This window comes from Astatotilapia calliptera, chromosome 23 (assembly GCF_964374335.1).
Source record: "Astatotilapia calliptera chromosome 23, fAstCal68.1, whole genome shotgun sequence".
Taxonomy (NCBI): domain Eukaryota; kingdom Metazoa; phylum Chordata; class Actinopteri; order Cichliformes; family Cichlidae; genus Astatotilapia; species Astatotilapia calliptera.
Genome location: NC_137443.1, coordinates 47,784,018 through 47,852,213, shown reverse-complemented (window position 1 = coordinate 47,852,213; position 68,196 = coordinate 47,784,018). Strand labels below are relative to the sequence as shown.

General features: G+C 45.4%; 7 protein-coding genes across 17 annotated transcripts in view; 4 read left to right on the top strand and 3 right to left on the bottom strand.

The window, feature by feature from the left end:
* The window catches only part of LOC113016762 (cyclic nucleotide-gated channel alpha-3-like), a 9,661-nt gene extending 4,713 nt beyond the window's left edge, over positions 1-4,948 (top strand). For all 3 annotated transcript variants that reach the window (XM_080297746.1, XM_026159857.2, XM_026159855.2), the window contains exons 6-9: positions 515-649; positions 2,194-2,295; positions 2,375-2,481; positions 2,576-4,948. In XM_080297746.1, coding sequence (XP_080153872.1) covers positions 515-649; positions 2,194-2,295; positions 2,375-2,481; positions 2,576-3,930 — 1,699 coding nt within the window. In that variant the 3' untranslated portion in view covers positions 3,931-4,948. The remainder of the gene's footprint in view (positions 1-514; positions 650-2,193; positions 2,296-2,374; positions 2,482-2,575) is intronic.
* A 1,522-nt stretch (positions 4,949-6,470) lies between these two features.
* Positions 6,471-18,366, bottom strand: LOC113016196 (ubiquitin-protein ligase E3A). The gene is made up of 11 exons (XM_026158834.2): positions 18,061-18,366; positions 17,413-17,457; positions 16,395-16,699; positions 15,066-16,315; positions 14,771-14,915; positions 13,832-14,037; positions 13,506-13,670; positions 12,386-12,541; positions 12,230-12,303; positions 9,680-9,823; positions 6,471-9,498 (listed from the first exon to the last, which is right to left on the bottom strand). The coding sequence occupies exons 1-11, from the start codon at positions 18,135-18,137 to the stop codon at positions 9,378-9,380; spliced, it is 2,688 nt and encodes an 895-aa protein (XP_026014619.1). The 5' UTR covers positions 18,138-18,366; the 3' UTR covers positions 6,471-9,377.
* A 5,743-nt stretch (positions 18,367-24,109) lies between these two features.
* On the top strand, positions 24,110-32,330 carry ddx4 (DEAD (Asp-Glu-Ala-Asp) box polypeptide 4). Of its 6 annotated transcripts, none has more exons than XM_080297740.1 (23): positions 24,110-24,232; positions 24,848-24,873; positions 24,962-25,013; positions 25,130-25,177; positions 25,258-25,311; positions 26,455-26,475; positions 26,554-26,613; positions 26,872-26,916; positions 26,997-27,026; positions 27,109-27,153; positions 27,484-27,519; positions 27,595-27,630; positions 27,717-27,758; positions 27,842-27,984; positions 29,720-29,872; positions 29,948-30,102; positions 30,193-30,322; positions 30,402-30,568; positions 30,698-30,843; positions 30,945-31,044; positions 31,375-31,645; positions 31,740-31,847; positions 31,921-32,330. In XM_080297740.1, the coding sequence occupies exons 2-23, from the start codon at positions 24,853-24,855 to the stop codon at positions 32,005-32,007; spliced, it is 1,950 nt and encodes a 649-aa protein (XP_080153866.1). In that variant the 5' UTR covers positions 24,110-24,232; positions 24,848-24,852; the 3' UTR covers positions 32,008-32,330. The 6 variants fall into 6 exon arrangements, with proteins under 6 accessions (XP_080153866.1, XP_080153864.1, XP_080153867.1 ...); XM_080297738.1 differs by having other exon boundaries at positions 24,111-24,232; positions 26,554-26,619; XM_026159392.2 differs by having other exon boundaries at positions 24,117-24,227; positions 24,843-24,873; positions 26,554-26,619.
* A 6,131-nt stretch (positions 32,331-38,461) lies between these two features.
* ccdc14 (coiled-coil domain containing 14) lies at positions 38,462-42,588 on the top strand. Of its 3 annotated transcripts, none has more exons than XM_080297743.1 (11): positions 38,462-38,602; positions 38,686-38,729; positions 38,815-38,890; positions 39,218-39,290; positions 39,466-39,582; positions 40,278-40,775; positions 41,089-41,191; positions 41,272-41,333; positions 41,533-41,676; positions 41,839-41,941; positions 42,044-42,588. In XM_080297743.1, the coding sequence occupies exons 1-11, from the start codon at positions 38,579-38,581 to the stop codon at positions 42,486-42,488; spliced, it is 1,689 nt and encodes a 562-aa protein (XP_080153869.1). In that variant the 5' UTR covers positions 38,462-38,578; the 3' UTR covers positions 42,489-42,588. The 3 variants fall into 3 exon arrangements, with proteins under 3 accessions (XP_080153869.1, XP_080153868.1, XP_026014135.1); XM_080297742.1 differs by having other exon boundaries at positions 41,272-41,339; XM_026158350.2 differs by having other exon boundaries at positions 38,463-38,602; positions 39,466-39,567; positions 41,272-41,339.
* A 554-nt stretch (positions 42,589-43,142) lies between these two features.
* On the bottom strand, positions 43,143-55,241 carry ankrd10a (ankyrin repeat domain 10a). 2 transcript variants are annotated; one of them, XM_026158355.2, is made up of 6 exons: positions 54,914-55,241; positions 51,386-51,538; positions 50,719-50,810; positions 44,336-44,562; positions 44,200-44,262; positions 43,143-44,102 (listed from the first exon to the last, which is right to left on the bottom strand). In XM_026158355.2, the coding sequence occupies exons 1-6, from the start codon at positions 54,992-54,994 to the stop codon at positions 43,786-43,788; spliced, it is 933 nt and encodes a 310-aa protein (XP_026014140.1). In that variant the 5' UTR covers positions 54,995-55,241; the 3' UTR covers positions 43,143-43,785. The 2 variants fall into 2 exon arrangements, with proteins under 2 accessions (XP_026014140.1, XP_080153870.1); XM_080297744.1 differs by lacking the exon at positions 54,914-55,241 and adding an exon at positions 52,385-52,582.
* On the top strand, positions 52,667-65,547 carry hsf2bp (heat shock transcription factor 2 binding protein). The gene is made up of 10 exons (XM_026158354.2): positions 52,667-52,801; positions 52,957-53,027; positions 53,804-53,939; positions 56,732-56,829; positions 57,011-57,160; positions 57,793-57,937; positions 58,058-58,175; positions 64,484-64,587; positions 64,766-64,965; positions 65,366-65,547. The coding sequence occupies exons 2-10, from the start codon at positions 52,983-52,985 to the stop codon at positions 65,393-65,395; spliced, it is 1,026 nt and encodes a 341-aa protein (XP_026014139.1). The 5' UTR covers positions 52,667-52,801; positions 52,957-52,982; the 3' UTR covers positions 65,396-65,547.
* A 282-nt stretch (positions 65,548-65,829) lies between these two features.
* Positions 65,830-67,988, bottom strand: cryaa (crystallin, alpha A). The gene is made up of 3 exons (XM_026158357.2): positions 67,452-67,988; positions 67,111-67,233; positions 65,830-66,519 (listed from the first exon to the last, which is right to left on the bottom strand). The coding sequence occupies exons 1-3, from the start codon at positions 67,647-67,649 to the stop codon at positions 66,310-66,312; spliced, it is 531 nt and encodes a 176-aa protein (XP_026014142.1). The 5' UTR covers positions 67,650-67,988; the 3' UTR covers positions 65,830-66,309.
* Positions 67,989-68,196: the final 208 nt, after the last annotated feature.

Below are 68,196 nucleotides of genomic sequence, written 5' to 3'. Positions count from 1 at the left end.
TAAATGTGGGACAAAAACTAGAAGTGTGTCAAGAAGCATTTAGCATGTCAATGTGACCTTCTCAGCTCCCTCGTTAATGACATTTACTCTCAATATACTGAGACTGTATTAAAGGAGCTCAGTTGAATTTAATGCTCTTTTATTCTCATGCATTGACTTTTTATACTAGTAGACTTTCAAACCGTTAACTGTCATTCAGGCGTCATTTTGTCTGGTGATCACTGGGGTTAAAGACAGGACGCATCCCTCGACAAGCACATCATTTCTGAGCTAGAGCTTGTAAAAATGAAAGTCTTGCGATCCACCTTCTAGCAGCTTCCGCCAGTTATTAGAAGCTTTTTGGGCTACTGTGTCAACAGTCACCCAAGTGCCACAACTGTTGTTGTGATTTGATGCTATATAAATAAGGTTGAAGAGGATGATTCTGACACAGGAGGAGATAGAAGATGATGAAAATGTCAGGAATACAGAGGATATTAAGAGTACATCCCCTACCTGTTTATGAACATTACAGAAAGAAGGATGACAAAAAGGATGAAAAGAAGGACGACAAAAAGGATGAAAAGAAGGACGACAAAAAGGATGAAAAGAAGGACGACAAAAAGGACGACAAAAAGGACGACAAAAAGGACGAAAAGAAGGAAGAACTGTAAGTACACCATACTTTTTAGGGATGTAACAAACAGGAATATTGTGAATTTCATAATATTACGCCTGAAATAATTAAATCTCTATTAGAGAAAAGGTTGTGTGGATATGAGCAAAGGTTATCCACGTAAGAGTTTGCAGAGTCCACCAATGGTTCAATATACAGTTTACAAAAAAAGAGACTACCGCTCATGATACCATTTTAATCATACTGCTCAAAACTTAATGTTATGTTAAAGGAACATCCAGACAATTTTATCTTTGCTTTTGGGTGTAATTTCAAATCTAGCATTCAAAAAGTTTATCTATTTATTTTATTTTATGTACAGATTTTGAAGAATGGTGCACAAAATGGAAACAGAGGCTGTTTGCCTTCAAAGTAAAGTTTTGTCTTTTAGACCCCATTCCTACAAAACTGCTCAAAGAAGTCCTGCCATTAATTAATGCTTCAATCTTAAATATGATCAACCTATCTCTAATGATCGGCTATGTACCACAGGCCTTCAAGCTGGCTGTAGTTACACCTTTACTCAAAAAGCATCTCTAGACCCAGCAGTCTTAGCTAATTATAGGCCAATCTCCAACCTTCCTTTATATCAAACATCCTTGAAAGAGTAGTTGTCAAACAGCTAACAGATCATCTGCAGAGGTTTATTTGAAGAGTTTCAGTCAGGTTTCAGAGCTCATCACAGCACAGAAACAGCTTTAGTGAAGGTTACAAATGATCTTCTTATGGCCTCTGACAGTGGACTCATCTCTGTGCTTGTCCCTTAGACCTCAGTGCAGCGTTCGATACTGTCGACCATAATATCCTATTAGAGCGATTAGAACATGCTGTAGGTATTACAGGTACTGCACTGCAGTGGTTTGTATCATATCTATCTAATAGACTCCAGTTTGTTCATGTAAATGGAGAGTCCTCTTCACACACTGAGGTTAATTATGGAGTTCCACAGGGTTCAGTGCTAGGACCAATTCTGTTTACATTATACATGCTTCCCTTAGGCAGCATCATTAGAAGACATAGCATACATTTACACTGCTATGCTGATGACACCCAGCTCTATCTGTCCATGAAGCCAGATAACACACACCAATGAGTTAAACTGCAGGAATGTCTTAAAGACATAAAGACCTGGATGGCCGCTAACTTTCTGCTTCTTAATTCAGATCAAACTGAGGTTATTGTACTCGGCCCTGAAAAGCCTAGAAATATGGTATCTAAGCAGATTCTTACTCTGGATGGCATTACCTTGGCCTCCAGTAACGCTGTGAGGAACCTTGGAGTCATTTTTGACCAGGACATGTCCTTCAACGCACATATTAAACAAATATGTAGGACTGCTTTTTTTGCATGTGCACATTACCTCCTTGAAACCTCCAGAAACTACTCTGCAATCAGTTAGGTAATATACACTTTATCCATGACCAGGCTGCAGATCGGCTGTGACTACTGCCAAAATTAAGCTCACATTGCATTTCTAACTTTTTTTAATTAAAAAAAAAATACATACTTTTATTAAAAGGGAACTTCTTCTCATTTAGGAAGGAGGTGTGGATCATGGACCCAGCCACGGATATGTATTACTACTGGTTGCTCACAATAGCTGTCCCAGTGTTCTACAATCTGATGTTCCTGGTGGCAAGGTTTGAATTCATGTATTTAGTATTTTCTCTTATCGTTGTTAGTGTTCATGGGTCTCAGTCATGGTTTGTTTCCATACAGAGCTTGTTTTAATGAGCTACAGTATCAAAATTCAACACTCTGGCTGGTTTTGGACTATGTGTCAGATGCCCTCTACTGCATGGACATCTTTGTGAGAGCCAGGACAGGTACTGATGGAAACCTAAGATTTTCAGTTTGTCATTATATAAAATCTTCAATACAGTATATGATAATGATTATCGTTTTCTTCTTTGTCAATAGGTTTTTTGGAGCAAGGACTTCTTGTAAAGGATGCAAAGATCCTGAAGGAAAAGTACATGAAGACACCCCAGTTCAAGTTAGACATGTTATCAGTGATTCCTACTGACATTGTTTTCTTCTATATTGGAATCAACAACCCAGAGTGGAGGTTCAACCGGCTGTTTAGGTTAGGCCGTCTCTTTGAGTTCTTCGACCGGACTGAAACGCGAACCAATTTTCCAAACATCTTCCGAATCGCTAATCTTGTACTTTACATCATCATCATCATCCACTGGAATGGGTGCCTGTACTTTGCCATCTCAAAAATACTTGGTTTTGGGTCAGACACATGGGTCTACCCCGGGCCGAAAAAACCAGAGTTTTCTCAGCTGTCCAGACAGTACATTTATTCCTTTTACTGGTCCACTCTTACCTTGACCACTATTGGTGAGACACCACCGCCGGTCCGAGACGTTGAATACTTTTTTGTCGTGGTTGACTTTCTTACTGGGGTTTTGATCTTTGCAACAATTGTTGGAAATGTTGGAGCCATGATCTCCAACATGAATGCTGCACGTGTAGAGTTCCAGGCGAAGATTGACTCTATCAAGCAGTACATGCAATTTCGAAAGGTCACTAAAGACTTGGAGGCGAGGGTGGTGAAGTGGTTTGACTACCTGTGGACTGAGGGGAAAACCTGCGATGAAAAGCAAGTGTTAAAAAATCTGCCAGACAAGCTGAAGGCAGAGATAGCCATTAACGTACATCTGGAAACCCTAAGAAAAGTGCGCATCTTTCAAGACTGTGAAGCTGGTTTGCTTATTGAGTTGGTCCTGAAGCTTCAGCCTCAAGTTTTCAGTCCTGGGGATTACATCTGTAAGAAAGGGGATATTGGTAGGGAAATGTATATCATCAAAGAAGGAAAGCTCGCTGTAGTAGCAGATGATGGTGTTACCCAGTTTGTGGTCCTTAGTGACGGAGCTTATTTTGGAGAAATCAGCATCCTTGGGATCAAAGGTAGTAAGGCAGGTAACCGAAGAACAGCTAACATTCGAAGCGTGGGCTATTCTGATCTCTTTGCCCTGTCCAAAGATGATCTCATGGAGGCACTAACAGAGTATCCTGATGCTAAGAATGCTCTGGAGGAGAAAGGAAGGGCCATTCTGATGAAAGACAATCTCATAGATGAGTCGCTTGTCGCTGCTACCGATGCTAAAGACTTGGAGAACAAAGTCGATCAGATTGAAGCCAGTTTCGAAATCATGTCAGCAAAATTTCGAAAGCTGACAAATCAATACGATTCCTCTCAGCGTAAACTCAAGCAGCGCCTCAGTAATTTATCAAACCAGTTCAGAAGCCTCAGAGTAGATGAGTAGAGGTTGGCCATCAGTACTACATAGGGAGTGTCTTCTTTACAGGGACTAGTACACTGCATCCGCTCAGTACTTCCAAAGATGCAAAAATAATAAGACTGCCCTCAAACAATGTTTCCACACATAGACAACAACAACGGGTCGTACCACCATGTGGATCATTATGTCTTTTCTTGTGTTAGTGATAACAATAACAGGCTGCACGCGATGATCAGAAACATGTGGAGGGACAAACCTGGAATAAAAGCAAAGACAAAGCTGCCACCAATCAACAGCAGCAGTCAAGCAGGTTCTAAAGGAGCACTACTTTAGCATCGGTGTGAGCATCCAACCAATACTGGTGGGAAACGTTTTCTTTACTACTCTGCCCAGAATCCCAGAGCGGCTCGTTCAGCAACGACACCATGACCTGGGCTTTGCACATACAGGACCTTCTCCTTTTATTGTGATCAGAATAACTCTTCTGAAGGACGCAATTAGTCAAAAGAATTCTAAAAAGGACCTTTTATGAATATTTTCTACATTCATTTAGAAGAACAGGACCACACCGACAAGTTTCAGTTCTGGTCATCAAAGTGAGAGAGAGAGATTTGAAACTGCAACCAGATCTGGAGATTTAACAGCTGCTCTTTGTTGCTGCTTCGCCTCTGCGTGTTCTGAGATGACTGACAGTTTTATGCCAGACGCAACCTTGAACGGATTCGTGTCTGCAGCTGGAATCAAACTAGTAACGGTTTTCTTGCTCTTAACTGACCGCCTCATCCTTCAGCACAGCTGCAAACTGCTGTGCTGATATTTTTGACAACAGTTTTTTTCTAAAGCTCAGGCAGTCTTTACCATGATGAACATAGATCAGGAGGTTCCACTGGAACATATCTGCTGAATGGGCCTCTGTACACCTACACAAATATTATAAAAGCATTTCAAAATATGTATCATCAAATTTTTATTTTAAATATAAAGAAATGTGCTTTCTGTAAATAAATTTAAAAATAATAAAGTGACAATAAACTCTTGAAAAGTGGTGTATCCTTTCCCCTGAAACATGCTCTAAAGCCTCAATCCGAGCAGAGACTTCAATTTCACCATGTTAGCAGAAGTAGGGCCATGCAGACTGCAGATGTTGGTACATCTGCCCTAACTTTAAGCCTCAACAACAAACAATAGACACCAAAACTGTTTTTTACAAGTCATTTTCACATCTGAAATTTGAGTCTGTGGGGAATGACTACAGGAACTGCAGTTGTTGGCACTTCCACGCAGGCTTCGGTTTGAAGTCCAGGGTTTATGATTTCCATTTCTGCTTTTACATTCAACATTTGATCAGTTAGGCTCCTGTGAACGATCTTAGTCAGCATGAAGGAACACGAATGTGCACGAGGCAGTGAAAGCTTAGATTCCAGAGCTCTGCAGGTGTCACTGAGGAAGCATCTACTGCAAGCATGAGCAATTTTAGTTTAGTAAGCAAAAAGAGTTTGCACGCTTTATTTCAAAGAAAATAAGTTGTGTTGTTCCAAAATATTAAAGTGCAAAACAAAGAATTATTTCTTTTAATGTCGTATGTATGATTAACAGTGTTGACATTAGTTGACATGGATGCCTCCTGGGTGAGGTGTTCGGGGCAGGAGGAGGCCCCGGGGCAGACCCAGGACACGCTGGAGAGATTATATCTCGGCTGGCCTGGGAACGCCTCGGTGTTCCCCCGGATAAGCTGGAGGAGGTGGCTGTGGAGAGGGAGGCCTGGGCTTCTCTGCTTAGGCTGCTGCCCCCACGACCCGGCCCCGGATAAGCAGAAGAAGATGGATGGATGGACATTAGTCATGTGAGATCTTTAGCTGTCTGCTGATGGATTTCCTCATTCTCTTGAGAATTGTATTCTTTTGTTTTTCCTACTATAAAAAAAATTAACTCATAATAAAGGAACTGAATATGATGAGCTTGCCACAGTTCTTCTGCTGGCTGTGTCATCATCTTCTGGCTCTTCATGTCATCCTGATTCTTCTCTGAACTTTTTGGAGTGAGGAATAAAGTCATACTTACACATGCAGTCTTTTAAATCGATGCCAGTCTATACAAACAACTACAGCTGGCATTTATTTGTAATAATTACAAGAATGTTACTGCTGTCTGCCTGCTTCTTGTTTCCAAACACAGTCCAGCACACAGCGCGAATAAGCTTTCAAAAGAATGCAACAAGCACATTTCTGTGTATAACCCATCATTAGAACCAACCAAAATGACCATTTCATTGACCCACCCAAATTTAAGAATGTCCACCCTTCAACGTCACCCAGAGAGCAGCTCAGGAGGTACAAATATCCTTGGACAAGATCCTTACCCCGAGTCTCCGATCCACGTGAGCAGGCGAACGAGGCATGTCGCATCGAGTGCCACAGGAAACATTACCTAACAGGATCCACGTCCTGCTCATCGAAAGTAAAAAAGATTTTATCCCACACACTTTGCCTTATTGCATCTGTGGCGTGATGTTTGGGCCTGCTCTGAAATCGGGACACCAAGAAACCTGTGGAGTCAAATCAGGCTTGTTGGAAAAAAGCAGTCGTCTTTATTTAGCATGTTTCACAACAATGAATACTTTGAGCCTTTCACCTGTTTCTATGTGGGAGAATTTAACTGTTGATTGAACCAATTGAGGAAATCTGCCTCCCGTTCCCAGACAGGTCCACCCCTTAACCTTGAGTCGGCTCACGTGTGCAGCAAGCAGCATCTTCAGCATTCAAACATGGAGGTACGGGTAAGGTTACACAGCTGAAACTACACCTGGCTGTACTGCTTAGCCTTCCACATGAGTGAGCACTACTGCAGTACGTAGAACAATGCACGCACACTGTGCACTGTAGTGACTTCCCAGCACAGTCCAGTGCTGTCCACATTTTTAGGCACTACTAGTACTGTGACTCAGACGAAGGCTAAACTAGTGTTAGGAGTAGCTGATGAGGGAGGAGAAAAAGAAGAGGAGATAAAGACTGGCTCAGGTTGGTGGATGGCAGTGCTGAGCACTGTGCTCTCAGTGGTATGTTGTGGGCATCGTGGCGCTCCACGCGCTCCTCTATAAGGTACGTCAGCCATGCAGCAACGACTTCAGCGTCTCAGGGACAAACCACTGACCCCCCACCTCCAGCCAACCGCCACAAACGTACACGTTTGCTCTGAACGGCTTTACCAGACTGCAGGTACAGTCACATGACACAAGGCAGGGTTATATGACGTTAAGAGCTCTCTGTTCAAAGATGGTTTCTGGCAATAGCCGTGATGCAGTCCACACACTCGGGTCCATGTTCCGTGACCTCTTCCATGCCATCATCTGTTCTCAGACCTTTAACCACAGCGACTGGAGGAGTGAGGTCACGTTACACGCCACAAACGGTCTCTGTACACAGAACGATACCACCCAGTACCTCATAAGGAAGTACGCACGTGGACACCTGAGCCTGCTGCGTGTAGGAGCTGTGAGGTCACACAAAGGAAAGCTTTCAATGACAGCAAGCTTCACGTGCATGTTTATGTCCAGTTTGTCCAAATGATCACAACCACTCATTTGTAAGTAAGACATCCAGGTAGTTTGCAGGTTTAGCAACTCCTTCGCCCTCTCTCCATGTTCCTACAGACATGGATATAGATGCAGGGGAGCGTATCTCAGTGTCTTCCAACAGCCACAGGCTCGTGTTCCATTTTACAAATGCAACTCGATGACCATCAAGCATTTAAAACAACTGTCTGCTGATGGAGCAGCTATTTTACATGGTACCCTTATTACCATGGTTACATGAGCTGTTGCCAAAGTGGCGTTTTCACTTCCAAGTGAGTGATGTCAGCGATTTGGGCAAAGCGTTGCTGTAAGCCTGCCTCTGTGTGACGGCCGTGCTGCCTGACCCGAGGACGTCTGCCGACTGTGTCAGAGGATGGATATTGCAGACTACACAACAGCAGCGGGATGTTTAAAAAGACAACCGAACTTTGAAGCAGCGAGACGATTCTGTGTCCGAGAACATTACGCAGCCTATTGACCGATGAGGAGGAAAAGCATTCAAAACAGGACGCGTTGCCTGTTGTGAGGGGAAATGATTTCACAGTCCTTATTAGAGACAAAGCACTTTTTCAACAGTGGTTACACCTGTTTCACTGATCAGGTCACAGCGACGTGTCCACACAGTCACAGCAGACACACCTGTGTTATCTGTGCTGTAAACAGAGAGGTATGAAGGTCCACAGCAAGTCAGGCCAAGCTTACAAAACAAAGCGGCAGCAGGCGCACGGCGAGCACGGCGAGCACGGCCTCTTTCACCCTCAGAGACACAAACTGAGGAGAGCTCGCCTCACGGCTCCTGGATGCAAACGAGAAGACATATTAGGGAGATGTTTCATCAGCGGGAGATGACCAGATCAAAGTCCAGCTTTACACTCCAACGGCAAAGGAAACTACTCACGTCACCATGAACTCGGATGGTCTCGTTAGGTTCCAGGTGTAACCACAGCAACAGACAAAGCTTTATCAGGTCTGCAGACGGGGGGGGGGGCTATGCAGCGTGAGCGGTTTCTACGAGACTGAACCCAAAGCAGACGACACAGAGTACGTGCTGGGCTTCTACCTGTCCGCTGTACAGGTTGGCACAAGGAGAGCATCTGAGACTCAGTCTACATGTGTACATCCTCCACAGCGTGGGTACGGTATGCACTGATATATAAACACTGATTTTATTTAGAATCCTCAACACAGGCAGACAAGGAAATAAAACGAACAATAATGGCAACCTGTGACCAAAGAACAAACATTCTGAAAATGTCTAAGTGCACTTACACATCTCTGCATGTCCCCCAAAGGAAGAAGGCCCGAAACTGAGAAGGAGAACAAGCTATGTGATGTGCCGTCCTGGACCCAATCTCTTTCCACGCGCTCACCTCAAAACAGACTGGGTGGAAACAACAAGCAATGACTACGCTAGAGTGGAATGGTCAGTGGGGAATACGATGCAGTAGCGAACACTAAACTAAATCTCTGTGGGAGCTGTGGGCAAGAGTTCAGGGGTACTTTGTCGCCGAGTTTATCGAGTTGGAAACGCATCGTCCCGTATTTGCATTATTTCTTTTACATTTATCACAACAGGCAGGCATGAAAAACGTGAACCTTCAAATAAATAACGAGGAAAATGATCCTTTCTGTACACAGAAAGCACATTCACATGTGTGGATGTGGGAGCGGGTACTCGAGGAGGTCTCTACGTTTACACTGACTGATGTGTGATGATGCAGGCACAGCAGCGGATCTATTAGAGAGATTTATTAGAACCACGTATCCACTTTCATTATTCACTTGCTTTTCCTCGAACATACTCTGGCCTGTCTGGTCACCTTTGAGATTGTGTCTGATACAGGAAGGGCAGGGCAGGGTTTATGGGCTTTCTGAGAAGGAGTCTGTTGGGAGCAGGGGTTCAGAGCATGCCAAACCCTTTGGCATAGGTGATGGCTTTCAGCAGTCTCTCCCTCAGCTTCTCCTTGCTGTTGTACTCGGGCAGCAGCAGCACGTTAAAGCAAGTGTGAGAAGTCGGTAACCTGTCGAGAAACCACACATCACACAGACAACACGTCAGGAACAAAGCAAATCGTCACACAGCAACACCGAGTCAGCTGTGCATAAAGACTTTCGAGCTTCAGTCACTAGCAGGAAGCAGAGCGCACGCAGCCCGTGCACCACAACAGAAGAGGGACAGGAAACGGAACGGCTGTGGCTCACCTGTCTGTGTCGGGGCCGTTCTTGGCGATAATCATCTTCAGCTTGCCCAGCCCACCCACAGGCGCTCTGTCGGTGCCGGTGGTGAACTGTAGGAAGAGGCATTTCTGCTCCTCGCCAAATGAGTGCAACGTCTCCCAAAACTCCCTACGACACAAACACGAGGAAACGCCTTCATCAAATATATATGAATTCAGTTTCAAAACATAGCCAGTGGATGCACAGACGTATGTGCTCCGTTTAAACATACAAGTTAACGGTGAGCGAGGTTTCAGTCTTTGCATATTTTTGGTCTTCCAAAGTAAACTCTCATGGTTTCTCAGGTGGAGTCTGTGCCTGGTGACGAGGCTGCAGCTGCACAGTGAGGAGGAGGCAGTGCTGATGTCAGGCGCTGAGGCCCAGTGAGTGTCAGGAACGTCACACACGGACCGCGCCCGCACCGCGCCCGCTGCACTCCTCCTCGTTTGGATATATTTCTCATGTTTGTCATTTCTTCCTGCATCTACTATTCATACTTTTTATAACTGCACAGTTGGTGTGGAGCACTCACATCATCGTTGCACATGTACAGTGACAATAAAGGCCTATTCTGGTCTGTTCGCAGTCTCGGGTGCAGGAGTGCATGCAGAGGAAATGCACCTGCAGACTGGGCCGAGCTGTGTAGCACTGACTGGAGCTGATAATGGGCCAACATGGCATACTGTTTCCTCCTCCTTCATCAACTTCACAATAATAACTGTCAATTAACACGTTCCCACTTGCCCAGTTGCATGCTGGGAATTGCTAGTTATGGTCTGTTAAAAGCTGAGAGGCTGTGTAGCTGCACTCTGTGCAGGAACAGAGACGAGCAGCGTGATGGAGACGAACTTTGAGCAAAGCAGGAAACATGTTGTGATCACATCAGCTCACGCTTCTGCCGTCTCACCTGCTCCAGGTGTTTGTTGGGGCTCTCCTGGGAGCTCCTCCACAGTCAGCCACAGATACACAGCCTCAGTGAACCCAGCTAACACTTTACTGAAGCTAACGTGTTACTGAAATATTGATTCTTATGTTCTACAATTGGTTCTCAGATTAAAGTATCGACATCTGTAGTCCATCATTAACAGGAACACAGTGGACTTTATCGTTAGGATCATATAAATGACTGGTAGGAACTACTTCTTCTTCCGCCTGTCACAGTGACATGCAAATTATGGCTGTAAAAATGCATCACGCCTCACGTGTGCTCGCTCGCTCAGTGGATGTTCGTAAGCAGAGTCATGTGTGGCGAGGCCACAAACCTTGTCAAACACAAAAGTCAATTATAACACAGAATAAGATGATGAGTTTATGATGAGGCGAACTGAAGGAGCAGCGGGACGGGTGTTGCTAGGGCGAGACAAACGCTGCCCCTGGCGTCCTTCGGTGCTGCAGGTGTGGCGCTGGTGGCAACCTGCAGCACTGCTGCTGAATTTAGGACAGTGACTTACATTTAGGCTCAGCTGTTTGTGTTGATGTTTGAGAGGAATTCACAGCAGCCTTAAAACTACACAATCCCATTTATCGGATCGGCGAGGAAACAAGCGGCCTCACACGTCACTACTGGAAGAACCATTCCAAGCAGAGCTGGTTTTGAAGGTTTAAATCCTTTTCCCCACACTGCAGTCCTGTGAAGTGGGGCTGGGTTTTGATTATCGATGAAAATAGATTCTGGCTTAGATAACGTGATATCGATTCATCAAAATCCTGAATCGATATTTAAATATAAATTTATTTTGGCTGAAACGCCAGAATCTCAGGTTAAACCTCACAAAATTTCTACAACCACCAAACAGCTGAAACAGTGAATGAGAGCAGGAACACGGACTCTGCACGGAGACGTAAACACAAAGCGCTGTTACGCACCAGTCTACCGTTGTTTGCAGCCTGTCGGACGCTGTTTTTCCTTTTACTTACTTCTGAAAAGAAAGCCTCATTTCTGCTGTTCAATACTGAACAAATTAAAACTTTTTAAAATTATGCAAAATTGCAAAACGCTGTGTTTCTAATCAAACCTCTGCAACTTTGCTCTGCTTCACTTCAGCAGCATCAGGTCATGTTCATATGTTGATTAATGGTTTTCTTTCGTTTTTGATCTACTGCAGAATATTTGTATAAAATCCAGGCCAGGAAAATCTCCTTCATGTTTTTCTGTGTTTTATCTTCAGCTACTTTGACACAAAGGCCTCTGCTGTGATGCTCACACCTTTGATAAAGTCTCACAAGTGTCAGTTTTCTTTTTATAGATATAAAAATATGGATACATACTGATAAATGATAAGAATTATAATATTTCTGACTGCGGCAAAAGTTCCCCGATTCAAATGGAATCAGTGAGGATACCCAGCCCTGCTGTGAAGCACTGAGTAACCGTCTGCTGGGGGGCCACATGGTGAGAACTGGTCTCCACTGCTTTTGATTGTGGGCCGTGACGTTATGATGATATAAAAATGCCTTTGATTAGTGTGGACTTTGAGCTGGGTTATAAAAATTAGACACAGCGCGCTGAGCTTGGTTTTCAGGTCAGATTCTTACTTGATTATCCGAGAATCTCTGTTATAACCTCCGTCGTATTCTGTTGTTTCTTCAAGTGCTAGGAAGTCCAGGTTCTACAGTGGGAGACAAAACATGAATGAATGACTGAATGACATCACTAGCATATACAAACATCCATTAAAAAAAAACTCTCACCCTGCTTCCACAAATCAGGAGCTCGATCTCCTCTGGTCTGAACAGGTACTTGAGCGGAGACTCGTTGGTGACCATGTGGAAGCCTCTCCTGAACGCCTTGAACTGCTTCTCCACGCTTTTGTTCAGAATGTACTCTGAATACTGTGCAACAAACTCCTATATGAACACACATCAATGAGAACATTTAACAAGCGCGAGCCCTGAGGGGCGGCCGGCCTTGAACACCATGTCATCCCTTATATTTGTGTTACTTTTAACATTTCCATTTTTATCAATAACAAACCACCAGCAGCTGGAAACAACAAGAAGTACAGTGTTGTAATCAATGAGAGCTGGATAGTGCGCAGTCAATATTTTATAAGGACATGGCAACACCGTGCACCCCGAGTCCCCATCGCCTCGGCAACCTCCATTGTTGTGTTGCGTTTGTGCCGCATACAATGGGACTTTTAGCCGTGTTGCTGTAACTAGCCCATGCACGCTGAGGAGCTACTCAATTTGAATGGAAGACATCCAGATGGAGTCTAGCTGAGTGGGAACCAGTGAAAAGAGGCATCAAGCTTTACCAGAAAGCACCGATGACAGCTGTAAATAGTAAACATTAAACAGCATCAGTGCCATCAAATCTCTTCCAATCAGATTTTGAGAAGCTATGACGGTTTGTGACAGTGAGCTGAAAGTCAGCTTACCTTCGAGTGGTGGCAGCGAAGCAGCTTTCCTCAGGTTCTCTTCTAATATTGAAAATGTGGCCAAACTTCAGGTTTAGAAGGCTGAAAAAATGTCACTGCCATCTTTTTACAGGCTGACATAGACAGAAACTTCATTGATCCCAGGAGGAGTCCAGACGTAAACATGGTGCAGCCATGTCTGGGAGACTGCTCCTAACTGGGACTGTGCACTAACCAGCTCAATAACTTCCCATGGTAACAGTTTCAGGACCTGCACACAATGACCTGCCCAGGTGCTACCACAGGATCATGCAACCCTAAAGCTCCGCCCTCTTAATAAATCACAATCAGCAGAAAGGTTTGGGTCAGATAAGCTGAATGAAGTGGAAAAGCACACTTTGCCTGTGTGTATCGTAGGAGGACAAACGGCTCCACGGTTCTCTTCAGCTCACCTTTCTGTTTTCATTGGTGACGGGAATCTTGTCCCCATTTTCCCTTAAATCGTACATAAGTGCATTCCCAAACAGGTCCGTATGAGAAATCTGGAACGTGATCATCATGTCCTCCTCCACGCTGCCCTCATACTCCAGGAGCTCCTTCAGACTCTGGTATAAAACCTGTCCAGCGGTTCAGGACAATCAACACGTTATAATTAGCATAACATCAGCATTAGCATACATCATATGACAGACATGGCTGCTTTTCCTCCCAAACTAAATCAATTAGACAGAAAAAACAACAAAAACACAGCACAAACAGCTGCTTAGGTGATGCTTACCGGGTTGGCATCAGCCAAGTCCCTGAAAGTTCCTTTCTTGCCCATTAACTTCCTGTAGACCACCATGGGAAAGTGGACATCCAGGATACAGTTGTTATAGATGGCCAAACCGAGAACGATGCCAATCAGTGTGTACTGGCCCTCATTTTCAAACGACGACGGGTTGAACCAGAACAGTTTGGTGTGCTCATCATACGTGAACATGCCTGCAGCAAGAAAAACAGAGCACACGCCCGTGAATCCTGGGATACGAAGCAGCCACGCGAGAGACGCTCCATGTGCACACGGAAAAAGCAACACATCGGTTTTCCCTGCTCTCTATCACTGTGTTTGTCTGTTGTCAAGTTAGCTAAAAACTACTCAGCTCGTTTCCATTAGACCTCACTGGGAACATGAGAACCCTCTCAGGTCTGGAAGGACGTCTTTCAGACAACTTTGACCAGAGACAGTTCGATAACATGACAGCTGACACACTTTAGGTGGAAGAAAGCAGGACGCAAAACCCCCACGAACTTTACTTTCCAGTTTCCTAAAACTAGGCTTTGAAAAGCCAGTCAGAGATCCGGATTCAGTTAGCAGTGCAGCAGCGATATCTATGAAATCCTGAAAGGGGGGCTGACCGGAAACAATTCTAAGAAAGACCAGATCACGCCGACCAAGGATCTGAATGGATTCTGATGGGCCGACAGTGAACGCTCTCAAATCCAGCCCTGCATGCTGTGTTAGTGCCACGCTGCTGTGTATCGCCCACAGAGCTGGACCGTGACAGCAGCTGGACTGAACTGTGGTAAAGTCCAAACAGCAGACACGTACTGCTGCAGCTTCACACTCAGGTCCAAGTTCAAGGTGAATTATTAAGCCAGCATCAGCAGTTCAACGTGTATGTGCGACGCTTGTTTAAAGCCATCTGAAACTAAACTGCTCGCGATGCTTTCTTACCAATATCTGGGTTGAAGATCTCCTCCACCACCAGCTGAAAGAATTCTTTGGAAACACCTCCTTCATCGACACCTTGCTCTCCTTCAAACTCCACGTACAGCTGCTTCTTCAAGTCTGCAGGATTTTCCATTGCTATCATTTCCAGCTGCAGACACACACAGAAGAAACGTTCACAAACATTAGCGCCTTGAGGCGACTGTAGTTGTGATTTGGTGCTATATATATAAAATTGAATTGAACCCATCCAAAACCCAACTAATCAAAGGGACACTGAAGTCGGTTTGAATGCACATACCCTGACCAGAGCATCGTCAATGATGTGGTCTCTGCGCACTTTGAGCCTCAGGTAAGGGTTGAGCTGCTGACCCTGCACCAAGCTGTAGAGCACCGTGATCCGCCGCTCGCTGTACATGCGGATGCGGTTGTCGTAGTACAGACCCAGGTTCTTGGTGACGGCGTTCAGGATGAACGGACAGGTCATGAAGGAGAATTTGTTTTCAGTTTCAACTTTAAAGAAAGTATAGTCCTTGTCCATCTCTAACACCTCGTTCAGAGGCTCGTTGACAAACTCCTCAAAGGGAATGAGCGGCCGCCGGCAATCGCTTGTACGGATTCCCAACTCTGTCTCCAGCGGGTCTACTCGAGGGCCCTTTTTGTTCCTGCGCTCTTCACCCAGGAGCTCCTGCAGGGTGAGGTCACTGGACTCTGGAATGGGCTCCTCGTCTTCTTCCTCGTTGTGCTCCATGTCAAGGTCGCCACCCAGCACATTTGCATAATAGACGATCTTCAAGCACTTAGTGGCCGCCACCACGGCGTCGTCGTCGTTGACCAGGTTGCGGCTGTTGAACTCGTTACTGATCACCTTGTAGGTAATGAGCTGCTGGAAGGTCTCCACCATGCGCCGGATCTGCTCAGCGCTGTAATGCGACCACAAACGCGCCAGCTTGGCCTGAGCTGCCAGCGGGAGTTTGCTCATGGCCTTACAGAACTGTGGGAGAGCGATCTCAAGGTACTCGGGGCTGTGGAGGTTGCTGTTTTCCATCACTATTACAAAAAGGTTCAGGTAGTTTGGGTCTCGTGAATACACGTTATGGTACGTCAGGTCACACTCCACATTAGGCGAGAGGTAGACCAGCGCATTCAAGAAGGCGGCTTCGATTTTATCATTGGACAGGAGGCGCTCGTAGACCCTTCGCACAGCTTCGATATCGACCGAAACCTCATCGGGAGCCAGCTTTTGGACGTCGTTTTCTCCCGACGAGCACTCGCCGAGCCTCGATGATGAGGAGGTGGGGGAATCCTCCTCCATAGCTGTAGTTGAACTCGCAGCTGCCTCCTTTTCATCTTCATCCTTGTCCTCGTCCTTACCTTGGAGAGACTTGAGCTCCTCCTTGGTGTGCGGTTTGGACCTCCGAAAGCTCTGCACCAGTCCCTCAGCACTGGAGAAAACTCGGCCTATCACTCGGATGAGAGGGGAGTAATCCTCCTTTTCACCACAGGTGTCCAGGATCTCATACACCTTCTCCTCTGTCAGGTAATTTACATCTACACACAGACACAAATGTTGTTACCAGAGAAAAACAAAAACACAAACTGCACGAGTGAAACAGCGCAATCTGCTCACCTTTAAAATTGTCTCGCACAGAGTGGATGTCCTTATGGTTCATCTTCTTGTTGCTGCACGCAGAGTTGCTGTGAGCGCTGCTCTCCTGGTAGGTGGAAGCGGTGCCTTTCTTTGAAGGGTGTGGGTCGCATAGCTTGGCATTGACTTTGTAGAGCTCCAGGGCTTTGACCGCTGCCTCGTTGTTATCCATGCGGCTGAAGCCAACTGATGAGGCACACCACGAGTTGGAGCAAGACTCATTCCCACAGCCCTCCGTTAACTGGTGGTAATAGCGCTCTATTAGATGCTTGGCAGCTGCTCGCTTCCTGTGATCAGAGGTAAAACACAAGGCGGTAAAAGCACTGCGCGAATCCACTGTGATCCTCATAAAGCACTGAGTGCAATGTGAAATAATGGGAGACGCGAGATTGACTGCAATGCTTTTCCCACTTGAGAATCACTAAGAGTTTCTGTCAACAGACAACACAAGAGCTGAGCTTGGTCTCAGGCTGGATGCTGAGCTCGGGCTTATGGAGCTTTGGACGTGTTGCATTTCCAGCCACTTTCAGGTCAAGTGTCACGACAGATTTATTATCAGTGTTTAGAATAAATTCAAACTTGACAAAAACCTTCTGATTCTGCTAATTACACCACTGTCCAGAAGACAGCAGCATTCCAGCTGCAGTCGTATTGGTAAACACTGAAGCAATACTAATAGAACAGCAGTATTATTCATTCACAGGTACAGATACAACTGATAATGTAAACTCAAAGCTCCATAAATCCCATGCATAATTAAAGCACTTTAACCTGAAGTACTTTAATTATGTTTTATTTAAGCCAACGGTCCTTCAAATGTTCACATCATGAGCAAACAGTGTGACAGCTGCTGAGATGAACTGGGTGTGTATCACACTAACAATACAGCTGACAACATTTAGTCAAGGCACAAGATGAAGACAAGAAAGAAAGAAGCGAGGACAGACCCTAACACCAAGCTCCTGAACTGCACACATGGAAGGTAATGAGTTTGACTTACATTCGGCTTGCTTCTGGGTTTTCTATTTCAGGCTCCTCGTGTTCTCTAAATGAACAACAAACAAGGATAAGAACCACGGCACAGGTCATGATGACTACACTGACATTTCAGAGTACTGCTGGCTCTGCTGTGGGGTAACAAAGTCAGAGTCCTGCTCAGGAAATTGGTCGAGCTGTGTAGAAGAGGACAACAGTCTAACCAGCAAACCCACATTCGCTCTTTTTAAAGCTAAGCACTGGCTTCCACTTAGTGACCGGGGTCGCAGCAAATGTAATCATCTATGTAGATAATTCATTTTATCTCTTTTGTAAAATGTAGCATTAACCTAAACCCTGTAGTCCAGTCTGGACGGGCTGGTAAAGCCCAAAAATGTTGCCACTGGGACAATCTGTCGCTCACTTTAGCAAGCTAACACAGCAAATGCTAGTTAGCCTACTTTGTTACTCATACAAAAGTAATGTCTTCAAAGTGACCCGCGGGCAGATTTCTTTCGTTTTCATTTAACCAGTGCTTGCTATAAACTTTGCCCCAATATGTTGCCTGAAACAAAGGAGCACTGACGTCCACACAGCCTCCAACAACAGCTAACTAGCCCCCGCTCTGATTGATCGTCCTAGCATCCCGAGCCTTTCCTCTGAGCATCCCCACCTATCGGCTCCTCCGGCGGAGCTCGTCTCGGCCTGTGGTGGCGCACACTCACAGTCCTCCTTCTCGTCGGAATTCATACGAGACTTTATGCCAGCAGTTTGTTATCCTGTTGCTGTTTGTGGGTGTTGTAGGTCCTGCGCGGCTTCTCTCCAACGTAAACAGCACACTGCTTTAAGTCCGATCGGACACCGACGAAGGATTTTCTATAGAAAACTTCATTCACGGCCTTCCTACTACAGGCTCTCTCCTCTGCCTGAGCTTCGCAGCCATCTTGACTTCACCATCATACTACGTCCCACAATGCACTGCGTTCTAGCTCCAAGAGCTACTGGAATGGATCACAAGGAACTGGACTGCATCATTATTATATTATATACAAGTGTTGTTGTTTTTATAAAGTAATAATAAGTAAAAAGAGTAAACACCTAGAAGCACTTGTAGAAAGGTAAAGGGAGGGCAGAGAGGAAAAACAGGAGTTCCCTCATCAACTCTCAGCCTCCATCCACAGTTACAGCTTCAGCTTTCATGAAAATGGACAGTTTGAAGCTTCATTTTAAAAGGTCAAGGCAGTACGCCTAAAACAAAACCCACCGGAGAGCTGATTTTCCAGGAGAGCACTCTGACAGCTAAAGGCTTTACCGCCCATTCTACTTTTGAAAAACCGCCTGCAGCCTGACAGCAAAGCCCTCTATTTAATTCATTTTGTAATTAAGGTATTTATGAAGGTTGGTTTTGAGGTTTCTGCATGTAAGGCAAAGCTTTTGAAATCTTGGTTTGGCTTTAACAAGAAACCAGAGAAGAAATGCTAATAAGAGAAACATGACTCTTCCCAGTCCCCATCAGTGTACTCTCTGCAGTATTTTGAATCAGCTGGAGGCTTTTCAGACACCTATGGGGACATTCTAATAAGTAATTACAGTTGTCTGTGCTGGAAGTGAGGCCACCTATGGCCACGAGCTGTGGGTAGTGACCGAAAGAACGAGCTCGCGGATACAAGCGGCAGAAATGAGCTTCCTCCGAACGGTGGCTGGCCTCTCCCTCAGAGATAGGGTGAGAAGTTCGGCCATCCGGGAGGGGCTCAGAGTAGAGCAGCTGCTGCTCCACATCGAAAGGAGCCAGCTGAGGTGGTTCGGGCATCTGACAAGGATGCCTCCTGGGCGCCTCCTGGGTGAGGTGTTCCAGGCATGTCCCACCGGGAGGAGGCCCCGGGGCAGACCCAGGACACGCTGGAGAGATTATATCTCTCGGCTGGCCTGGGAACGCCTTGGTATTCCCCCGGATAAGCTGGAGGAGGTGGCTGGGGAGAGGGAGGTCTGGGCCTCTTTGCTTAGGCTGCTGCCCCCGCGACCCGGCCCCGGACAAAGCGGATGAAGATGGATGGATGGATGTGCTGGAAGTAACAAAGACAAGGATTTTCAGGTCAACCTGACTTCAAAGTACAGGGTGGACCATTTATATGGATACACCGTAACAACATGGGAATGGTTGGTGATATTAAAGTCCTGTTTGTGGCACATTAGTATATGTGAGGGGCAAACTCCTCAAGATGGGTGGTGACCATGGTGGCCATTTAGGAGTCGGCCATCTTGCATACAACTTTTGTTTTTTCAATAGGAAGAGGGTCATGTGACACATCACACTTATTGGTAATGTCACAAGAAAAACAATGGTGTGCTTGGTTTCAACGTAACTTTATTCTTTCATGAGTTATTTACAAGTTTCTGACCACTTATAAAATGTGTGCAATGTGCTGCCCATTGTGTTGGATTGTCAATGCAACCCTCTTCTCCCACTCTTCACACACTGATAGCAACACCACAGGAGAAATGCCAGCACAGGCATCCAGTATCCGTAGTTTCAGGTGCTGCACATCTCGTATCTTCACACCAGAGACAGTTGCCTTCAGATGACCCCAAAGATAAAAGTCTAAGGGGGTCAGATCGGGAGACCTTGGGGGGCCATTCAACTGGCCCACGACGACCAATCCACTTTCCAGGAAACTGTTCATCTAGGAATGCTTGGACCTGCACCCATAATGTGGTGGTGCACCATCTTGCTGGAAAAACTCAGGGAACGTGCCAGCTTCAGTGCATAAAGAGGGAAACACATCATCATGTAGCCATTTCAAATATCCAGAGGCCTTGAGGTTTCCATTGATGAAGAATGGACCCACTATCGTTGTTCCCATATACCACACCCAACCATCACTGTTTCATCTGGGTTGGATAATAAAGAGCGTCAGCTGCAGTGGAAATTTACGCTTCTAACAGTTCTGGATACGATCACTGGTCATTTTCTAAATCTTGACCAAAAACACAAACATTCAAAATATAGTCGTGCACATACAGTCACATAAAGGTTTCACAAGAGTCTTGATGCTCTGGTCATTCAAAATTTGGAGTCTGTTTAGTGTTTATTAACTGAACGTCAGCCACTTGGTATATTGTCTAGATTCTTTCTGTATTTAGTTATTGTGATTGCAATTTTTACCTTTTATTGTATTTGATTTAGATTGAGCTTTTATTTTATTATTGTATGTTTTTTCTGTTTAATGGTCCTCCTTTCCTTTCTTATTTATAGAACAATGCATTTATTTGGCTTTATTGAACATAACCCTAACCCTCGTTCCTGGTAGGTGTTGGACTCCATCAGGGCTGCCCTTTATCACCGATTGTGTTCATAATTTGTATGCACGAGGGCTTCTACTTGGGTGGTCCAGAATCTCATCTTTGCTTTTCACAGATCATCATCATCATCATCATCATCGTTTATTTGTATAGCACTTTAAGAACACACCAGGCAGACCAAAGTGCTGAACAACACAGATCAAAACAACAACCAAATTAAAAATACCATAAAATCATTACACACAATAAAATAAATAAGAAGGTGTCAGTTTCCTACAGAGTTAAAAGCCAGGGAATAAAAATAAGTTTTCAATCTGGACTTAAAGACCTGCACTGATGACGCTTGTCTAATTTGGAGGGGAAGGTTATTCCAGAGCATCGGAGCCGCAATTGAAAAGGCACGGTCTCCTCTGCATTTCAGCCGCGACTTAGGGACCGACAGCAGCAGCTGCTCAGCTGAACGGAGCGAGCGAGGAGGAACATGTGGCTTCAGCAAGTCAGATAAGATGATGTGGATTTGTTGGCTTCATCCTATGGTGGACTCCAGCTCATACTGGAGTGGTTTGCAGCCGAGTGTGAAGTGGTGGGAATGACAGTCAGCACCTCCAAGTCTGAGGCCATGGTCCTCAGCTGGAAAAGGGGTGGAGTGCCCACTCTGGGTTTAAGTATGTCAGGGTCTTTTTCATGAGTGATGGGAGAGGCGAGCAGAAGATTGACAGATGGTACTGTGGCTGCAGTGATGAGGATGCTGTACCAGTCTAAAAGCGAAGCTCTCCATTTACTGGTCAGGACATCCCCGCCCTCACTTATGTTTACAAGCTCAAGGTGTCCAAAAGAATGACATCATAGCAGTGGACAGAAGCTCTCTTGGAAGGGTGGCTGGCCTCTTTCAGGAAGCCCTCCTGGGCATTTCCTGGGAGAGGCATCCTTGTCAGATACCCAAACCACCCCAGCTGGCTCCTTTCAATGTGGTGGAGTAGCTGCTCTACTCTGAGCCCCTCATCCTATCTCTAAGGGCATGTCCCACTGGGACGAGGCGCTGGGGGAGACCCGCGACACACTGGAGAGATTATATCTCTCGGCTGGCCTGGGAACAAGCTAGACGTGATGCCTATGGAGAGGGAAGTCTGGGCTTAGGCTGTTGCTCCTGCAACTCGGCCCTGGATGAGCGGACAAAATGGATTAATGGATGGATAACCCATTTTGTTATTGCTTGTGTCAAACAATTTGGAAAAAAGATATATTATATTATAAATATAGATTATATCATTTTATCTTATTGCTTAAGTACATGGATCAAGGAGTTTAAGTTGAAAGATCTTAGCATATATAAAGAATATATAAGTGTTAAGGACAAGGCATAGCATATAAAAGATGGCTTACATAAACTGCTTCAGCTAGCTCACACAGATGACAAGTATAAGTGTACATTAGTCTATAGATCTGTTTATAGTCACGCAGTTCTGATGTATTTGATGTGACATCTGGAGCTAACTAATTGAGTCTCCCTCCTCAGTGAAGCATTTTCCTTTTTGCCAGTCTTTGTACTCCCATCTCTCCTTGACTGTTTCAACCTCTTCCTTTAAATACTTTCCTTTACGCTGTCATTTCACCAACAAGTGTCCTTGTCCTCTTTCCTTAGTCCAGAGGATACACCAAACACCTTCCTGACAGGTTCCTCACTAATTCAGCTGTAGTTTCCCAGCTGGTAACTCTTCCCTAGCATCTCAACTCCCTCTTGAACTCTGTGCGACGTTCCTCCTTCTTCAGCTCCCATCATTTAATCCTTGGCTCTGCCTTCACTTGATTACTCTTCTTGATGTCCAAAGCCATCCTACAGACTACCATCTGATGCTCCCTACCTACATCCTCCCCTGCCACCACCTTACAGTCTCCTACCACTTTCATGTTGCATTTTCAGCACGAGTCCACCTGTGTTCGCTTTCTTCAATTCTGACGTCCTCCTATCTGCCTCCCCCTTCTTAAAGTTCATGTTCACCACAGCCATTTCCATTCATTTCAGAAAATCTACACCATCTGACGCTCTGCATTTCTCTCCTTAACACCATGCCTCCTAAACACCTCCCCATCGCCTCTGCAGCCTTCACCTACATCCCCCTCACAATGCTCTCCACCCTGGGGAGACCCTCCTCCACTTCATCTAGCTCTCTTCTAGCTAACATCCGCCCATTGGACATACACGCTGACAACATTGCACATCACTCCTTTGATTTGCAGCTTCAAACTCAACCCTGTCTGACCCTCTCTTCACCTGCACAACACTATTCCCATACTCTTCCTGTCCACTACTCTATTTTTCCTTCTCCATGGTAGAATAGTTTGAATCCACCTCCAGTGCTCCTGGCTTTGCTTCCCTTCCACCTGGTCTCCTGTACACACACAAACACACTATATCTGCCTTCCTTCTCTACATACCATCTGCCATCTCCCTTTATCAGTCATAGTCCCACCTCTCACCTCCACACTCCTGCTTTTTTGTCACCCTCACTGCCTCCTAACACACCTTCCCCCCCTTCCCCTTGTCTTGTCAGCAGGCTGTAGCTCAGGTAGACCAGCTCATCTGCTAGTTGGAGGGTTGGCAGTTCAGCCGCTGGCTGCTTCAGCACACATAAAATAGTGAACAATGAGCTGCTCTCCAATACAATCATCAGAGAGTCAGTGTTTGATAAGTGTTGTTAACTTGGGTCCCAACTGATATGGAAATCTCATTCCTAATAATCTGCATTTTTGATCTGGCACTGATTTTACACTGTTCTGTCCTCAGCATTTGTCTTGGGGAGCTTGGGAACAATAATAGGAATACACAGCAATTATTATTTGCTCTATTTTTTATTTTTGCCTCGTCAAAGTTATATCAATACAAGTATGAGCGTGTGCAATGTTACAATCACATTTAGCAGTGAACGTGCAATTGTATAGTTTTCCAGCAGATGGCAGTGCAGACTCTATGCGCAACGAGATTGAGCAGGTGAATGGTTTCTAATTTATTGTGAATGGTATTATTTGGAGATAGAAAATCGGTAAACACTATCAGATTTATTTTATTGCACTGAAAATAATAGCCAATAGGTTGAATTTAGAGTAAAGGATTTAGTGGTAGTTTAATAAAGCTTTTATATATCACATCCACAGTAAAGGGTTACTTTTTACACAGCTTTTTAAACTTTTCGAACCAACAACTTTTTAAAAAGTTTTTAATATTCTTTTATTATTATAAAAGAATATTAAAAACTGAAAGAAAGCAGAATGACATTTTCCAGTAGTTGTGCAACAGCCTTCAAGTTCTACAATTTTGCCAACAGAACTATATTTAAAAATGTTCTATTAGAAGCTATTTACAGGGGGAAAGTTTATAATTCTTCGTATTTATTTCTTGTATTTTCAAAAATCCAGTTGGGCGGGAAAATGGCGGAAGTTGCAAGTTTGCGGGTTGTGCGCTGTGCATGCGCGCGCCCCATTCTGTGAGCGCACGAGCAGGCTGCACCTCGAGGAAGAATCTCACCTGTGAAGACACTCAAAGTACGGTTATTCTACCTGGGCTAGTTTTACTACATTACTGTCACTTGTGAAACCAATTTTCGAAGAACAAGATGTAGTTATTATCAGTTTTATTAATCCCGTCGTGCTGTTTTTAGTTAGCGCTTCCAATGCTAACAGGTATCGCCTTTTACGTCCACTTGTAGTTTTTTTTGGTTTTGAGTGTATTCTCGAAACAGCGCTTTAAAAATGACTAATTTTAACTGTGCAAACACATGACTTAAAGCGTTATTTCGTGTTTGCGTCTAAATTGAGGGCGGAAGTTAGCCGCCGCCCTGCTCCCGCGTGCTCGATGTGTCTTGATTAGCTAGAAGAAGCGCGAAGTCATTTTCTGTACTTCAGAGTGAGCATTTAGAGCCACATTTGCTTTGCAACAGTCGACGTTTTGATTAAAGACACTTGCGCATTGTAAGTGTTTGTTAAAACAATTGTATTGTTTTAAGTGCATTTCACTTCTCGCGTGGTAGTCGTCACGTGCCAGATTCTCAGGAAAAGTTTAGCTTTTAATGTAGGAATGAAAGCGACAAAAAAAGGGGGGGGGGTGTCTTTGTTATCGTACGTGATTTACAAAATTTCTTGTGGTACTTTTTTCCTCAGGTGAGCAAGAATGGACGAGTGGGAAGAACAGGTAAGCTAGTGTAATATCCGAAGGCCACGCGTACGCACTTCGCTGAGCCAGTCAGGCAGCGTCCGACTGAAATTGCCCATGTTTACAGGAAACCGCTACCTCTGGTACTTGTGCACTCACCAGCCACACCTCAAATGCAGGTATGTTCCACTTCAGATTGTCTGCTTTAATTCTTTCTTCCAAGGGTTAAAATAAAGATTGGAGGCAGGTTAAGATTTATTTTGGTTTTATTCTGTATTTTAAAACATGTTTTTAGGTACACAAGGAGATTTCTGGAGCTCTGATCGTGGTGAATTTCAAAGAGGTGAGTGTAGAAAGACGATGGAGCCCTTACAGGAAGCGTCTTGCGTGACACTGAGGAGTGATTTAAATGTGTTCTTCCAGGTCGTGGTGGACGGGGCAGGGGAAGAGGAGGATTTAAAAACTCATCCTTCTCAGGTGCGCATTTAACACTCTGTTTAAGAAGTAGTATAATTGTCCTTTGAGCAAGTAAACGTATGAAAATTAGCATTATGTATGAGCTGTGAGGTGAAAAGCCAGTAGGCGTGTGTGTGTATGCCCGTCATTTGGCAAGCAATCATAGCTTTAAATAAAAAATATCCACCAACCTCTGGAGTTTCACCTGCAGCAATTAAGTTTCTTTTTTTGGTGACTGGTGAAGACCCATGTGAGCAAGGGAAACTGGATATGACATGCAAGGGCTGCATCTAAACACTGAAACTGACACTGTTTGGCATTTTAGTGGTGAAATTGTCCTGGATAATCCTCATTTCTGGATGACAAATTAGAGTAGATTTGATGTGGAAGAATGCTTTTTGGGATTGCATACAGCAGGGGTGTCCAATTTCAGGCCTCTAGTGCCTGTGCCCTGCAGGTTTTAGATCTCACCTTGGGTCAACACACCTGAATCAAATGATTAGTTCCTTAGCAGGCTTCTGGAGGACATGTTCAGGATGTAATTTATCCATTCAAATCAGCTGTGCTGGATCATGGACACATCTAAGACCTGCAGGACACCGGCCCATACAGTGTAAAAGATGAAAAGTGGAGGCAGTGTAATAGTGCATTAAACCTGTTTATCAGCCTCCATGGGGTTAAAGCTGTTGTTGCACAGACAGTCCTGAGCTCAGAAAATACTTTTCCTGATGAACTTTTGGAGGTTTTCCTGATGACTTCATGGCCCTAATGTCTCAATTTGGCTCACTACTGAATAAAACGTGTCCGTTCTTGTTCATTTTGATCATTCTGTGTCAGATTTATGCACTGTGCTCAAGACATTACTCCATCAGTGTGTGCTTTCAGTCAGACCCAGCTCTTATTTCAAAATGACAATGTTTGCAGCTAGAACAGTTGCCCCCCGCTGCTCGTTTAAAGAATGTTGCGTTATGGCACTTGGCTCTAGTTTTCACACCACAAGGTTTGCTTGATACTGTCACACACAGTACTTATCACGGAGGTGCCAATGGAGGAGCATGCAGGTGGTGGGAGAAATGGTTATCACGTTGTAGTAGGTGCATTTAGACGATTGTCGAAGGTATCTAATTTTAGTTATCTGATTTTTTTTTTGATTTTTTTTTTAAGGTGCTGAGGACAGTGCAAACGGTAAGCATGAAGAGTATTACATGAGCTGTTGTAGTTTTCCTCATTGTGTTTCCTGAGCGTTGCGTTTCTTCCTTTCAGATGGTGACAGCCAGAATAATACAGCAGAAAGGAGTAGCTTCAGCCGAAGAGGAGGCCGTGGTGGGGGTGTGTGTGTGTGGGGGGGGATATATACTGTTGGTCATCTCAGTGGAATGTTAGGCATTTGTAATACAGTTTCACAGATTATGAAAACTCTTCAAATTACAAATGCTGAAAGAAAAACCCTCAACTAGCAGTGTGAAAGAGGATTAACAAGCTCGTTCAGTCAGTAAAGCAGTGGTAATGCTGTGCCAGTATGCATGTTTATGCTGTAGTGAATAGAGCTGTTGATGGATGTAATATAAGTTGTGTTATCAGGGCGTGGCAGAGGATTCGGCAGAACGGATCACGGTGATTTTGACGGTAATAACTGGAATATTGACGTGTACGTCTGTTTGGCTTTGAGCTGGAACGCGTCTGACTTGATGTTCTTATTTTTACAGCCAATGAAGAGAATGGTGACCATACAAATGGTAGTGTTAATATTCCCATTAAGACACAAAAGTAGACTGAAAGAAATGCTTGTTTACAGTGTGAGCATTTTCTGCTTTTCAGTGTCGAGAGGAAGAAGAGGGGGCAGAGGAGGAAGCTATAGGCAAGGTACGAGTCTGATTCCACTCGTGGTGGGTTTTTTCCACTGCATGCAAATGCCACATTGACTCGTACTTGTTAGTGCTTTTTTACTACAAGCCTTAATCACACATTCACATGCATTCATACATGTATTGTTTTTCCTATGGCCTAAGCACTGTGTAAACTAAATGTTCACACACTCGCACTCCAGTGGGTGCACGTCGGGCTTCACCTGGGTTGGAAAAGCTGAGGGTCGATTAGTAGACTGCTGTGGCTCTGCAGACCTCCTGATAAATTTGATTGCAGTCAGTGTGGATTTTGAGTAAGAATAGCAGTTAATTGACTTGTGTTTTAAAGGTGGTGAGCAGGGTGGCAGAGGCGGCTTTGGAGGAGGTGAGTGAACGAGCAGTTCTGATCATGTGCAAATCTGTCAGAGGTGTCAGAAGTGTAATTTGTGTTGTGCTGCAGGCTACCGTGGGAAAGATGAAGAGGTCTTTGCTCAAGGTTGTTTTTCATTATTGACCTCAATGATTCAGTGCACATAGGTTTGAAAGATTTACTGATGTGGCTGGAATCTGTGTGTAACACAGGGAACCAGGATACACCTGCAGAGAAGACAGATGAGAGTGATAGTAAGTTAAACTTCCTGTTCACAGATCTGCAGCATGCCAGCTTTATCTTCCATTATGTGCAGCATTTCTGTTTCTCACTGCAGGACCCAGGGTTACCTACGTTCCCCCACCACCCTCTGAAGATGAGGAGTCCATTTTTTCCCATTATGAGTCCGGAGTCAACTTTGACAAGTACGATGAGATCTTGGTGGATGTCAGTGGAACCAACCCACCACCAGCTATAATGGTAAGAAATGTTAGGGGGCAATCCAGTAGGTACACAAATCTGTTATCAGCAGTTCTTTGCTGGCTTGGTACAAAACTGGTTACATCAGTGTCACACACTGATGTATGCATGCAGTACAGGTGCATGCATACATCAGTGTGTGACACTGATGTATGCAAAGTGAACATTTTCATGCCTGTCTGAGGAAAGTGTGTAGTGAGGGGTTTTACAGCATTAAAACATCTATAATAATTGTAAAAGAAATAAAGTTGGGTACTTCGGATTTCACCCATCGCAGGTTATTTTTAGAATGTAACTACCGCGATAAACGAGGGATCGCTGTATACCATAAGGAAATGGAGCTGGCGTGTAATTTCTTTTCAAGTGGTCAGATCAGCTGTTCATGAAAGATTTTGTGTAACTAGTTCAGTCTACTGGAAAAAACCTGTTAAGATCTTCTTTTTAAAGCCAAAGGAGCACACGTTGTGATTGCGATTCCATCACTTATTTCTCCTTGGCTCCGCTTTGAAAGTAAGCAGCTTATCAAAGACGTTATGTTTGTGTGAATGTAATTGCCTGCTGTGGCATGTTAGAGCCTGCATTTACTCAAGAAAAATAACGTATTATTTTTAATGTTAAACCAAGATGGCTGCCAAGTGGTGAGACTGTCTTGTAGAATTGAGTTTTATTATTTGAAGTTGATGTTTGTATGCATTTCAGGGACAGCTGTGAGCCATTTAACGATGCAAACGTTGAGTTGACAGAAAGGCGAGACTTTCTGCAGCCTGTAAGATGGCTGTTAACTTGTAGGACGGCACACAGGAGCAAGTTAATACACAAGACTTGCAACACTTGCGTTAGTTTCTAGTAGGGCTGTGCGATATGACAAAAATCTCATATCAGATAGAAGACATTTATCGTCCTGACAACGATATAAATCACAAAAATGTAACATTTTCTGTAAATTCTGTGAATCTCGGGCAGCTCGACTTGCGTTTAGTGTTTCCAGCTGCGCGTCCTTTACCTGAATTCAAGTATTTTAACCGATGCATGAAACGATACATTTTTAGACATAAGCTGTAACGGCCGCCGTTTTCTCTCAAACTTTGAGTCTAAGCTTTATTTTTTAGCACCTGACGGCTCTTTTTTTGCTTCTCATCCGTAAACTCTGCATACTCTTTGATGTGATTCAGTTTATTTTGAAAAGTCTCAACAGGATCTTGAGCTTTATTGTGAAAGGTTTACGTGGAAAACAAACAAGCGGACAGCAGAGCCACGCGATGATTTTACCGTTGCTAACAAAAACATATAAAAACAGGCGCTATTCGTCTGTAGTGTGGTTACATTAAATATAAGAGAAAGAGAGAACTGTAAGAAATTAATACAACCACTACAGTGACCATCAAAACCATGAAAAAATATTGCTGTAAACAGTTTATTTTACGACACCACGAAACAAACGACAGCATAATAGGAAACGACAGACGGTTTTATATCGTCATCTGATATATGTGGTTATAGTGAACAGCCCTAGTTTCTAGTATAACCGTGCAGATGGACACCATTCTGGTCAGATTTCTGGTGACTTCCCGCACTGGTTGAAGGAGCCGGCTCTGTTATAGTTGGAGCTGTTTGGAAGCAGCTCTAAGGCTGAGTTCAAACAGCTGCGTGAAACCTGAAGTAATTTAAAGCATGGTGTCACAGCAATATTGACTTGCCCTCCATGCTGGTGTACATTTCTTCTGCTTTCTCTCAGACATTTGATGAAGCAGCGCTGTGCGAGTCCCTAAAGAGAAACGTCAGCAAGTCTGGTTATGTGAAGCCCACCCCTGTGCAGAAGCACGGCATCCCCATCGTTTCTGCTGGCAGGGATCTCATGGCCTGCGCCCAGACTGGCTCTGGTAAAACGGTACGGTTTGGGAGAGTTGAACCTGGGTGTAGACCTGCTTGTGGACAGAGGTTAAATGTGGTCTCCCTCCACCAGGCTGCCTTCCTGCTACCAATCCTTCAACAGCTGATGGCAGATGGCGCGGCGGCCAGTTGCTTCAGTGAGACGCAGGAGCCTGAAGCCATCATTGTGGCGCCAACTAGGGAGCTCATCAACCAGATTTACCTGGAGGCCAGGAAGTTTGCCTATGGGTGTGTTTCTTTGTCAAAGCCAAAGAATAAGTGAACTCCACCAACATGTAGATAGAAGGTAAATTCAAGATGTTTGTCTCCACTCTGCAGCACATGTGTGCGACCTGTTGTAGTGTATGGTGGGGTCAGCACTGGACACCAAATAAGAGACCTCTCCAGGGGCTGCAATGTGTTGTGTGGAACACCAGGACGACTGCTGGACATGATTGGAAGAGGAAAGGTAAGGCCGTTTAAAGGTACCATCGATTGGATGACAAAATTGTGCAGCGCTTTCAGATGCTAATAAATGTGTGTTCCAGGTTGGCTTGACCAAAGTGCGTTACTTGGTGCTGGATGAGGCTGACCGCATGTTGGATATGGGCTTTGAGCCTGACATGCGCCGCCTGGTGGGCTCTCCTGGGATGCCATCGAAAGAGAACCGTCAGACTCTGATGTTCAGTGCTACTTTCCCCGAGGACATCCAGAGGTCTGCTGCCAGTTTGTACTCCTGACATACAACCAGGTCTGAATGCCTGCCAGCTCATCTCAGTGTGTGTGTGTGTGTGTGTGTGTGTGTGTGTGTGTGTGTGTGTGTGTGTGTGTGTGTGTGATATAGGCTGGCAGCTGACTTTCTAAAGACTGACTATTTGTTCTTGGCCGTGGGAATTGTGGGTGGAGCCTGCAGTGATGTGGAGCAGACATTTGTGCAGGTCACCAAGTTCGCTAAGAGGGATCAGCTTTTAGACCTCCTGAAATCAACAGGTATTTCAAGCTTCTGGGTTTCCAGTGTTGAGAAGAACTAAAGGTCAAAACAAACGATAGCTCAGTGTAACCGAACTGTGTGTTGTGGGTTTGTGCTGCAGGATCGGCGCGCACCATGGTGTTTGTAGAGACCAAGAGACAGGCTGATTTTATTGCCGTAATCTTGTGTCAGGAGAAGTTTCCAACTACCAGCATTCACGGGTAAGTGGTGTTTGTGTGTTTACTGTGGCTTTCATGGAGATGGTTGTCCTTTGTGTGACGTACTCACACATGCACTGATAACACAGTTCCACCCCCACACTTGCCTCTGTAAACTACCACTGTGCTATACTTAATTTTGTGCAATAACCCAAACTGTAAATAAATTGTGTGTATATATGTATATACATAGTTTTCTTTGTTCTAAATACTGTTCATATGTATATAGTGCTGCAGAAACTGTGCACCTCACCTTTCTTCCCCCACATGTCTGGAGATGCTCTAGATCTCACTGTACATCTATTCTATTCTATGTGCTGTGCTGGCTGCCAGTGACCGTGAGCAGTGGCAGCGAGAGCAGGCCCTTGGAGACTTCCGCTCTGGCAAATGTCCTGTCCTGGTGGCAACCTCTGTAGGTGCCCGTGGACTCGATATTCCAGATGTGCAGCTCGTGGTGAACTTTGACCTACCAAACAATATCGACGAGTATGTCCATCGTATCGGTAGAACCGGCCGCTGTGGCAACACCGGGAGGGCAGTGTCCTTCTATGATCCAGAAGCTAACAGTGAGTTGGCTCAATCACTGGTCACAATCCTGTCCAAGGTGAGAACGCTGCACTACAACTGCACAATGTGCATCACCACAAGTGCGTAAGGTGAGACCTGAGTGCTTTAAGCGAGATGTTTGGGATTGGCAGGCCCAGCAGGAGGTTCCCTCGTGGTTAGAGGCGGCTGCGTTCAGCGGCCATGGCCCCTCTGGCTTTAACCCACCCAGGAAACATTTTGCCTCCACAGACTTGAGGAAGGTAACTGGTTCAAGTTGTTTTGCACTGAATTCTCTGAGATGTTGTAGTGTTTCACATTGTGGTCCTTCTTCAGGGTCCACAGGGAGGCCTTTTCCAGGACAGCAGTGTAACGAGCCAGCTGGCAGCACAGACGGCTGCTGACGATGAAGAATGGGAGTGAGAGCGGCGCAGTCGCACAGCAATGATCCCAATTTTCTAAATTGTTGAGCTTGTTGGTGTTTTTAGTTTTGTTGGAAGAATAGTTTGTCACAGGCCAGAGAGTTAAAATGTTAGTACAGATAAAGTACTGTCATCAATATGTTGCAAAGTCTGTTTGTTTTGGGGTTTTCTTAGTTGTTTTTTTTTAGTTTTTTTTTTTTAGTTTTTTTTTTTTTAGTATTATTACTTTTTTGGAGTTAAACAGTTTTTGTGTAAACAGCGTGTCTTACTCAAAGCCAATCTCATTGTAGTTCTGTTTCTTATCTGAATAAATGTTTAAAGCAACACTTTCATTTATTACAGCCAGCTCAGTAGGTCCTTCAGGAATGATTCAAACACACCTGGAAAACCCAGCTGCTGCCTGGAAATCGATTAAATTCATTCATTCACATTCAATCCATTTCCAGACAGGTGCCGAGTCCCAGTGCACAGTGGTCTGCTTCCAGTCCCAGAGATGGTTGATGTGGATCAGGAGGACCCAGCACCTCTCACGATGTATTCAATCACTGAGCACTGGGACCCAGAAGGGGCGTTTCCATGTAGGTTGCTGGGCTGAAGGCCTTTAATATCCACAGTATTCCTGAGTTCGTGCAATTACACCTGATTGAAAGCGGAAGATTAATTTTTTTTTTCCTGCTTGCACTGTTGATGCTTGCAGGGTTACACCTTCAGTGTTCATAAGTTTCTCTCACTGCAGTTTCTTTCACTTGGCTGAAATAGCAACACGTTGTGGATACACTAGGTATGTTTTAATAAGTGGCGAGGACAATACATTAGCAGTGCCTCACCCATCACCTCCCACGGACTGATGATGTAAAACTATGGCCCAGTGTTCTCTAGGTCAACATCAAGAGCACCAAGGTGTACAACTACCTGCAACAAAATTGATCAAGTACTGCTCTTTATTTTTCTTAACGCAGCCATAGAGGGCGCTGTTTGTAAACTGAAACATGCTGAAATTAATGGCAACATTTTTCTACATTTAGCTCCAAACCTGATAGAAGTAACTTTTAAGTTTAAACTGCAGATGTCTATTATTAAAAGATACCTCCGTTATAAAGCTTTCAAATGTATTAAAATGTTCATATATTTTTGTATCACATGCCATTACATCCTGTCACACACACACACACACACACACACATGCTAATAAGTAAGCTTGAAAAACAGGAAATGCTATGCAACTGTCTCTTGGTATAAATAAATCTGACTGCAATGCCTCGGGTGTGAGTATCACTCGATCACTCACCCGTGCACGTAGCTCTATGAAACTCCTTATGACTGTCTTGTATTCCTTCATCGTATTTAAAAATGTCACACACCACTGACAAAACCTTATAAAAAAACATGTTTGGGTTTTGTTTTTTGTTTTTTTTTTAGTCACTTTTTCCAACATTTACATTTGTTACAGGAAGCTAAATATTTAGCACATTTATTCTACTGGTCAATGGAAATACTGAAATAAAAGCCCTGCTCTAAAGTAGCTGTAGTGGTCAGGTTGTGACTGCTCTGCCTTGATGGTCACTTCTCACCAGGATGTCCAGCAATTTAGCTGAAAACATGGGCAGAGCCGTTTTGGTTCAGCAGCAGTGCCCTTCAGCAGCTGTTCTGTACATTTCTAGAACAAATTAAAAATGAAAAGACTCGAATGAAGGTGAAGGGCAGACTTTCATCTTTAATTCAGTGGGTTGGACAAAAAGACTGCATAAAGATGTGAGGAACTAAAGCTCCTTTTCAACAGAATCCCTTCATTTCAGAGACTCATTAGTATTTGGACAAATGAACTTTAAGTGGAATGTTCATTTCTATTACTTTATTCAAACGCTGCCCAATCACTGTGACTACATTTAGCTGGATGTGGGCTGACTGTCTCTAAACACCTCAGTTCATCCAGCTGCTTCTGTCCTGTGTCACGTCATCAATAAACACTAGTGTCCCAGTGGCAGCTGAGCCCGCCCAAACCATCACACTGCCTCCGCAGTGTTTTACAGATGATGTGAGTTGTTCCACACCTCCAAATTTTTTTTCTTTTCCATCATTCTGGTAGAGGTTTCATGTGTCCAAAGCACGTTTGTCCAAAACTGTGCCGGCTTTTTTACATGTTTTTTTTTTTTTAACGAAGTCCAATCTAGCCTTCCTATTCGTGAGGCTGCAGCGAACCCTCTGTATTTACCTTCATATAGTCTTCTCTTTATGGTAGACTTTGAAATTGATACGCCTGCCTGCTGGAGAGTGTTGTTCACTTGGTTCACTGTTGTCATGGGGTTTCTCTTCACCATGGAAATGATTCATGTAGCAATTTCTCTGATTGGTTGTTCTGTTCAGTTCTGTTGGACCACATGTTGCCTGTTCACAGTAAAATTTCCAAATGCGAACACTGCACCTTAAATCATCTCCAGGCCATTTATCCGCTTAATTGATAACAACATAACGAAGGAATTGTCCATACCTGCCTATGAGCCTTCGAGTCCCTTGTCCAATTACCTTTGTTGCCTTCAAAAAGAGGGTAAGACGAAGAAACTCCTAAATGCTTCATCCAATTCCAACATGGATAATCAAAGCTGAGTCTGCACATCATGTCCATGATATAACTATAAGCGGAATATGTTTCAGTAAACGAAACTCGTCAGTGTCCAAATATACACGGACCTAGCTGCAGGCCTTTTCTACTCTGAGTGCTCAGAGCACTTTGTACGACACATCTCAGTTACACATTCACAGCAAACACATTAGTGCTTTTTCTGTCCAACATTCACACACAGTCACAGTCAGATAAACCCACTGGGAGCTGTAGAGCACCCGCAGATCAAATCGCCAACTTAGTAGACAAACCCGCTCTAGCCACGCCCACGCCACACGTTTTGTGGTGTAATGTCTCCTTTAATTATCAGTATTTAAGACATCAACATTTTGATTTGACACACATGAGTGAAGTGCTAATCTACACGATAAAAATGGTTCAGTGCTCTGTGTAATGGGTAGACCATAGTATCATAGTCTGAGTCTACACGTTCCATGAAAGGGTAACAGAAGCCTTAGGGATGTATCTGTGTTTGCATTTCAGGTTCCTCTTCCATCAGTTCCTCAAGCTCGTGCTCCACACTCATGTTTTGTGTAGGAAAAACAAGACCTGCAAACACAATACAAAAGATGTTGTGTGCTCGCCCTTGTCTTCAGCATCAACGTTACGCATACCGAGAGGAGATTTAAGAGCAAAACCAGCACAAGATGCCTTATTGGGAAGATCTCACTGGTCTGAAGCACAACAATCTTCAGAAAGCTGCACAGGAAAACATTTGATATTGCAGTGCAGAGATATTTACTTTCTGATTCATACAAGGTACATCTGAAAAATGGAAGCGGTGAACATGGTGAATGGAAACGTATTGAAACTGTAAGCTCCATGACCAGTTTGATTTTGTGACTGCAGTGAGTATGAACAGAATTCCTGTGGTGTTTGTTTGATTCACAAGGACATCATTAATGTGTCTGATTTTAATGTTTACAGATCATCACAGCCAAGCGGGGACATGTGCCCAACTTTCACTACTTTATTTGAGTGGAATTTAAAGATCATTATGGTGATTTTGATTTCAGTCCATTTTCTTACCAAGACATCGCCATGAAACGAGTGCTGGGAACAGAAAAAGGGAAGAACACGAATAACTGAACATTTCTAGGCTGAAGCTTTTGCCCTACAGCACATTCTGGATGACAACACGTTTTAATAATATTTCACCAAAACAATGTTTCATGAACAAAGATGATTATACTTTTATTTCATGAATGAAGAGTTATGGAGGAAATGATGGTTGTAAATTTCTCCAGTGCGTGGAAAGTAAGCAGAAACTCACATGTCCATGAGTCAATCCAGGACTACGTGACACACAGATGTATGAAAGCTTACAACTGACGAGCAAAGCACAGACAGAACCTCTGTGTTTTTATAAATACATTAGTCATATAGCTCAAGCTTCCTTGACTATTTTCGAGCCACCAGGTTAACGGTGGTTTTCCTTTGATTTGACATAAGGAGCTGACAGACACACTTGGAGAAAGGATGAAGAGGCATTTGCGAAGGCTTTTGCTACTAGGAGCAGCAAAGTTGCAGCCATAGGTTTTCAAGCAGCTCCTAAAATAACATTCATTCATGATGAAAGCAAACATCTGCCCATTGCGCACACATGTGCAAATGAGCTTCTGTGTTTTGTAAGTGAAACAACAATGGCTGATGATGATGCAGCACTCACCACTCACACTTGGAAAACAGTAAATGTCTCGTAAGCTGCAATAACATTTGGTTATTCTGGTAATCTGATGCCTTATGAACCCTTCAGCTCCAAATTTAATTTAGATATCAAGGAACAATATCAACCCCCGGACCCACTCCGGGTCGGGGATGAGTTCCTGCCCCAAGTGGAGGAGTTCAAGTATCTCGGGGTCTTGTTCGCAAGTGATGGGAGAAGGGAGCCGGAGATCGACAGACGGATTGGGGCTGCAGCTGCAGTAATGCGGACGCTGCACCGGTCCGTCGTAGTGAAGAGGGAGCTGAGTGTAAAAGCGAAGCTCTCAGTTTACCGGTCGATCTACGTCCCTACCCTCACCTATGGCCACGAGCTGTGGGTAGTGACCGAAAGAACGAGATCGCGGATACAAGCGGCAGAAATGAGCTTCCTCCGAAGGGTGGCTGGCCTCTCCCTTAGAGATAGGGTGAGAAGTTCGGCCATCCGGGAGGGGCTCAGAGTAGAGCAGCTGCTGCTCCACATCGAAAGGAGCCAGCTGAGGTGGTTCGGGCATCTGACAAGGATGCCCCCTGGGCGCCTCCTGGGTGAGGTGTTCCGGGCATGTCCCACTGGGAGGAGGCCCCGGGGCAGACCCAGGAAACGCTGGAGAGATTATATCTCTCGGCTGGCCTGGGAACGCCTTGGTATTCCCCCGGATAAGCTGGAGGAGGTGGCTGGGGAGAGGGAGGTCTGGGCCTCTTTGCTTAGGCTGCTGCCCCCACGACCCGGCCCCGGACAAAGCGGATGAAGATGGATGGATGGATGGATGTGCTGGAAGTAACAAAGACAAGGATTTTCAGGTCAACCTGACTTCAAAGTACAGGGTGGGCCATTTATATGGATACACTGTAACAACATGGGAATGGTTGGTGATATTAAAGTCCTGTTTGTGGCACATTAGTATATGTGAGGGGGCAAACTCCTCAAGATGGGTGGTGACCATGGTGGCCATTTAGGAGTCGGCCATCTTGGATACCGCTTTTGTTTTTCCAACCGGAAGAGGGTCATGTGACACATCAAACTTATTGGTAATGTCACAAGAACAACAATGGTGTGCTTGGTTTCAACGTAACTTTATTCTTTCATGAGTTATTTACAAGTTTCTGACCACTTATAAAATGTGTTTAATGTGCTGCCCATTGTGTTGGATTGTCAATGCAACCCTCTTCTCCCACTCTTCACACACTGATAGCAACACCGCAGGAGAAATGCCAGCACAGGTATCCAGTATCCGTAGTTTCAGGTGCTGCACATCTCGTATCTTCACACCAGAGACAATTGCCTTCAGCCGGATAAGCTGGAGGAGGTGGCTGGGGAGAGGGAGGTCTGGGCCTCTTTGCTTAGGCTGCTGCCCCCGCGACCCGGCCCCGGACAAAGCGGATGAGGATGGATGGATGGATGGAACAATATCAAAGTTATTAAAGCAAATCCAGAACCTGTTGTGTCCACCTCTTAAAATCTGCATCATAACTATAGGAGTCCAAGGTTTCCTGAACTTCTGCTTAATGGACTTTCTGTTAATGATAGAAAGTTGTCCAATAAGAACATTATTTATCCGAGAGCTGCGTTCATTCTTAGCTAACAGATCAGCTCCTCACCTCCAATCTAGACAAGTTGTGAATGAACTGATTGATAGTGTTTAACCATCAAGACCCTGCTGGCTGCTCTTTCTGTAACGAAGATGCAGCTACACTGTTGTTTGGCTTCATCTAAAGACACTGTATTGATTGGTTGTTTCACAGCAAAACCAGAATATCGACCTTTAAATTAAATGTTAGAATAATCTGTGGTCAATTTTTTATACACAAATGCCGTTATTTAAAAACTCGCCCTTGAAATTCATAAAATGTCCAAAAATGTTAAGCCAACCGCACATTTCATCTAATTTTGTTTTGTAATTTACTTTTTTGAATTATTATTTCAATATATGTAATTTGATTCTTGTCACCATGTACTGCTGGTCCTTTTCTTTCTGCTCGTGTCTGTTTGTAGCGCTGCTGAGTCTGAAGGATTTGCTGCGCCAAGTTTTTGTTAAAACAAAAAACGGCAGCCCCGCAGCCGCCTTCATCCGGGACCTACGGGGCGGGGCAGTTGCGCCTGTCGTTTGTGAAGGGAGCAATTTGATTGGACGGTTTTAATGTTTTCCCTTTCAAACGCGCTCTGAACCGGAAGCTCTAAACGAGCCGAGAACTTGCAGCGCGCAGTGCTTGAATCCGAGTAACGGCGGCAGCGCTCAGGCTGGCGGAGACCATGAGAGGAAGAGCTCAGCGCAAGGTAGGACTGAATGAACACGCAGTCAGAGCTTCCACTGTCAGAGACAGGTGTGAGGCTTCACGCGTGGTTTCTGTGACCGGCAGGTGGTGACGTCAGGAAGGCTGACGGGAGCAGCCAGAGGGGGTCTGTGAGTACACCCGCCTAAATGTAGCGTTTTCTGTGTCTGCATGTGTACGTGTGCCTGTTAGCGCTCTCCTCACTGTTGTTTTCAGAGCCAGCTTAAATCCAGGAACAGCTGCCTGCCCTGAGCCCGCCTACTCCCTGTACTCCACCGACTCCGAGGGCCAGGTGATGAGACCGTTCACGCCCCGCCCACATTATGTATACGCAGACCACGGGTGGCGACATGTGAAGCTAACACTTTTATTATGAGTTCTCAGGATTTATTCACCTGGTTGTGTAGCAGTACTAAATATTAACAGTGTCACATCCAGGCATGACCGAGTCTTTGCCACAACACACACCTCAGGGTAGTAAACATGGGGAGGTGAACAGAGGAAATCTAGCACTTCCACAAAGTCAGAAGGCTTGACAGACAAACCACTAACCCACACTACCGCATCATCGGCTCGGTGTCTGAACACATGTCAATAAACCGGACGTGTCTGCCCCCAGGTCATCAGTCTGCACAAGGGCCTGGACCGCTGTGCTGCCCTGCTCAGTGGGATCCTTCAGGCTGATAAGGCAGGTCAGAGGAGCTTCCTAATGCTGTAGATCAGCTCAGTTTGTTACAAGTCACAGTACAAAAGCTTAAAGTATCAACCTGTTCCTGTGTGGTTACACTGAGGATTTTCTGTATAAGTTAGATCTGTCCAACACTTACTGGTTGAATGCAACATAATAGTACTCTGTGTGTGTGTAAGTGTCTCCGAGGCTTCACAGAACAGTAAGCAGTGCAGCAGCCAAACCAAGGCTTTCCACATCAACAGGGAAAAAGAGCTTGAAGAAAGGGCCTCCAAAGGCAGGTGGGCGTGTTCGAGGTTTGCTTTACTGCACACTCTTACAAGACAGTCGCTGAGAACTAAATGACATAAAGGTCTCGTGTTAATTCCACTGTGGGACTATAAACTGCAGAGGACAGGATTACATTGATGGTGTCCAAAAGCTTTTAGGATTTTCGTTCATTTGTTCTGGAAAATGGATTCAAGGCTTATAACTTAGCAACAGTTGCTTAGAGCCGCCTCTAGGAGCCCCTCAAAAGTAGAGCTGAACCATCCATGTCCTGTTGGTCACATGAGGCAGAGACTAAGAACGGACCCCCGACGTCCCTCCCCAGCCACCTCCTGCAGCTCATCTGGGGGAACACTAAGACATTTCCAGGCCAGCTTAGAGATATCGTCTTTCCAGTGTGTGATGTGCCAGGGCCGCCTTCTCGTGGGACATGCCCAAACACCCAGGAGGCATCATAATGAGCCACCTCAGGTTCCTCCCTTTGATGTGGAACTGCAGCAGTTCCACTGCGAGTCCCTCCTGAACGACTGAAATTCTACTCTCACACTAGAGGAGAGCCCGGCCACCCTTTGGAGGAAGCTCATTCTTTTAATCAATCAGGACATGAGCACCAACAAACTGATTGGCTGATGCACACATCAGGCAGGATTGCAGATGCAGCTTTATAAATATGTGAGAAAACACGTGTAGAAAGTCTAATGTTAATCATTCCTCCACCTTCCAGGCCAGAAGAGCGCGTCAGGCCGGCATGGATCGGACAGCAGAACTCCACGAGGACACCCGTCTGCCCGTCCTGCACCACATTCAGGAGTGAAGCTACATCCACCTCAGAAACCATGTCCCACCCAGCTGCAGTCTCACTTACTTTCACCTCGGCTTCTTCCTCGCACCGTCAGTCCGCCCCGGCACGAGGCGTCCGTCCTTCTGTCGGTGCGTCAGTCCTCCTCTCTCTCGAGCCATCGGACTGCCTGCCGGCCTGACTCTGAGACGCCTCGCACTGCGTGTGATGAAGCACCAGAGTTTGTTCCTGTGAGAGACACGCACACCCAGAGCCCCAGCACACACACTCTCACACATGCACACGGAGACAGCTGCAGTATGAAGATGGCACACTTCCAGCTGGAGCCTGGACAGGCTGAGGAGAGCAACACTGAGGCACAAACAAAAGCTCACAAGCTTCAGCATCTGTTCGCACAACTCAAGCCTCTGATTGCTGGACAAGGTAAAGTGACTGTGTGCATCTCACCCCTGGACCCTGCCAGACATCACTCACACAAACACAACCTCTGTGATACCTGAATGCATCGAACACTAAGCTACATGTCACTGATGTGGGAGCTCAGCAAAGTTCTGCTGACGTGGACTTCTGCTGTAGTCACACACAGGACGTGAGCCTCTGTGTCACACTGTGTGTGTGTGTGTGTGTGTGTGTGTGTGTGTGTGTGTGTGTGTGTGTGTGTGTGTGTGTGTGTGTGTGTGTGTGTGTGTGTGTGTGTGTGTGTGTGTGTGTGTGTGTGTGTGTGTGTGTGTGTCAGGCAGTGTAGCAGAGAGCCTACTCAGTCATCTGGAGCAGATGGTGTCCACAGCACAGATGAATAATAGTGCTTCAAACATCCAGAGTGTGTCAGACCTGCACAGGTGAGACACACGACGTCCTTCACTTCACTGGACTCTGACGTTTTTGGTATAACGTACGTGTGTGTGTGTGTGTGTCCTAGGTGTGTGAGGAACCTGGACCAGCAGCCAGAGATGGAGAGACATCAGAACCAGGCGATGCTCTGTAACTGTAAATTGTGTGACAGTCATAAATAGTTGTGTATTTATTTCATTTGTATTAAAATAACACAGTCAGCTCGAGCTGCGTCACACTAAGGTAAACCCAACAACAGACACACTGTGATTTTACTGTTGGGTTCAGTTTGGTCAGTCAGGGTAAAAAGCTTTAACTGACTGGGGAGTAATTGAAAAGGTCTCCACAGGGCAGAGACTTCAGGAAGAGCTCACTGCTGCTCAGTCCAGGCTGCAGGAACTCCAAGATGACCTGACGGACCTACGGCAAACCCTGCAGGACACACAGAGCCAGCTGAGAGACCGAGAGGCTGAAACTGCACTCGTTAAGATGGGTACGCACTCGCAGTGAGTCCTGCTGATGATCTGAGCTGTGGGCTCTTTGTGATGAAATCACCTCCATTATCAAAGTGAAAGACACTGCCATGAACAACATCGTGTGTGTGTGTGTGTGTGTGTGTGTGTGTGTGTGTGTGTGTGTGCGCGCGCGCGTGCAGAGCTGGAGGCCAGTAAGAGTAGGTTACTGGACAGTGAGCGGGAGAGGAGTAAGCTGGCCTCGCTGGCACAACAAAGGCTGAAGGAGATGGAGCACCTCCACAGGTGGGCCTGTGTGGGTGGGCGTCACCCCCCAGAATGAGCCCTACAGCTGAAAGTGTGACACGATTCAGAACTGTTCCTCACTCATGTCGTCTTCTGCTTCAGTCTCCTCTCAGCAGATCATGCTGTTGACAGCTCTGTGTCAGAGACGAGCCAACACCAGCACAGACGGATGCCAGCGCCCCCTACTGACCACATCGCCCAATACCTGAAGTCTCTTAGCCAGATAGCGCCTGTGCAGTGTGTGGATGCAGAGAGAGATTCAGACTCGGCACATCTAGACGTCACAGCTCAGAGGAGAGAAGATCGTGCAGGGACTCGGCCCGAGTCTGATCGTGAGCGGTCCGCTGGTCCAGGTGAAGCCCTGCGGCCAGAGGACGCTCGCAGGCAGCTGTTTAACTCCACGCTGTCCCAGAGTGAAACGGAGTCTGTGTGGTCTGATTTGACCTTTGACACCAGAGACGAAGCAGCGTTCAGAGACGGCCTGGCAGCTTTGGACGCTAGCATAGCCAGTCTCCAGAAGACTATTAAGCTGGACCTGAGGCGGTGACCGTGCTGGTCTTTGTATTCATCCATGTTTGGGCCGTGCTGATGAACTGTTCTGTAAAGTGTTGTTTAAGATTGGGAATAAAGCTGTTTTTATGAATGTCTTCATGGACAGACACTGCTTTGTTCTGCTGCTCGTGGAGGTTTACAACTTTCTAACAAGTCATAACATACAGACAGAACATACACCAAAAATGATCCTTCATTCTGGCGGCCGGGACACTCAAACTCCTCAGGTTAGTGAATTTGCACAAGAAAGCAGAAAATGATCAGCATGAACCCAAAGTGCCGTCTGAGAGAAGAAACCTGGACTGCAGGGAAAGTATTGAGATGATCCCAGAGGCAGTGCAGGTGCATTATCTCTGGGGTCAATATAAATGTAGACGGGCAAAATAAATCCAGCAGCCACAAGTTTGAGTGCACGGTGTCGTCCACGAATGTGGAGCACAGCTCTTTATACACAGCTAGAGCGCAGGCTGGTGTCACAGCGGCGCTGTCCCACGTAGTGACGTCATCTCTGAGTCCAGGCAGTCTTTGGGTTTCTCTTCAGGCGGCCTGATGGCACCTTATAGAAAACCGTCTGACATTTAACTCAAACATGTTTAAACTACGTTAATGTATTTGTGTGATAAAAATCAAAACATGCACAAATACTGTCTTATATGTAAAACAGGTTTTATTGAGTACAAATGCAGGTCAGTGTAAGGTCGTGTGTCACACACAGTGGAAAATCGGCGCCTCTACAACCGTCGTACAAAACACAAGAACTGGTTTAAGCCTCATGAAATTACAGTGAGATCTAAAACTGTTTTCAGCCTCCGTGCAGTTCAGCGACACTCCTGAGGTAACACGGTGAGCAGGAGGTCACTCCTGAGCCCAGAGCAGTAAACACCTGGGTTAATGAAGGCCCCAGCAGACGGGACGAGTTCCACACCCACACAGCACCGTGCTACTGCTAATGCTCTGAACCAGCTTAGCACAAAGACGAGTGAAGTATTCCCACCAGCTGTCCGTGGTTGAAAGGCCACTGTGAGGACAGGGCTGCAGAGACGCTGCTGATTAAACCAAGAGAACCAAGTTAACTCGAGTTATGAGAATAGTGTTGCCCTACAGTGTGATGTCACAGAAATCCATCCCTGAAGATTATTTTTGGAAGCAGCTTTTTCACCACCCAGCTGAGTCAGTGTGAGCCTGACTCGTCCTGGCTGTGGGCTGTAGGCACAGGAGGATTACTTCTGATCGCCAGGGTAATCCTTTAAAGTTTAGTGGAAGCACATCTGCCTGCAGACGAAGCCTCCGGTTTATGAGCCGTGGTATAGGTGGATGCTGCCATCCACAGCCTGCTTGGATGGATGCTCCGCCCGGATGCAGCTGCTGTCACTCAGCTCCTCGGCCGTGTCGCCAAAGCCATGGTAGTGTCCATAATGCAAGAAATCCCCACAGTCCACCCCGGTTGGCCCCAGGCACGCGGGCCAGTTGGAGACGCAGCCGCCCGGGCTGCTGCTCAGGTGCAGCGAGCCGCACATCTCGGCTGAAGCCCGCCGACAACGTGGCGGAGAGTGAGAGTTTGGAGAGAGCGGAGGAGGAGGCGCAGCGTGGAGATGCCCGTTGTTGAAATCTGCTTTTAAACACAGCAGCAGAGAAAATGGGATCAGAGGTAGATCATGTGATATTGTTGTAGCCATTTGCTGCTTTGCCACGCAGAGCAAACCCACCTGCGCTGAGCTCCAGGCTCATGGCTTCCAGCTCCTCGAGCGCGCTGCTCTGCACCAGCATACCTGCAGCACAGCACGATGAGAAGAGCAAACAAGCAAGCACCGCGCACACGCCTGACACGTAAACATTTCTTACCATCAGCCCTTTTGGCTTTTTTCAGGTGGCCCGCGTCCAGGGCGGCTAGCTGCCTCTTTCTGCTGAGCGCGCCCAGACCACAGGGGGCGCCGCCTCCATTCTGCACTATGTTCCCCTCGTTACGCTGCTGCAGGTGCTTCTGGGCGTTGGAGATGAAGCAGAAACAGTCGTGGAAGCCTTGAGCGTGGGCCAGGTCTGCTGCCGTCTGCCCGCTTGCATTCTCTAAACTAAACAATAAGAATGAAGTCAGACAAAGTGCATCCTGGGTAACAGCACCTCAAACCATCAGAGCTCTAATGTTGCAAGAAGAAACCATCACGATCGAAGAAAACCAGTCCGAGTCTTGATGGTCTCACCCTGCAACACGTGCTGTGACTAACCTGCCCACTCACACACAGCAGGACCGCGATCACCGCCACGTTTCAGCTAAAGACGACAGGCCGTGTTTCAAACTGTTTATTTTCCTGTCTATCACACAGATGTGAAAGCCGTGTGCATGCCTCCCAAAACTGGATATAATACAATCTGGATATTATCAATAATGTTCTTTTTGTATTGTTAATATTCTACATGCATTTCATGCAAAATGAAACATTTCAACCTGTTTGTTTTCATTCTGATGCTGGATCATAAAATTTGCACTCCAGCATCTCAGATTATTAGAATATTTCATGTCGAGTTTGAGGAAGTTACGGTTCAGACAGTCTCGAGGACGTACACCGTCTGACTGCTGACGTCACGTTTGAGAAGGATCCATGAGCAGCCACAGAAGGCTGCTCACAGCCGTACTGGAGCATCTCCATGGAAGTGGACCGGAAGGGAAAAGCACGGCAGGAAAAGGTGCAGCAGACATGACCTCAGCCTCGAAATCAGTGTCAAGAAAAGTCATCTCAAGAACCTGGGAGAGCCTGACAGGAGTGGGCTGAGGTCAGATCAAGCCTGAACCAGAGATAACAGAGCAGCGCATCTCAGGAGGAGGAGAAGGTCCAGAGTCTTCTTTTCAAACTGAAATGAGCTGTGGGCCACTGCCATCTCACGCTAGTGTTCAAGTAGCACAGAACAACAACAACAACAAACATTTCCAATGCCAAGTTGCATTATATTTCTTCACGTCAATAGTTTGAGAGCCCTGCTCACATGTCACCTCCTGGTGCTGCTCCAAAGTCAACACAGACATCTACCAGCAGACGTTGGAGCTCTTCATGCTTCTCTCATTAGCTTTGTGAAGACACTCATTTATCGACATCATGTTTCGGTATTTCAGGAGTGGGACCACGCCTCCAAACACGCTCGTTCTAGTTGTCATCTACAGAGGTTCCCCCAGTTCTGCAAACTGCTCATTCTCCTTTACGTGCCCTCCCTCCCTCCTTCCTTGTTCTCAATTCCTTAACTTCTTCACTTCTATTTAGTACACGGGGATCTGCCAGGCCCGGGAGCCGTCACCAGTCCCCTTCGAGGCCTTCCCCAAACCGCAGCTCAGTTCATGTCCAAGCATCACCTTTACCTGCTAAAATGCTGTCAAACCTAAAATGAGGACGTGGGCCCAGCGAGTGATGTGCAGCCGACTCACCTGACCTGAGCTATAGAGATTATGTGAAGAGGAAAACAAGAACCAGCCGACCCAAAAACCCAGAAAGGCCATCAGAGCAACCTGGAGAGCAGTAACACCTCCCCTCCACACTCGTGAAGTCTCAGCCACGTATAAATGAAGCTGGACTTTTCTGACTGATCTTCCGCTGCACTTTTTCACTTTGATGGGTGATGCTGAGCAGCGTCTGCACCGCTGTGAACATTCGGCTCGGCTGAGAATGGATACAAGGAGTGTAGAAGATATGAAAGTTTAGGTTTTTGAATGAAATGATGAAGAATAGAGGCGGTTTCCCCTAATATTCTAACCGTCTGAGATGTGGTCTATGCATGGTCCTAAATGAAAAAGAACAACATCAGGTTGAAACTGGAGGACCAATCAGGACACAGGAATCGCCAACATTTTGCTCCGATATCCTACACAGTACATCTGTGCTGTCATGAAAACGATCATGCTTTTGTGATTTCTAAGCTTCGATTATGTTCTAAAGTAAGCTCACAGCGCTGAAGATTTTGTTCTGTAATGCTGGGGTGGTTTGGGTTTGAAAGCCCTGAACAGAAGGAGAAGTGAGTCATCGTTAGGAAATGAGCTGTGCTTTGTAGAAAACCACAGATCAAGTTCTGATTATCCACAGATGTTTCCACATAACCTCTCAAACATGCTGAGATCAAGTCTAAGCTTTTCTTTCCTCTGGAGTACCTAATAAAGTGGCCAGTGAGTGCAGATGTAATTTGGTTAAAAACCTACAAAAATAGACATTTCATTTTACAGGTATGTTTACCTGCTGCAAATTCTGACACAAATCTATTTTTTTCTGTCCAATTTGCTCCGTTGTCTTTGTAACATACAGCACAGCGCTGCACAGCACAGCACAGCACAGCACAGCGCTGCACAGCACAGCACAGCACAGCACAGCACAGCACAGCACAGCGCTGCACAGCACAGCACAGCACTGCACAGCACAGCACAGCGCTGCACAGCACAGCACAGCGCTGCACAGCACAGCACAGCGCTGCACAGCACAGCGCTGCACAGCGCTGCACAGCACAGCGCTGCACAGCACTGCACTCTGACGTACTCCTGAGACTAAGCTTCCAATCATTAGTGAGGCTGAGGCGTGTCCCATTAGCACACAGTATGTAAACAGTGAGGTGAGAGCTAAGCATGCATGCCTAAACATGACAGTCATCGTGAGTGCTTTGTTAGCATTGAAACCAATCACTGCAGGAAATACCTCGCCAGTTTGCCAGCTGCAGAAACTGTGGGAAGCGATAGTGAGCACTCAGTGGCACAACTGCAAGCTGCTCGCAGATGCACGTGTGGCAGATTCTGCAGTGCCTATTTGGATTGCTCCATCTTTCTGGGACAACTTCAGAAAATCAAGTTCAAACTCAAAGGCTGAAAAACATCACAACGTGCAGGGTGTTTGTTTCTGCCAGCACAATTTGACAATCAAGATCACAGCTGTTTGTTTTTTTAACATAATATATAACATTTTGCAAAAACACATCTTTATATTGATTTCAAAACAGTTAAAATGTCCTTCAACGAGTGTACAAATGCCTTGAGCAGAAAAGCTCATGTGAGTACTCACGTTTGAGTCTCAAAGCTCTGATTTCTCTTGGGAAAAGTTACAAAGACATTCAAGTGAGTATTAAATACATTAATAATACTGTGTTCAGTGGTTATTTGGTAGGTTAGTGGACGCATGAATCAGTTTACAGTTGCTAATAACAGCAGAAACATTTCAATCTGTATCAGTTTTGTCAAGGATTCTGTAAAGTAGTCGTATTATTTCTACAGGACATTCAAGTCATTAGACAGTTAATGGTTTCCCTGGAAACTGGCCTAAAAAAATTCATTTAAACCATCAAAAAAACTCTTTGCATGAGAATGAAATCAGTCACTACTCGTCAGTCGTCCTCAGCCGCGCTCCATCTCTCTCACCGGCTGGTAAGGCAGATATAGAGAAGAGGTTGAGGAAGTGGGGTCAAGCACGCTACGGCGTTAGACCAAATCCAGAAAGTGAGAGTAACACACAGAGAGCAGCTGCGTCAGGTTGTAACCACCATAACGTGAGTGCAGAGGTTGCTGTTGCTCTCATTTTCAGTTTTATTTAGAGGAGCAGGATTTTGAATTCTGGGTTTAACAGGAAGCCAATACAGGAGAAATCTGCTCTCTCCTTCTATTCCCTGTCAGGACTCTTGCTGCAGCATTTTGGATCAGCTGAAGGCTTTTCAGGGAGTTTTTAGGACTTCCTGGAATACAGTCGTCCAGCCTGGAAGCTCAGTGTCATCTAGTGGGAGCTGAGAAGGAAAAGCAGCCGAGCTGACAGGATCACGCACTGCAGAGCTCAGTGAGTGAGATCAGAAACTCTGCTGGTACTGACAGGTACAGCTCCTCTCTCCATTTAAAACATTCACAGCAGCCAGACTTCAACACAGAACGCTACAGCGCCCCCTGTAGGCGCTCTGTGTTGGTCAAGAATCACGTCCCATCAGTGGGTCATCAGAAAAGAGATCAAAAGGAAAAACTCAATAAAAGCAGAACATTTCTGAGACTAAATATTTAATAAAAATAATTTAAAAAATGGTCTACAGGTATTGACACCGATGGACTAAACAGTCTCTCAATATTTTTGCTCAGTAAATGGAGAGCCATGTTTCCTTGCTTTACTGCCCCAGCTACTTTATCATTTTTATTAAATATTTTATAATTTTATTAACGGTCTCTTGAGAACTTTCTGCTTTCATTACAACAGTAGGTTAAGGTAAAAGCCTAAATGATAAATGAGTGTAGTTTTCAGGAGAAAGCAAAGACAAAGGCCACAGTCTGATCACTGTTCTTGTGTTTTCCTCTTATTATGGAGTCTCAGGTGGTGTAACTGTCTCCATTTATATTACAGCACAGCATATTTACATGTTCAACTGCTGTTGCTGTGCCACATGCAGGCATAAAAACATGAGCTTTTCTGCTTTTACACTCACTACTTTTCTCCGCTGTGCATCATGACAAACATGCCAGAGGATTTTTACCTGAGCCGCTGCTGAACAAAACACAACACACACAACATTACTATCACTCTTTAAAGCAAATGGCACTCAAATGAGCTGACTGGAGGGAACGGCCACTGAAACACGTTTTAATAGTGGGACACTTTGTACGACGCAGAACGTCGTAAACTCTGATTCACAGAAAACATTTTTTAAACTAAAATGAACCGTCTGAGAAACAGTAAGGTCATTATGAATGTGCTGGCAGCAACAAAGGGGGACAGGGCCACGTTCATCACTGTGCAGCCTCCTGCCTTCTTTTAACTACAGTCTGTAAACACGTGTGAGCTGAGGAGAGCGGCTGCTGCACGTTTGGGAGAGGACCGGTGTCCCGCTCTGGTCAGTCCTGGCTCTGCTTTCATGACACACTAGATGTTCTCAGTTGGTGAACAGTTTGGGCTGCAGGCAGGCCAGCTCTGCAGACGGACTCCTCTACAATGAGCCATGATGCTGGAGTAGATGCCGTCTGCTTCCCTGAAACACGTGGATGGAACACCTCTACAGCTCTAAAACCTGTATGTACTTTCACACACTGATGGAGCCTTTCCAGATGTGCCAGCTGCATATCTGGAAAGGCTGTCCACAGGCACTGATGCAACCCCACTCCACATCTGGCTTCTTCTCTGCATAATGGAGCTTTATCCTGCATGTGTGGATGACACGCAGAGCTGTGAATCAGCTCCATCATTACTGTCCGTGATGACATGTTCACAGTGAGGAACATTATTCTGAACCTGCAGTTTTCTGCAGACTGATGGACTCTGTCCACCTTTACTTCTGAGGAACTCGCCTCTTTGAACGTGTCCCTCTCTGTTACCAGCTGATTAACTGTAAATTCTTCCTCCAGCTGTTTCTGCTTTGAACCTCTGATCGCTCCAATCCAACATCCCAACTCTTTGTGAAGTGTTGCTGCCGTCACACCCAAAATCAGCTCGTATTTTTCTTAAAATGATAGATTATCTCAGTTCAAAGATTTGTAAAACATATGGCTTTATGAGTTGGATTTGTCCAATAAAGCAAGCTTTGGCACAGATTTTAACTGGTCTTTATCATTATGTTCTCACTAAGTTAAGTATTAATAGAACCTGAGGCCATTATTTACTACACCGCCACAGAATGGATTTTCTGCTGTAACTTCCTTATGGACAGTTAAGGACAATTACTTTATTTTTTTTTGAATCAAGGATCTTGAGACTATTTCATGTCACCTGTTTGTACCAGAACTTCACTACATCTTCATCTTGGTGATGACAGATGGAAAATGATTGCGAGGATGTTAACAGTAGACCACTGTGGCTTGTTCCCTCCCAACAGCTGATGAGACACTAAGAATAAGATTTCAGGACAACAGAAAACATGGCAGAACCACAGCAGCTGATCTTTGTTAGCATGAGGAAACACGCAGCACTAAAGAACGCCAAACGCAGCCTGTTAATCAGGAAAACAAAAACAAGTCAGCAGAAATTATGCTGGCTGATGCCACATCCTCCTCCTCCTCTGGGTTTACCTCAGGCGGGATATCTGAAGCACAGCACTGAGCTGCAGGATTTCCCACTAAAGTAAATTTCACAGTAAAAATAAAAGCTGTAGTTATTCTGACCAGACCTGCTGAGCATGTGTGGCCTACATGACTCAAATCTAAGACGTATAGCAGCTGCTGTGGTTCACACTCTGTGTGCCAGAGCTTCTGTGGTGCTTTACACTGGATATTACTACTAAGCCGAAGACTGCAGGATACTTACTGCGGTTTAGCGCCTGCTATCAAAAGGACCTGGATACACTCCAAGCTACCTGACCGAGCTGCCTTATGAATGGGAGCCTCACCAACAAAGTCCTGAAAACACAACGTAAACTGTAAGGTTTGAGATATGAATGAAGCTGTTAGAATAGCACAAGCCAACTGTGTTATAGACATGCAAAAATGACACTAATATTACTGACCAATCGAAGTCTAGGAGACAATATCATAATATGAAAATGTTCACAGTCACAGGACTGCAGCTGTGGTGACACTGCTCAGATTATTGTGCACTGCTCTTTTGAAATAAAAGGTGACCAGCAGCAGTGAAAGCTCCTGCCCTGTCGGCCCACGCCTGGGCCACTGATGGAAGAGCTCGGGTTCATGAGTACTGCTGGCACTGTGAACTCTGCATCCATTTCTAATTATCTTTTCAGCTTTGCTGCAAGTACAAGTTCAGTCCCAAAACCTTACCATGACTACAAGTACATATTTAGTGTGAACAACGCTGGAGACACTGTCAATAAAATGAACTTCATCTAACTTATGTACAGCAGATGCATAAACCAGAGGTCCCTAGATTCAAATATTCAGTGATAACACTCATAGATGCAAACAGCACCACATTAAGCATTAAATACTACACAATAGGTGAGTTTCCACACACTGACCTGCTTGTTGACGTCAGCCCCAGCCTGAGTGAGCCACACCACGCAGTGAGGATGTCCTCCGAATGCTGCAGTGTGTGTTGGAGTCTGATTGAATCGGCTGGTCACCCTGTTCACCTCGCAGCCCATCTCCACCAGGTGCATCACGCACTCCAGCTGTGCCACATGCCAGTAACAAATACAAGAATCACAGTGACACACTGCTCATGTATGTCACTGCTGCAGATCTCAGAGGAGACCTCTGCACTGACGCACTTTCATTGTAAGAAATCTCCAACAGTTCTCCTTGTATATCACCTGAGTATTGTACAGCGTGCTGTTCTCAAAGCAGGCTTCAGCTGACTTTGGTTGTTAGACATATTTAAAAATCCCACTTAAGGTCCGCTTACAGGGACGTATAAGCAAAAAGTTTAAGTACATCCAGACACTGCTTAAAACATGTGCCCAGTAAGTGTTTGGAGACATTTCAAGGTGGCTGAAGAGACGCTTCTAGCAGAGCTTTGGTAAAGACAGTGATATAAAATGAAGAAGATCAGAATCGTACGAGAAGTAATTAATCATCTAATAAAATAAAATAAAAAAAACAGAGAGCAAGTTTTTATATTTCTAGAGAACAGAGGCTGTTGCGGCGTCGCAGGCTTCGTGTTTGTTTTGAGCCGATTTTGGCGCCTAAAAAGCGATTGGCTCCTACTGAACCAATGAAAACCTCCAAACACGTCAAGTTTTTTTTTTTTGTCTTTAAAAAACCTTTGTTGTACGCCGGTACTCAGACATAACTGTTTGGGCCAATCAAACACAGTAAAGGAGCGCGGCGAAATATTAAAGAGGAAAAAATCTTTTAGCTTGATTATGAGCGCTGTCCGCCGCCATGTTGGAGTTTAAACATATAATACACACAGTGTGGTTACAGTTCACAGCAGCAGGCAAAAGTGCACACCTATTTTAACCCTCTTTCGTGTTTCATGGACACCACTATTGAATACCCAGTGATTGCATGCTAACCTGTCCATAGTGAGCAGCCCAGTGAATGGGAGTCCATCCATAGAAGGAGTCCTCGGCAGTTAGATGGATGTGGTTTGACAGCTGCTGTAACAGAAGGACCAGAGCCCCAACATCTCCATCCCGGCAGGCACGGTGCACTGGGAAGCGGCTCACAAACACGTCATCCCCGGAGAAGCGGGCTTCTAGTCCCCCAGACATGAGTGAGCTGAGAGAGGGCAAACGGAAGCGCTTGTCTCCACCGCACCGGTCCCACGGAGCACACTGAAGAAGTTCAAACACAAAGGAAGAGCCCAGCTCTCTCGCAGGCCGTAAAACCCGGACTGGAGCCCGCCTCACAGCTACGTCCCGTGTGTTTGGGGCGGTCTGCGCTAAAAAGCGGCCAGGAACAGGTCCTCAGTCCTTTGACTCACACCACTGGTGAGCATCTTTATGTGTCCAATATATTCAAAAACATTGGTGATGTGGCACTAAACAACTCAAACCTCTGTCTGTGGATTCAGAAACATTTCTTAGCTAACGTGCTAGCTTTGCTAGCTGTGTAATAAACTGAGTGCTGGTCTCTGTGACCCCAGAAGCAGACTCACCAACCAGCAGTAACATGGCAGCCTTATCAGGCGGGAAAAAGACGAGCCAAAAGGCAAAGGTAAGACACCCAGCCAGCCCCGGACGAACCTGCCTGCTGTTCCTGCTAATCAGGAGAACAAAGACGGCATCTTTAGCTTTGTCCTCGTCAGACCGGCTGGAGTCCAAAGACTGGGCCTCTCAGTGTTCGATGAATCTGTGATAGTGGTTACTACAAGTACAGAGTTAAAACGCGTACCTGGCTAATAAAAGTGGGACTTTTTCAAGCCAGCAGCTAAACCTTTAACCTTGTTATAATTCAAATACAACTATCTGAGTGACAGAGCCATCTTTAGGCAGTGTGCTCAAACCCTGAGATGACACTGTAGACTTACATTACATTATAAAACTAAAAATGTGGGCTGTGCATAATTTCAATGAAGAAACTACAGGAAGTGTCTCTGTTCTGGAGACACTGTAAAGTCTGTCTGAACTTAATTAAGTTAAACCAGTAACTCAGCAGAGACCTCTTAAATGATGGTGATGATTTAAAACTCAGAGAATCAGTGCACTGAAGCTGATATTGCAGAACATGGTCGGCCAACACATACCTAAGACTTTCCTTCTGTGTTTTCTATTCATTTGTCCCCATTGCTTATTTCTAGGCCATCCTACAGACATGCTTCATTGTGATAGCAGTTTACACTGAGCCCTTATCACACTCTGCCTGGTCTCGAGTGCATATTTAATAGTTTCCTTGTCTGTCTATGGATTACTTAGAATCTAAAAAAGCACAATTAAATGAGCGCATCTGTGGCAAAGAAGGATGCAGTCTTTTTCTATCTTTTTTTCTTCCAGGGTGGCTTTATCCGAGTGAGGAAGAGAGATTTAGAGAAGTTGACCACAGAAGTCATGCAGCTTAGAGAGTTCCTGCCCAGAGTTGTGAATGGGGATCTGATGGAGATGCTGCATAAAGCCCAAGCAGCTCAGACAAGTATGCTGAACTCCACTCTGATCCTGCTGTAAACACGAGGGTGTTGTGTGTATCACAGAGCAGAACATATACAGTTAATGTATAAACCTGAAGGCTTGTTGAAGACATCCAGCTACAGAGAGACAGAGTTGTCTAATGTCAGTGGAGCCAGGTCTGTTTAACAGCCCTCACAGGTGATAAGGAAAGCCAGGTGCACCTGCTTTCTCATTAGCCTCATTTTATCTTCTACTCTGACCCGGGCCTGACCCAGTAAATATACAGCACTGTTGATCTAAGAAGCTTGGAAAGAAAAGCATCTGGACTTTAAGTTTCTTGAAGACATTTCACCTCTCATCCGAGAAGCTTCTTCGGTTCTAAGAGAGTCCCCGGTGGGACCCTAGTGGGAGTTGACCCACTGCTGATCATGTGTCTCACCACATGAGTCAAGGTGTGAAAAAGGGTGTGGGTCATTATCAGCAGAGGTTTCGGGTGAGACCATCGTGAGACCTTGCTTCACCAATTCACCTGACCTGTTGAGGTCAACTGGCAAGATGTGAGTGGTTGTTAAGGTGCCTGGGAAGGGATCTCCAAACTGGATTGTAGGTGGCAGACAACTGGTATTGTGAGCCACCTGGGACTCTCCACCAGTTTCTTCAAACATCTTCAAGAACCTTAAAGAAGTCCAGTTGCTTTTCTTTCCAAGCTCCTTAGGTTACCATGACCTGCACAGGCATTTAGCACTGCTATTCACGAAGGATGTTGTCTCACCACAGTATGTTGTGGTAATATAAGAAGAATTGGGTCGTGTCTTTTTTTGGAAGACATTGCACACCACGCCGAGCTATGCCAGGTTCCCAGCTTTCAGCAGTTTGGGGTGGGGGTACAAAAATAGTATTTCCTGCCTGTCAAACTAGTGAATATGTGGTATTTCCACAAATTCTCCTAAAGACATGGAGACAGTATCTTGGGTGCTGTTAGGTGCCTGGTGTCCTCACCTGCTGCTGTGTCCGGCTGTTTGTCACCCCCGCTGCTTTCCACTGGACCATTCTTCTGAGAGCAGCCCGATCTGCCAGCATCCTGGCCTCCGCCTGCCACGGCCTGGCTTTAGGGTGGTGCTCCCCGTCTCTCTGGCTCTGGCACAGAGGCTAACTTGCTAACTAGCTGCTTGTGCTCCGACATGGCGACCATGAAATATGTCCCGTCGGCTCTGCTGGATCTCTGCCATCACCTCGCTCCTGGATGATGATGTCATCAAATCTCTCGTGACACTGAGCATGCTCCTTGATGTCCTCTGACAGGCGCAGACGTCATCGCGACAAAGCTGAGAAGCGCTCTTTACGAACCCCGCCGTACTCTAACCAGCCGCCTGCTGTTTCCATGCAACCTTTGAAAAACACGAACAAAAAGCCAGCTCAGCAAAACATCACGTGTGATTTAAAAGTCTAAAACGAATCAGTCATCACATGTAAGGTTTTTCCGTTTCCTCTCTTTGTGACATCTTCCTCCATCTGTCACACGCGTTTTTTTCCCGTCGCTCCTCCTCGATAGCGCTGCAGAGATGCTGAAATATCAGCACCACCGTGAATGCATCACGGGGATGATAAAGGTTGTGCTGAGGCTGAAAACCCCCGAGATGTCATTTATTTTTCTCACTGACCTGCCTGCATGATAGACGCTGCACTTAAGGTTTTTCACCCATTTATTGACATTAAAAATGTCCTTTTCAGGAGGGCTCTAGCACTGCGCCAAATATAACGTGACAGCTCTATAAAGGTATTTGAAGTGACCCAAAGGACTGGTCTGATTATCTGTGTAGGTGCTCAGTCATCCAGCTCATGGTGGTCTAAGGAGCCTGGAAGAAGGCGCCTGAACTTCTTTAAATTTCCTTTAATATCTTTGTCTAAGCAAAGAGACATAAAAAAAAAACGCAGGGAAAAATCAGGAATCACTTTTTGGCACGACAGCATTTCGGATTCTTCTGCCCACTCGACCCTGTTTACCACCCCCAGAAGCCCCAGCTTGTCCTCCTCCACACGCCTCCTTACCCATACTGACTCTCACAGCTGCCCCTTTACTGCAGAATGTATGCCACTGTTAGACTGCTCCAGCAGCACGCAGCATATCATCTAAGAGGTCCCACACTGGACCTGAGATGTGCCCTGTATTGACCTGTCCATCTCTGAGCACTATGCTATCCTTTTTCCTCTTCCTTTACAGGAACATCAAGTCTGTTACTACATGAAACCTAGTTCACATCTGTGGGAGATGCACACACAGACCACACAGTGTGCTGTGTGTAAGACGCGGACTTTTAAGTTGCATACTGCCATTCACTGCTTAGACTCCATGGCCCCTAATATCATGTCCTCCCCCTGGTTCACCTGTGTGCTACACTCCATGAAGGGCTCAGGCCTCAGTGTCCCCCACTAAAGAAAGTTTGTTAACTATTAACTGGTTGTTTTGTCCCTGTGAAAATGAAAAGAATTACAAACCCATAGAAGGTCCAGAAACCCAGGACCACCGCAGTGAAACCCTGTCTCTGCTTTCTCATGGTAAACACTCACCGCCACCATGGAGACCGTGTCATAAATCACGATTCTCAGCCACTTATTCAGTTTAGGGTCTCAGGGGTTGGAATTAGAGGCGGTTATACTCCGGAGAGGTTGCCGGCCTCTTACAGGACTGGGAGATTATGACATAATCAAAATGGGACCAAAACTCTACCTTAAAGCTGACAAAGTTTCATGTTGTGGAAAACTAGTGTTAGAAACATTACATAAGAATATCTGCTCTCAAACTGTGTGTGTGTTTAGTGAAGGAGCAGATTGTGAAGGAGCAGATGAGGCAGGAGTGTCTGCACCTGCAGTCTCGACTGGATGCTGTGCAAACTGAGAGTCAAAAAGAGAAAGAGGTGAGAGCGACAGTCAGACCTGAAAATGGACTCATAACAATAACATGAAAATATTTCTGGTATCCCACTGAGGAAACTGGACTTGCTTGATGAATTTGGGCTTGTCTTGCTTTAAGCCATGCTGTCATTTATTACTTGTTGTATGTGACACTGCACTGAATCCACGTGAATGGATGTTCAGGAAAAGCTGCTGTTACGTGAGCAACTGTGGCAGAGCAGAGTGGAGCTGCAGCAGCAGGCAGACTTCTGCTCTGGTCTGGGATCTGCTGCCTGCAGTCTGCTGTGGAGCTGCTCTGCCAAGGAGGACACCGTCTCACTTTGGCTGGCTGATGTGAGTCATGTTCAGTCTTTTCTGTCTCTGTGTGTGGACTTGGACTTGTTTCCCTGTAACAAAAACCCCAAATATGGCTACAGGGATACATGTTAGTGGTCAGTAGCGTTTGTATAAAGTGCAGCCACAGCTGAAAGTGAAACAGTATTCAATACATGAACATCAGATCCCAGTTTAATCCCAGTAGGAGGAGACACAAGTGTTTTGGGAATGGGCTGCAGCCGGAACAAATATCTGCCTTTAAAAAATCAAAAATCATTTCCACAGTAACAAACTTGTCCCAGCATGCACAATAATTAGTTTGACTTGCTTGATCAAACCAACACAGTATAATTACAAAATGACCTTCTGACCACTGTGTTGTACATCTTTAGCTGAAACAATAAAATATGTTGTTTAAAGTGTTTGATGCAAAAGAAACATGGCTCCATATATTTTGGTCGTTCCACATAATAATTTTATGCAGTGCAAACAAAAGAGCATCCTCTCTGCTCCTTCTCTTCTCTCTCCAAATTAAATTGGCTCCATGTTTTGTTGGTCACTGAGACATGATCTAACAGTATTTGTAACAGCAGATGTTAATGCTGCTGGATTGTGTGTGTGTGTGTTGCGTGTGCGTGCGCACACTTCAGGGGAAGCTGCAGGCCTTCCTTGCTGTAGCTGCTCAGACTCTCGAGAGCTTTGTCACGTCTTTGGATGAAGAGGAGAAAAGTCAAACTGAGGACTACAACTCCCACGAGCACCAGTTTGTGCTGGCAGTGGCTGGGACCATTACTAGTGAGTCTGAAGCTTCTAGCAGTCAGAAAGGATGTGTCGAAGCACATTTTCTTAGAACCTCCATCAACACGAATAACTGCTCGATTGTCAGCTGACTTTTCTTTGTTTCTTATCAATCAGATGTAGCAGCAGTAACGCAGGGGCGGGACTTCCTGTCAAGCTCAGCGCATGTCTTGCTGGACACTTTGATGAAACTTCTCAAGTTGATGAAGCCTGGTGTCTTCCCCAGACTGAAAGTGTATGTGGATCAACCTCTTTGTCATTAATATGTATCAGGATTGAATAGAGTTAACAAGAACGTGACACAATGTTTGATCCATGAATCATAACAGGATCAAACCTACTTTTACTTTCCTCTAAAGCAGTCATTTGCAAAGTAAAATTCCTACATTTTTCATTCAGTAATATAGATTTTAATTTGAAACCATCAGTGAGCCTCAGTGTTGGTCAGCTGTACTGACTTTATTCACAACATAGTTTTCAAAAAGTCTGCACACTGTGTGAAATGTAAGTGAAAACGGATCAGAGTCAGGTCCACACCATTGAAACACTTTATTAGAATGAAACAGTAACAGGAGAACATCCGGGTCTTTTTAAGAATAGGCTTGTGCAGACTTTGATGGCAGCCACACATTTTTAGTTAGCCTGTGACAGGGTGTGTTTCCACTATGCTGCACTCCTTTGTAAGCATCACTGGGAGCACTTCAGCGGTTCAGGTTAAATTGAATTAAATTTTCAATTCAGTTTTGTTTATACAGTGCTAAATAACAACAACGGCTGCCTCAAGGTGCTTTATATATTTATATTATATAATCTAATATTATTATATATTATACCCTACTATAATACATGCAGAGAAAACCCCAATGAGCAGCACGTTGGCGACAGTGGGAAGGAAAAACTCCCTTTTAACAGGAAGAAACCTCCGGCAAAACCAGGCTCAGGGAGGGGCGGGGCCATCTGCTGTGATTGGTTGGGGTGAGAGAAGGAAAACAAGATAAAGACATGCTGTGGAAGAGAGACAGAGGTTAATAACAAGCATGATTCAATTCAGAGAGGTCTGTTAACACATAGTGAGTGAAGAAGAAACACCCAGTGCATCATGGGAATCCCCACCAGCCTCATGGATTCAGTGTCACCTGATTGAGCCTGAATCCAAACTGGAAGCTGGTTCCACAGAAGAGGGGCCTGAAAACTGAAGGCTCTGCCTCCCATTCTACTTTTAAATACTCTAGGAACAACAAGTAGGCCTGCAGAGCGAGAGCGAAGTGCTCTAATAGGATGATATGGTACTACAAGGTCATTAAGATAAGATGGGGCCTGATTATTTAAGACCTTGTATGTGAGGAGCAGGATTTTGAATTCAATTCTGGATTTAACAGGAAGCCAATGAAGGGAAGCCAAAACAGGAGAAATATGCTCTCTCTTTCTCTCGGGGTGGCTGTAGCTCAGGAGGTAGAGCAGGTCACCTACTGATTGGAACGTTGGTGGTTCGATCCCTGGCTCCTCCAGTCTGCATGCCAAGTATCCTTGGGCAAGATACTAACCCCAAGTTGCTCTCCGATGCATCCATCGGAGTGTGAGTTTTGTTATAAAAGCGCTCAGTTTAGAGTCAGTGTGGGCAGTTGGGAGATTGAGTGAATGAGGCATGTTGTATACAGCACTTTGAGCACTCCGGGAGAGTAGAAAAGCACTATATAAGAATCAGTCCATTTACCATCTTTCTAGTCCCTGTCAGGACTCTTGCTGCAGCATTTTGGATTAACTGAAGGCTTTTCAGGGAGTTTTTAGGACATCCTGATAATAATGAATTGCAGTCGTCCAGCCTGGAAGTAATAAATGCATGAACTAGTTTTTCAGCGTCACTCTGAGACAGGATATTTCTAACTTTAGAGATGTTGCACAAATGGAAGAAAGCAGTCTTACATATTTGTTTAATATGTGCGTTGAAGGACATGTCCTGGTCAAAAATGACTCCAAGGTTCCTCACAGCGTTACTGGAGGCCAAGGTAATGCCATCCAGAGTAAGAATCTGGTTAGATACCATATTTCTAAGCTTTTCAGGGCCGAGTACAATAACCTCAGTTTGATCTGAATTAAGAAGCAGAAAGTTAGCGGCCATCCAGGTCTTTATGTCTTTAAGACATTCCTGCAGTTTAACTCATTGGTGTGTGTTATCTGGCTTCATGGATGACGCAGACTGGGACATGTTTCGGCGCAGCTCTGATGACATCAACATGTTTACGGAAGCGGTTGTGGGATTTATCGGGAAACTAGCGGACGACACAGCAGAAAGAACTATCATCCGAACGTTTCCCAACCAGAAGCCGTGGGTGGATAAAAACATCCGCGACGCTCTGAGATCACGCACCGCTGCCTACAATGAAGGGCTTGTCTCCGGTAATATGGACCTATACAAGGCTGCGTCCTACAACGTGCGCAGCGCGGTCCGAAAGGCAAAGCGGAGCTACGGGGAAAAACTAGAGTCACAGCTACGACAGTGCGACTCTAGGAGCCTGTGGAAAGGACTGCGGACTATAAACGACCAGCTTCTTCAATGATGAATGCCGATGCTTCACTGGCTGATGAGCTGAACACGTTTTATGCTCGCTTCGACGCCGCAGCAATTAAAACAACAAACGGCTGCGCGCGCTCGGAGTGCACCAGTGAAGAAAATGCATTCGTCATCACAGAGCATGCCGTGAGGAACACCTTCAGGAGGGTGAACACCAGGAAGGCAGCAGGACCAGATGCAATCCCTGGCCGGGTCCTTAGAGCCTGCGCTGATCAACTAGCACCGGTGTTCACGGAGATCTTCAACCTCTCCCTGGCCCAAGCTGTGGTTCCCACGTGCTTCAAACGGTCCATTATTGTCCCTGTTCCAAAGAAACAACAGCCCGCTTGCCACAATGACTACCGTCCAGTAGCACTGACTTCAATTGTGATGAAGTGTTTTGAAAGACTGATGAGAGATCACATCACTTCTTCACTTCCTGCCACCATCGACTCACTTCAGTTTGCTTACCGGACTAATCGTTCCACAGACGATGCCATATCTCACCTGCTCCACACATCCCTGAGTCACCTGGACACTGGCAGAGGGAATTATGTTAGGATGCTGTTCGTGGACTACAGTTCAGTATTCAACACAATAATTCCCTCTAAGCTTTTCACCAAGTTGACGGATCTAGGACTCAGCTCATCACTGTGTCAGTGGATCCTCAACTTCCTCACAGACAGACCCCAATCAGTGAGGGTAGGAAAACAAGTCTCCCCCTCCATCTCACTCAGCACTGGAGTGCCTCAGGGCTGTGTTTTAAGCCCCCTGCTGTACTCACTGTACACTTATGACTGTGTAGCCACATCCGACACCACCTCCATTGTCAAGTTTGCTGACGACACTGCTGTTGTGGGCCTGATCTCCGACAACATCGAGACGGCCTACCTGGAGGAGATTAGGAACCTGGAGACCTGGTGCCAGGAGAATAACCTCCCCCTAAACGTCAGCAAGACTAAGGAGCTGATCGTGGACTTCACTACAAAGCAGGCGAGGAATTACAAACCCCTCATCATCAGTGGCACGCCAGTGGAGAGAGTGGACAGTTTCCGATACCTGGGTGTCCACATCACTCGGGACCTGTCATGGTCCTGTCACATCAACACCCTGGTTAAGAAAGCCCGTCAGCGTCTCTTCTTCCTCAGAAGACTTAGAGACTTCCATCTGCCACTGAAGGTGCTCAAGAACTTCTACTCCTGCACCATCGAGAGCGTCCTGACGGCAAACATCTGCACCTAGTTTGGGAACAGCACCAAGCAGGACAGACGAGATCTGCAAAGGGTGGTGCGCTCGGCAGAACGCATCATTCAATCAGAGCTCCCTGACCTGCTGTCCATCTACACCAGGGGTGCTCACACTTTTTCCGCATGTGAGCTACTTATAAAATGACCAAGTCAAAATGATCTACCCACTACAAAAATCCAAAATATATACTTATTTATAAATATATTGAGGATTCTTTATATCTACAATGTATATACATGCATAACCGCAATATCCAATATTTCACAACACAATTAACTATGTAAATTTTTTGTCATTACCTGAGTTTACTCTGATGACTTGCACTGAATTGAATCAGCCAGGGATGCATAGTCCGGACAGTAGCTGCTGACGGCTAGGTTTAAGAGAAAAAACCGAGAGCTAAAAATTGGAGTTAACTCGCTGACTAGCTTGTCAGTTTTACTACACTTCGCGCCGCTGTTTGCGCATGCGCAGCGACCTAAGCGTCAGAAAAAATCTGATGTCATCTGACTGGCTTCCCTGTATCAATCAAGTGACGGGATGGATGATAGGCTGGCATCTATTTTTTTAATGCCATGCGATCTACCAATACTACCTTTGCGATCGATTATAAATTATAATTCCTATAATTTATAATCCTTATCTTTATAATCTCTTCTGCTATTTGCACATTCTTTACTGTAAATTCCTAAGTTAATTTGTAAATTTTTGTAGTAAATTGTAAATATTGTAAAACTTTTCTTCTGTCATTTAATGGTCGGGCATTGTACAGCTACAAGCATTTCACCCCCATGTCATACTGTGTATGGTTGTGTGTGTGTGACAAATAAAATTTGAATTTGAATTTGAATTTGAGATAGAGCTGGGTGTCATCTGCATAGCAGTGTAAATGTATGCTATGTCTTCTAATGATGCTGCCTAAGGGAAGCATGTATAATGTAAACAGAATTGGTCCTAGCACTGAACCCTGTGGAACTCCATAATTAACCTCAGTGTGTGAAGAGGACTCTCCATTTAAAGAGTGTTCACAGAGGTTTGGACTTTATTTGAGTTAGATTTTGTAGTGTGACAGTTAACGGTAATGCTATGAGCTAAACGTACTCGCTCCATTTTAAGATCTTCTCTGGTATAAACATCAGTATAGTATAATTATATACTCATCAGTTCATCATTCTAAGTCTGCCAAGATGAATGATCCCATTTATAACCAGTAAGGTCAACAATGTTTATTAAAAAGCTGATAACAGCTGGAATCTGGTTTCCAGAGGGTTGTAGGTCCAGGTTTCCATGCAGTTCCAGCTGCTGTAATTGTGAGTGACTATTGGCTTCTCATTCTGTACAATATAAAATCCATGTAACAGTTTGTAGAAGAGTTTGGGCTGCAGGTTTTGTGCCTCCTTTGTCATCATTCTTATCCCTCAGCTATAAAAGGCTGAGTATTGTTGTCGCCCTGCTGGGCAACATGGACACTTTGACGTAACATAAGGTTTTCAAACTGATACAAAGGCGTGTCTAAAAACTTGATCTGTGTTCTGATGTCTCTCCTTGTTTCCTGAACTTCCTTCTAGCATTGAAGTTCTAACATTTTATTAAGACAAACAACATAAGTAGTTCCAACACGGATTAAAGCTGCTGCTTCTCCACGAGGATTGGAGCCATTTGATACGGTGCAGCCACCTCACTGGTACCCTTCATATGTGAGATATTTCAGAGATGTCCAGCTGGGATGTCTCTCAATTGGGAATGCCTCGGTGTCCTATGATAAGAGCTGAAGGATGTTCAGTGGGAGATGGAGGTTTGGGCATGTCTGCTCACACTGTTGCCCATGCTGGCTGCACCCTGATCATCAGCAGCACATGGATAGAAAGATGCAGATTCTGTTTTCATTGACATATTAGTAGAAAGTTAAAGTGATCATAGCCAGAATCAGACAGGTTATGTCAAGCGACACTGCAGAGGTTCTTGTCCATGTATTTGTGTCTTCACGTATTGATTATTGTAACGCTCTCCTTTCTGGGCTTCCAAAGAAAAGTTTCAGAGGTCTACAGATGGTGCAAAATGCAGCTGCTCGCATTTTAACAAGAACTGGGAAATTTGAGCACATTACCCTGTTCTGAGATCTCTGGCTACCTCGTCAGGTTCGAGCAGATTTTAAGGTCCTGCTGCTCACCTACAAGGCTTTAAACGGACTGGCACCTTCATACCTCTCCGACCTTTTACACCTTCATGTTCCACCCTGTGCTCCATGTGTTGAACACACATTTGTGTACAGGTCTTAATTCTGTGGCTTTTAGTTTTTAAATTCTTACTGTTTTTAACTTGTATTGTGTTTTACTTGTACTGCTATTCATCGCTTTTATTTATTCATCTTTTTAGTTTCAAATTGCTGCACAGCACTTTGTTTGAAAGCACTTTATAAATAGAGTTATTATTATTATTATAGCGACCAAGAGTTTGTAATGTTTGTGTGTGGTATGTGTTAGTAAAAAGGGACCTACTAAAGTAAATACCTGTAATTGCAACAGTGTGCAGAGCTCATACGACCACAATGAAACCCACAAACTTGACGAACATCATAGTTTCACAGTGCTGACCAACCACCACTCACTCACTGGAATTTTATTAAACTTCTTTTTTAAAAGCTCTTAAAAGGGATCTGAATGTGTTGATATGTTGTGGCCACTAGATGTCAGTGTTTCTCTGCAGTGTGGACTGCTGTTCACTACGGTGATGCTTTGCTGCAGGTTGATGCTGATGGCGCTCTATAACGTGAGCATCAGTCTCAAAGGACTGAAGTACCTGAGTGAGAACCAAGGAATCCTCCCTCTCATCTGGAGCCTGCTTGATGGTAAGCTGCTGCATGCTCCAACAACAACAGTGTCTGCCCATCACTCACAGACACTGTGCTCTAGCTCTGGCCTACAACCCGTCTCAAGTCTAACCTTCAATGACACTGATATAGTTAATTGAATAAACTGTCAGTGTCACAGACTGTGTATTCCAGGATCTAATTTGTGTGTCTGTAGACGGACACTGGGAGGTGTGTCTCCACTCCCTGCGTCTCCTGCAGTCCATGTTGTTAGAGGACGATGTGTTGCTCCTGTTGGGCTCCTCGCTCCTGGATCCAGACCTGTGTGCTCGCGTCAGCAGGCTCGCTGCCAGCACGCAGCCAAGCCTGAGACTGACTGCTCTGCAGACCTTGGAGGACCTCCAGGCCCTCCAACAGGTACCACAGTATGATGAACCCTGCTCTTGCAGTCATTGTGTTTACCACACTAACTCTGTCAGGACAGAAATGAGGACTTGGTATGTGTTCAGGTTAACTTCACCTGTTTTGCTTCTTTTGTTAGCATCTGAGTCTTTCACTGCTACTTTTCTTCACACCTGGTAATTTATCACAACAGTTAGTGAAAGCACTAGTTAGTGTGTTTTAGGTTCGGCTGTTAGTCTCTGTTTTGCTGAATAGAGAAGCAACTGCACTGATGTCTCACACGGGCAGATCTAAAGTCTAAAGCTGGTGTGATTGTGCACTGCATGCAAATGTAGACACTTGTCCCTTCCTCACATCACCGTGACATCCATCCCTGACCTTTCTGAGCACAGACTGTGACATGGTGTGTTTCCAGGGCCGGGCCTGCAAACAGAGCCGTGTGTGACGAGGGAGGACTTGAAGTGAAAGAAGAGCCTTTCTCACTGCATTGTTCACTGTTCAGCTTCTATGTATGTTCACACTGCTGTGCATTGTTAGTGCTTAAAGTGCATGTAGATCTGCATTGTTAAACCTGTCCTAGTAAAGATGTTTGCAGTGTGTCTGTGTCGTGTCAGTACAGCAGAAGCACAGGACTGAACTGCTCTGAAGGTCTTCTGCACTGATCTGTTCTCTGTGCAGTCACCCCCACGCTGCACACACTGAGCTGTATCCATGGACTAAAGGCACGAGCAGACGTCACTCACCCTCTGTATACTCTGCTAAAATCGCTTCACTGAAATCATTGTTATCTTATAGAAACTCTCTCTGTTCTTCCTGATTCATCAAAACAAAGTCTGAGCTGATAAGAAGAAGGGCAAAAGGAGTAAGACCACACAGGAGTTGCATTTTGTTAATTGTACAGCTTTATTGCTTCTTTAGTATGGACTTGAATAGTGAGCAGATATCCACTGAACAAAGCTTAGACTTCAGTACAGGATATATGTGAGACAAAGGCTTCAGAGGAAGAACATGAATGGGAGAAACCAGGGCTGGTACAGAACATGTTTGTTTCAAGCTCAAAGCCTGTCAGAGGACTGCTCTGAAACACGCTGGGCCATGTGAGTGTCTCCAGATGACTTCTCTCTTTAAAAACTCCAGCGCCTCTTACTCGACTGCCTTGGCGGGCCGATTTTTGTTATACTTTAAACAGTGATACTAATGAGTTAAGAAGTAACTATAGAAAGAGAAGCAGGGAAGACACAGATATCCTCTAAGGAAAGGGGGAAAGAAGAATTCTGGAGTCGTCCATCCCAGTTGATGCTGGTTATTCACGGGGCTGAGCTCCTTCAGTGCCCCGGGTCACCCACCAGCACTTGGCCTCTAGGAGGAGGCGGCAGCGTTGGGCTTATCGTCACGAGTCACGGGGATGCTGCGCTCGCTGCGGCCAGACTCGCTCCCCCCGCTGACCTTTGGTCCGGTCAGAGTCAGCAGACCGTCAGCTGACAAGGTGCAGTTGATGGATGATTGGTCAACGCTAGAGGGGAGGCGGTAACGGCGATGAAACTCACGGGAGATGTAACCGTGGTCGTCCTGAAAAACAGCAGTATTGATGCCATGAAGCCGTTGTCAGTCCAGGGAAAGCTTCACTCAGCTCACTCTCACGAGAGAGCGAGCACACACTGCTTCCTGCTAACTGCTGAGGGTTTCAGCCTTCAAAGTAAGAGACCAACCCAGGTCTATTAAGACGGGTGACAAACTGAGTGGAGTTGTTGTGAGCCAGGATAAGTTAGTATTGTGTGTTAAATGTATATTTAGTCTTTTCAGTCCAACATGACTTGTTTTTCCTCTTTTCATTTCCACTAATAACACAAAATAAAATGATAATGTCCAGGCTAGAGGACACCTAGCTACACACCTATTACACCCCATAACAACACAGAAGGCATCTTCATGTGATCAAATACATCTTTTTACCTTTCCTACATATTACAGGGAACTTTCTCACAGTCTAACATAAACAGGTTTGTATGTCTAAGCACCGTGGTTACGTACGTACGTGTGGTTTGTTGCTACATCTCTGATCAGTGATCTGACTCGTGTTGGAAAATCCCTCAGGAAGCCTTTACGTCCTATGAGTCTAACTCACTCACTCGTGGTGTGTGCATCCGAGAGGAGGACTACCTGTCTTTCTCCATGCTTGCCCTGGATCTCCACATAGTCGTCAGCGACCTTCACACTGAGCTCATCGGGAGAGAAGTGCTTGACGTCCAAGTAGACTGTGAACTTATCCCTGTCAGATCTCACCTGAGGGAGACAGACACAGAGAACATCTCTTGACCTTAACTTCTGAAACTTTAGGTCAACAACTTCATTTCTTGACTCTACGTTGTATGGAGCACAGTAGATGTTAGCTTTCAGTCTAACTAAACTCAAGACAAAATACAAGTATGTATTAAACAAAAGATGTACGCCGTCTATCCTCTAATAACCACAGAATATGAGACTAAATCCATATTTTTTACCTCTGAGATCCCAGAGTTGGAAAAATCCAAAACGTTGCGGAAGAGTGACTGTCTGTAATAGGGGCTGATGGTGGAGGCGGCGTAAGGGAAGAGGTCGTAATCAAACATGCCCTCTCCAAAAAACTGGTCAAAGAGTCTGGCAGGGTAGACAGAGCCCAGGGCACGTCTGAACCAGGGGTGCTGGATGGCAATATCCATGGCAACTGAAGACAGTCTGGTCTACTTTGGCTTGGTGGGGAATCCAGCAGAGGAAAAATGGAGATGAGGTAAGAATGGGAGAACGGTGGCAGTAAAGCAGTGGCTGAAGAAGGCTTTCAGAGTGCTTTGCTCCCCTCTCTACAGCTGCCTCCTCTTTATATACCTGAGAGCCAGAAAGAGAGGCTTTAGCCACGATCCCTCTGGAATGGCATTATCTCAGCATGGTGGGTTGGGCCCTGTCAGCAGAATCAGGGTTGAGGATGGGGGGGCACCACTAGGTCCAGTCCCTGCTGGGACGCAGCGGTAGTCACATCAGACACCCGGGGCTGCCAAAACAAACTGTGCTAGACGGAGAGGAGGAGGGGAGAGACAATGAGCTCAGGAAGCCAACTAAAGACACACAGGGATTTCACCTGTGTGACAAAGCATCACACACATACACGTAGATCTGTTCTGTCAGTCAGTCGGTGACATAATGCTGTGGTATTGTTCTGCCTGTGTGTTTGGATGACGGGCAGATTTAGTAACAATGCAGTCCAGAGTCAAT

Excerpts from the sequence above, each read along its gene's own strand:
- LOC113016196 (XM_026158834.2), bottom strand. The coding sequence starts at position 18,137 with ATGAATTCCGACGAGAAGGAGGACTGTGAGTGTGCGCCACCACAGGCC. Across the intron at positions 16,700-17,412 it reads AACCCAGAAGCAAGCCGAAT|GAAGCGAGCAGCTGCCAAGC; the intron begins GTAAGTCAAACT and ends CTCTGATCACAG. Across the intron at positions 12,304-12,385 it reads TCCTGATTTGTGGAAGCAGG|AACCTGGACTTCCTAGCACT; the intron begins GTGAGAGTTTTT and ends CTCCCACTGTAG.
- ccdc14 (XM_080297742.1), top strand. The coding sequence starts at position 38,579 with ATGAGAGGAAGAGCTCAGCGCAAG. Across the intron at positions 38,891-39,217 it reads CCACCGACTCCGAGGGCCAG|GTCATCAGTCTGCACAAGGG; the intron begins GTGATGAGACCG and ends GTCTGCCCCCAG. Across the intron at positions 41,942-42,043 it reads GAGATGGAGCACCTCCACAG|TCTCCTCTCAGCAGATCATG; the intron begins GTGGGCCTGTGT and ends CTTCTGCTTCAG.
- ddx4 (XM_080297738.1), top strand. The coding sequence starts at position 24,853 with ATGGACGAGTGGGAAGAACAG. Across the intron at positions 26,620-26,871 it reads AAGAGGAGGCCGTGGTGGGG|GGCGTGGCAGAGGATTCGGC; the intron begins GTGTGTGTGTGT and ends TTGTGTTATCAG. Across the intron at positions 27,027-27,108 it reads GAATGGTGACCATACAAATG|TGTCGAGAGGAAGAAGAGGG; the intron begins GTAGTGTTAATA and ends TCTGCTTTTCAG.
- hsf2bp (XM_026158354.2), top strand. The coding sequence starts at position 52,983 with ATGGCAGCCTTATCAGGCGGGAAAAAGACGAGCCAAAAGGCAAAG. Across the intron at positions 56,830-57,010 it reads AGAGTCAAAAAGAGAAAGAG|GAAAAGCTGCTGTTACGTGA; the intron begins GTGAGAGCGACA and ends ATGGATGTTCAG. Across the intron at positions 64,966-65,365 it reads ACCTCCAGGCCCTCCAACAG|GGCCGGGCCTGCAAACAGAG; the intron begins GTACCACAGTAT and ends GTGTGTTTCCAG.
- cryaa (XM_026158357.2), bottom strand. The coding sequence starts at position 67,649 with ATGGATATTGCCATCCAGCACCCCTGGTTCAGACGTGCCCTGGGCTCT. Across the intron at positions 67,234-67,451 it reads CCAACTCTGGGATCTCAGAG|GTGAGATCTGACAGGGATAA; the intron begins GTAAAAAATATG and ends TGTCTCCCTCAG. Across the intron at positions 66,520-67,110 it reads GCAAGCATGGAGAAAGACAG|GACGACCACGGTTACATCTC; the intron begins GTAGTCCTCCTC and ends GCTGTTTTTCAG.
- ankrd10a (XM_080297744.1), bottom strand. The coding sequence starts at position 52,582 with ATGTCTGGGGGACTAGAAGCCCGCTTCTCCGGGGATGACGTGTTTGTG. Across the intron at positions 44,263-44,335 it reads AAAAGCCAAAAGGGCTGATG|GTATGCTGGTGCAGAGCAGC; the intron begins GTAAGAAATGTT and ends GCTGTGCTGCAG. Across the intron at positions 44,103-44,199 it reads GAGCCTGGAGCTCAGCGCAG|ATTTCAACAACGGGCATCTC; the intron begins GTGGGTTTGCTC and ends GTTTAAAAGCAG.